The sequence below is a fragment of the Salvelinus fontinalis genome, chromosome 20 (genome assembly GCF_029448725.1).
Source record: "Salvelinus fontinalis isolate EN_2023a chromosome 20, ASM2944872v1, whole genome shotgun sequence".
In the NCBI taxonomy this organism is placed as follows: Eukaryota; Metazoa; Chordata; class Actinopteri; order Salmoniformes; family Salmonidae; genus Salvelinus; species Salvelinus fontinalis.
The window spans coordinates 23,974,241-24,046,329 of record NC_074684.1 but is presented as its reverse complement, the minus strand read 5'-3'; the positions used below and the strand labels follow the sequence as shown (position 1 = coordinate 24,046,329).

Below are 72,089 nucleotides of genomic sequence, written 5' to 3'. Positions count from 1 at the left end.
AGATAATAACAGAGAGTAGCAGCAGCGTAAAGAGGGGGGGGGGGGGCAATACAAATAGTCTGGGTAGCCATTTGATTAGATGTTCATCGGTCTTAAGGCTTGGGGGTAGAAGCTGTTTAGAAGCCTCTTGGACCTAGACTTGGCGTTCCGGTACCGCTTGCCATGCGGTAGCAGAGAGAAAAGTCCATGACTGGAGTCTTTGACAATTTTTAGGGCCTTGGTCTGACACCGCCTGGTATAGAGGTCCTGGATGGCAGGAAGCTTAGCCCAAGTGATGTACTGGGTCGTACACATTACGCTCTGTAGTGCCTTGTGGTCGGAGGCCGAGCAGTTGCCATACCAGGCAGTGATGCAACCAGTCAGGAGGCTCTCGAAGGTTTAGCTCTAGACCTTTTGAGGATCTGAGTAACCATGCCAAATATTTTCAGTCTCCTGAGGGGGAATATGTTTTGTTGTGCCCTCTTCACGACTGTCTTGGTGTGCTTGGACCATGTTAGTTTTTTGGTGATGTGGACACCAAGGAACTTGAAGCTCTCAACCTGCTCCACTACAGACCCGTCAATGAGAAGGGGGTGTGCTCGGTCCTCCTTTTCCTATAGTCCATAATCATCTCCTTTGTCTTGATCACGTTGAGTGAGAGGTTGTTGTGGCACCATATGGCCAGGTCGCTGACCTCCTTCTTATAGTCTGTCTCGTTGTTGTCGGTGATCAGGCCTACCACTGTTGTGTCATTGACAAACTTAATAATGGTGTTGGAGTCGTGCATGGCCGTGCAGTCATGAGTGTACAGGGAGTACAGGAGGGGACTGAGCACGCACCCCTGAGGGGCCCCAATGTTGAGGATGGTGGATGTGTTGTTACCTACCCTTACCACCTGGGGGTGGCCCGTCAGGAAGTCCAGGATCCAGTTGCAGAGGGAGGTGTTTAGTCCCAGGGTCCTTAGCTTAGTGATGAGGTTTTGAGGGCACTATAGTGTTGAACGCTGAGCTGTAGTCAATGAATATTATTCTCACATAGGTGTTCCTTTTGTCCAGGGGGAAAGGGCATTGTGGAGTGCAATAGAGATTGCATCATCTGTGTCGATCTGTTATGGCGGTATGAAAATTGGAGTGGGTTTAGGGTTTCTGGGATAATGGTGTTGATGTGAGCCATGACCAGCCTTTCAAAGCACTTCATGGCTTCAGATGTGAGTGCTACGGGCCGGTAGTCATTTAGGCAGGTTACCTTTGTGTTCTTGTGCACAGGGACTATGGTGGTCTGCTTGAAACATGTTAGTATTATAGACTCAGACAGGGAGAGGTTGAAAATGTCAGTGAAGACACGTGCCAGTTGGTCAGCGCATGCTCACAGTACACGTCCTGATAATCTGTCTGGCCCGGCAGCCTTTTGAATGTTGACCTGTTTAAAGGTCTTACTCACATCGGCTACGGAGAGCGTGATCACACAATCGTCCAAAACAGCTGATGCTCTCATGCATGTTTCAGTGTTACTTGCCTCAAAGCGAGAATAGAAGTAATTTAGCTTGTCTGGTAGGCTCGTGTCCCTGGGCATCTCTCGGCTGTGCTTCGCTTTGTAGTCTGTAATAGTTTGCAAGCCCTGCCACATCCGATGAGCGTCGGAGACGGTGTAGTACGATTCAATCTTAGTCCTGTATTGATGCTTGGCCTGTTTGATGGTTTGTCAGAGGACATAGCAGGATTTATTTTAACTTCTTTGGTACACTTATGACAACATCCAGCTCAAAGTCACAAATAGCACCGAAGCAGCAAGAATAATTACAGAGAGCCACGTGAAATACCTAAATACTCATCATAAAACATTTATGAAAAATACATGGCGTACAGCAAATGAAAGATAAACATCTTGTGAATCCAGCCAATATTTCAGATTTTTTAAGTGTTTTACAGCGAAAACACAATATAGCATTATATTAGCTTACCACAATAGCCAAACACACAACCGCATTCATTCACCGCAAACGTAGCGATCGCAAAAAAACAGCAAAAGATATAAAATTATTCACTAACCTTGACCAACTTCATCAGATGACAGTCCTATAACATCAGGTTATACAATACACTTATGTTTTGTTCGAAAATGTGCATATTTTGAGCTGAAAACCGTGGTTATACATTGTGAAAATGTAACAACTTTTTCCCAGAATCTCCGGATATATTTCTGACACTCACCTAATCTGACCAAATAACTCATCATAAACTAAAAAATACTAAAAAATACATGTTGGACAGCAAATGAAAGATACACTAGTTCTTAATGCAATCGCCGGGTTAGATCTTTTTAAATAAATATTCCATAACAAACAGCTTACGTTATAGCGAGACAGCGCCCGCAATAAGGGCGGAAAATAGAACTAAACATTTTCCACAGAAATACGAAATAACATCATAAATGGTTCCTACTTTTGCTGAGCTTCCATCAGAATCTTGTACAAGGAGTCCTTGGTCCAGAATAATCGTTGTTTGGTTTGAGAATGTCCTCTTCTCCTGTCGAATTAGCAACCATAGCTAGTCCTGTAGCTTAGCATCTGCTTCATCTGACCCCTTTTTATTGACTGAGTCACTGGTGCTTTTTGCTTTAATTTTTGCTTGTAAGCAGTAATCAAGAGGATAGAATTATGGTCAGCTTTGACAAATGGAGGGTGAGGGGGAGCTTTGTACACGTCTCTGTGTGTGGAGTAAAGGTGGTCTAGAGTTTTTTCCCTCTGGTTGCACATTTAACATGCTGGTAGAGATTTGGTCAAACGGATATAAGTTTCCCTGCATTAACGTCCCCGGCCACTAGGAGCGCCGCCTCTAGATGAGCGTTTTCCTGCTTGCTTATAACGGAATACAGCTCATTGAATACGGTCTTAGTGCCAATATCGGTCTGTTGTGGTATGTAGATATCTACGAAAAATACAGATGGGTAGATAGAGTATCTCATGATAAGCTGTAGACCACACTACCTCAGGCGAGCAAAACCTCAAGACGTCCTTAGATATCGTGCACCAGCTGTTGTTTACAAATATATATAGACCGCCATCCCTTGTCTTACCAGAGGTTGCTGTTCTTTCCTGCCGAAACAGCGTAAACCCCACCAGCTGTATGTTCTTCATGTCGTTGTTCAACCACAACTCGGTGAAATGTCCCGTTGATAGTTTAATCTTGCTCGTAGGTCATCGATTTTATTTAGAGTAGACCAATAGAATAGATGGCAGTGGGGGTTTACTCGCTCATCTACGAATTCTCAGAAGGCATCCCTACCTCTGCCCCTTATTTTCGCGCAAATGATGTATTTGGGCCTGTTCCCGGGAAAGCAGTATATCCTTCACGTCAGACTCGTCAGACTCGTTAAAAGAAAAAGCTTCTTCCAGCTCGTGGTGAGTAATCGCTCTTCTGATGTCCAGAAGTTATTTTCGGTCATAAGATACAGTAGCAGCAACATTATGTACAAAATAAGTTACTGTGGCAAAGAAGGGTGCAGAGTGATAAATAGCAGATATGTGAGTGCAGAACTAATACGGGCTCTGCCAGTTTACTAGGAAGGTGGTGCCGACCCACAGATAAGGGGTCAAGACGAACCAGGAAGAGAGAGGAAGGGGCTCGGGGATCTGTGAGCCATAGAGAAAGAGAAAGTGACAATATATATCGGCTGGATTTACAGTATATGACCTGGACTGTTTGGACTTACATGTTGGCGTTTGGACCGGGACCTACCAAGAACCCGATTTGTGTAACGAACCCTGCTATCTTTGAAGCCAACACCCCTGACCAAGCAGAAAGTAGCCTGTAGCCCTCAACCAAAGCCAAGAAAAGAAAAGGTCTCCCAGGGACCAACCTCACAGGTGCTAGTAGGGGAGGATGAGAAAGAAGGGGCAGACCCCGTCAATAACGAGTAGTCCGGTACTAGTGGGGCCTGGGTTGATCTGGATCCAGAGGGTGACTATCTAGAACCAACAGACCCGGCAGGGTCCCTGACTAATTTTGGGACGACCCAGACCGAGGATCCAACCCTGCAGCAAGTCAGAGCAGATGTGCAGGTCGTAGATGGTACCCCCATAAATGATAGGACAATGCCTACTAGTTTCCCCACTTCATCATGAAAAAGGTTTGGTCTACAGAGTCTCGAAAATAGGGCTTGATGGGGTGGAACAGTTGTTGGTCCCCACCTGGTACCGGAGAACAGTACTGGACCTAGCTCATGGGCATATTCTGGGTGGACACCTTGATATCGATAAACCCCGAAGCCGGATTGTGAGAATGATTTACTGGCCAGGAATTCAAGCTGAGGTGGCTCGACATTGTGGCGAGTGCCCAGAGTGCCAGTTAACAGCTCCCCATGCAGCTGTTAGAAGCCTGTTAGTGCCACTCCCCATAATCAAAACACCATTTGAGAGGATAGCGATGGATATAGTGGGCCCACTACCCAAATCTGACAGAGGGCAATAGATTCTAGTCATCATAGATTATGCCACTCGCTACCCAGAAGCCATTCTTCTGGCTTCCAAAAATATTACCAAGGAGTTAGTGCTCCTGTTTACCAGGGTAGGAATTCCAAAGGAGATCCTTACTAACCAGGGGACCCCATTTCTGTTCCTCCTTATGGCAGACGTTTGTAAGTTGTGGCAGGTGAAACAGTTGAGGACATCAGTTTACCATCTTCAGACAGACAGGCTGGTTGAGAGATTCAACCGCACCCTGAAATCAATTCTCAGGAAGGTAAATCGATAAGGATGGGAAAAACTGGAATTTCATGTTGCCGTATCTGATTTGAGCCGGTATATGTGAGGCACCACCGGGAAATCTTAGACATCGCCCGGGAAACCTGGGAGCACCAATCCACCCCATATACTAGTGTTATAGAGCATGTCATGGCAATGCAATACAGGATAGCCACAGTCACACCCATCATCAGAGAGCATATGAGGCAAGCACAAGAGCACCAGTGAAACACATAACCGGCAGGATAGCCTGAGGGAATTTCAACCGGGAGATAAGGGGTTAGCGCTGGTCCCCACGGTAGAGTGTAAACTATTAGCCACATGAAAAGGACCATATGAAGTGCTGGAGAGAATAGGAGAAGTTAATTATCGGATCCGACAGCCAGGTCGTCGTCCTCCGGAACAGATCTATCACATAAACCTGTTAAAAGCATGGAGAGAGAGTGAAACACTAATTGCCACGTACCCCACACCCACTCAGGAGGCAGCTGAAGTGCATTTTTCACCTACTCTGTACCCAGCATAAGTACAGGAAGCAAAGACCCTGATCCAGAAAAATAGAGATGGAGAAAATGTTGGCAGATGGAGTGTTCGAAGAGTCACATAGTGAGTGGTCTAGCCTAATTGTGATCTCCAAGCCTAGCCAAAGGTTACTGGACAATTCTTCTGACCCCCAGAACCAAAGAAAATACAGCCTTTGCAACCCCTGACGGTTTGTTTCAATACACAGTCATGCCATTCGGCTTACACGAGGCCCCAGCCACCCTTCAACGGCTAATGGACCAGGTCCCAAAAGTGTACTGAGCTTATACCGCAGCCTATATAGATGACGTGGGGATCTACAGCCCAGATTGGGAATCCCAATTACCTCGGGTACAGGCAGTGTTAGACGGCCTTAGAAAGGCAGGGCTCACGGCGAACCCTGCTACGTGGGGTTAAAGGAAATCGAGTATCTAATCAAACCCCAACTTAAGAAGGTCGAGGCAATTAAAGGATGGCCGAAAACCAGTAAATAAGAAGCAGGTTCGAGCCTTCCTAGGGTTGACCGGTTACTACCGGAAGTTCATCCCAAGTTATGCCACAGTGGCCGCCCCACTCACCGACATGACTAGAGCCAGAGGGCCAAACATGGTAAAATGGGATGAAAAGGCCACCAAAGCATTCAGAACATTACAGGAGGCTCTCTGCTGTAATCCAGTGCTGGTGGTACCAGACTTTGAGGGCCAGTTTGTTATTCAGACGGATGCCTCAGAGATTGGCTTGGGAGCCGTGCTCTCCCAAGAGGTAGAAGGGGTGGAACACCCCATCCTGTTATTAAGCAGGAAACTGGAACCACGGGAGAACAACTACCCAGTCATTGAGAAAGAGGCGCTGGCAGTAGTGGGCTGTAGAGAGCCTGAAATATTACCTGCTAGGGCGCCACTTCACCCTCATCAGTGACCATGCCCTACTCACCTGGGTGCATAGGGCTAAAGTGAAGAATAATCGGGTGATGCTGTGTGGGTCTTAAAACAGAACAAGGAAGGAAATGAGAAATGTGGATGGGTTATCCTGCATTCACGTCTATTTTGCTGTGGTAGCCTGACCTAGGAGGTTGAAGCTAAGAGGGAGATATGTGGCAAAGACGGGGGCCGAGTGATAAATGGCAGATATGTGATGTCAGAACTAATAAACCAGGAAGAGAGAGAGGAAGGGGCTACGGGATCTGTGAACCATAGAGAAAGTGACAATATATATCGGCTGGATTTACAGTGTATGACCTGGACTGTTTGGACTTACCTGTTGGCATTTGAACCTGGACCTACCGAAAACCTGATTTGTGTACCGAACCCTACAATCCTTGACCGTGCCTGCGGCCTGGGCAAATCAGGATGGAGAAACCAACATACAGGTACTGTCCTGTTTGAAAGAACTCTCATTCTGGGGTGATTTTTGTGACGGTCTCCCGCTTAGTTTGTGACAAACTCTCCTAACCTTGAAGATGTTTGTCACATTACAAACAATGCAAAAAAATGAAGAAAATAACACAGTTGGTTAGGAGCATGTAAAACGTCAGTCATCCTCTCCGGCGTCATTCTACGTTCTAAAGCACCCTGTACTGGGCTGACTGGCTGTCACTCTTAGTCTTTCTGATAACCTCTCTTGGGTAGGGGGCAGTATTTTGACATCCGGATGAAAAGCGTGCCCAATGTAAACTGCCCAGAAGGATATGCATATAATTGGTAGATATGGATAGAAAATTCTCTAAAGTTTCTAAAACGGTTAAAATTATGTCTGTGAGTATAACAGAACTGATATGGCAGGCAAAACCCCGAGGACAAACCATCCCACTTGCCCATAAGAAGATAAAGACCACTTAGCTTCTCCCATCTGACATGGTCCTAAAGAAAACATAAAGTCATACAATTACTGCATACAATTACATCCAACTGCTTTGCAGAAGGTGCATTGATATGGCATGGTTTTACTTCCTATGCAATAGTCCTACAGAATCATTTAGTTCCAAATCCATATTAGGGCATTCATGCATCTTCCTAAATGTATGGTTCTTATTATGGTATGGTAATCATCTATTTAGTTGTCTGCTGTAAAATCCTCATCATCATTGGTAGAGAGACCAGAGGTTGCTGCGGTAGAGTGGATTCATCATTAGACATGGGCTGAAAACCAAATGGCACCATGTTTCCTTTGTAGTGCGCTACTTTTGATGAGGGCCCATAAGGCTCTGGTGAAAAGTAGTGCGCTATATAGTAAAAAGGGTGCCATTTGGGAGGGACAAATGTACACTACTCTCACAAGGCTGATGTATGAAGGATGGATGGGCCAAATCAGCTAGAGCAGTGACACAGTGAAACCTGCTAAAGATTGAGGAAACTCTGAATGGACATACAGCGTTCTGGCCCAAACCTGTGAAGACCATGCTAGAACAGTAACAGACCATCTTGTGTATCTGTTTTTTCTTCTTCTTCTTTGCCAACTCCAGTGTGAAACACATATTTTCCCTTCCTTTCCTCCCAGCTGTGAAAATATTTTCTTTGTCAAACATCTGTTGGAGGAATGTGGGGACAGAGAAGACTGACTTCCTGAGAGTGGAGCCACAGCAATGTGGTGTGGTCCACTTCCAGCTGCTGGACAGTGTGCTGACTGAACCCTCCATAAACCACCTTTCTACAGTACCACCCACCATACTTAGTTCCTTAGACCTACCACCCAGTTCCCTCACATTCACCCAAACACCACCCACCCTTCTCACATCATAAATCTATCACTTCATCCACCCACCATTTTCCCTTCATCCACCCCCTCCACAAACTGCCTACCTTCCCTTCAGGGGTGTGATCCCACCACCCCTCTACCCCTCAGGCCTGGCCCCAGGGAAAACGTTCCCCTCTAGTGGTGCCCCTGCTTCCTGTCATCCACCCCCCAGACACACTTCCCCCGTCCCAGATCCCAGGCCATTCCTCTGTGCACCATGGGTTAAACGTAGCATGCAAGGGAATGATCATGCACTTCTCATCACATTCACCCCACCTGTGTGAGGCATGTTTATGCTCTGTGCATAGACTCTGTGATTGATCTGTGTTTGGTAAGCTTTCCGCCTAAGCTAGGGCCTCTCCTCTCGTCCTGTTTCCCAGCGCGCCGCTTTTTGTGTTTTATCGTTTGTCACCTTCGCTCAGTTTTTACTTGACTTATTGGTTGACGTCCCATTGATTTGCTCTATGCACACTGCAGCTATGATGCACAGGTGAAATGTCAGTCAGTCTGCTCTGCGCCGTTCACACGTTGACAGGGGAGCAGTGAAGCTCTGGCTTTCTCACGCCAGGTCAATAGCTGTCTTTTGACTGTCAGAAGGTGTTTCTGTTTTGTCTCACTGGCTGAGTCTTTCCATGGGAAGACTGTTTCAGACACAGGCCTCTGGTTTTCAACAGAGGAAGGAGAGTGAGATCTAAACAGGAGGGAGTTATTGGTGTGTTGTACATATATGCATGGTGATCTGAAAAAAAACGATGTCACCCAATAACCTTTATACAAGTCCATGTTTCAGATGTTCCCTCTGAATGCAGGTTGTGTGTTAGCCAGGGGTCAGTCCTGCACTCAGACTACAGTCTTCATCCTAGGACTCTCAAATCCTTCAAGAGAGGTCACCTCCAAGGTCACCCAGGCCAGGAAGCAGATGGGCAGGGGCCTGAGATATCGCCACATGCCATGCTCAGCTGTGATTGGCTGTGTGCCTATACTGGCCTATGACCGGTCAGTGACAGAGCAGAGCGTGTTATCTGTGTGGAGTGTAAACTGTAAGAGGCCCGCTGTTTGCCTTTGACTGTGCAGAGGCCAACCAGGAGCAGCTGGGCCAGCATACAGGGTTCTCTTTATTCACATGTGGTCTGGCATCACCAACCATCACTCCTACTACACTGCTTGCAGTCCAGAGGGATCGGCACCAACTGCCACCTACTGTATACTGTATGCTACAATGCAAACTGCTACAGTACACACTGGTGAAGGAAGGGGGAGGGGGAGAAGCCATAGAATTAGACCTGTTTAATTCTATAGGAGAAGCATTTTTCTTCCAAAAGCCCTGAAAGAGGACCATTGTCATGGTGATACTGTATCATGCAAATGAGGAATTGTGCTGAATTATTACTGTAAGGGGCAGAGGGGTGTCATTGTATACAGCCTGTTACCAAGCAAATCACTGTGTTATATAATTAAATAAAGGTTAAATTAATAAAATACAAAAAATAAATACTGTAGGTTGCTATTTAGTTCTAGTATTCTTTTTGGTCCTTAGTTAGTTGGAAATGTTTCTGTTTAAGTAGTACATTAGTTGAGACTCAAGCTTATGACAATAATGGTGGGAATAAGACTGCAGAACTTCTGTCCAGTCCTATGAAGGCTCTCCTTGCAGCTGCGCTGCCATTCTACTGTCCATTTCATAGGAGACTGGACTGATTACCGTAGTTACTCCTCTCTTCCCTCTCTGTAGGGCACCGCTGCTTTTTTGGGCTCATCATTTTGATTAGAATCCTGTCTCTTCCTTCCTCTCTCCTCTCCTCCTCCTGGACTGATTAGAGATGAGATGTGGACACCAAGGCCCCTAAACTAGCCTAATCACATCCCATCTTTAATTCTCTCCTCTTCTTCCTCACCTCTCCTCCACTCAGTACCTCCTCCAGTGATTGTAACCTAGGCCCTCCTGCCAGGAGGGTTATGGTAATCCAGTTTATCTGGCTGAGGTAGTAGTTTAATCCCATTAGAAAGCCAGTGAGCCAAGGAACTGGTGGAGCAGGAGTCTTTCACAATGGCTAATCACAAGTGGATCTTGTTGGAAAGTGATCAGGGCTTTCTGTATCTGTCTGCTTCTATAATGTCCTTTCCCTCTTGTTGGGCAGATTTAGATTCAGGTAGCACCACCGTCATGTTCCTGGGGTTAGTTGTCAGTAACAGCAAAGGAGACAGGGTGTCGACAATGTGAGGTTAATGTGAGTGAAGAGAGAAGAAACGGGTGGAATGCCTAGAATGTGAATAAGCATATATCATTCGCAGTTTTATTTTTTATATGTTGCCGAAATAATAAGTTGGGGTGAATATTTGTTTAATTAAGAGTGCACCGATAAAATGTGTAAAATGTGTAACAATAATTTTTGTCTAAAGACTGAGGTGTTGTAATAACCAACCGCTGTGTATGAGTTGATCATGCTCTGGTGGATAGAGTCCTGCTGGCTGAGCCTCCCTGACACAGCTCACAGCACCATGCAGCCTCTGGTCTGGTTCATGCTGCACAACATCAGCTTTATACCATGGCCCCGTCACAAAACACACCCTATTCCCTATAGGCCCTGGTCAAAAGTATTGCACTACATAGGGAATAGGGTGCAGTTTGGGACGCAAGCCTATACCTATGCCACTCACTCCAAACACACTTTATTTACTGTCACTAACATTGGACAGGAACACTCACATGGAGGCTTTTCTTTCTTTTTTAAGCAAGCCTCGCATGGTGAAACTAGAATGTACAGAGACATTGGAATGTGGAGTGTAATGTAGAGCATGGAGATGTCTTATGACTAACATCTGGGCATTTAAATGTCAGTTCCCATTATAATGTATTACACATATAACGTATAACATATTAGTCCATTGCAGGAATTCTACACATAACAGATGAGGTAAAGATGTATGGATTTTCTGTTTTGATGGAGAAATAGATGGGGAAAAAATGTGTCCTATCTCTCTACACAAGCCAAGGAGTGTAATGGAGGCATTATTCATCAATATCTCTGGAAGATAGAAGTGGAGAGTTCTGTGAAGTGAGAAGTTAAAGGCTGACTGGCCAAAGCAGCAAGGTTTAGGGGAGTTGGGCCACTTTTCAAAACAAACTTAATTGAACAATGCCTTCATAAATCGCTAAGCCACTTTTTGTAATGCCAATGCTGTGTTTACTGTATTTTAGGACGTGTCTCCTTTTGAGATCATGTGCAACACTCCGGGGCAAAAACAAAACAGTGTAATGGCACAACGTAATAGAATGTGCTAGGGAATAATAAATCAATGGTTAAGGTCTACCACAACTGCCTCCGCTGCACCCAGAGAGCAATGGGTACATTCGTGCTCTCAGTCAGAGAAGAATCATAAGGAGCTGTGGTCACTTGGGGAAAATCAAAATGTGAAATTCATGGATAATGACTTATGTGAGAGCTGTGTTTTTGTGTAGACTATTGGGGCCAAGGGGGACTCGGAACTACTGTATGTGTTTATTCTCACATTAAACACTCCCCCTTTGAAGTAGTGCAAAGCACACGTTCCACCAAATGACATCTCAGCCAAAGACTGTTTTAGCAAGGCACCTCCAGTGGTCACCAAACCTGTAAGTGCAGGAGGGTAACATCTCTGCATCCAAGTGACCCATTTTCTTTTCTGTGCAGTGTAGGGCACATCTGTGTCCTGTACATTTTTATTTTATTTAACTAGGCAAGTCAGTTAAGAATAAATTCTAATTTACAATGACGGCCTACCAGGGAACATTGGGTTAACTGCCTTGGGGGGGCAGAATGGCATATATATATTTTTTTACCTTGTCAGCTCGGGGATTCAATCCAGCAACCTTTTGGTTACTGGCCCAACGCTCTAACCACTAGGCTACCTGCCCCAGTGACAACCCTGAAGCTAGTCTGTGATTATTGCTGCACACTTCTCCCTCTCTGTCCTGTACATTAGCTTCAGGGTCGTCACTGCTATTCTGTGATTACCGCTGCACACTTCTCCCTCTCTGTCCTGTACATTAGCTTCAGGGACGTCACTGCTATTCTGTGACTACCGCTGCACACTTCTCCCTCTCTGTCCTGTACATTAGCTTCAGGGACGTCACTGCTATTCTGTGACTACCGCTGCACACTTCTCCCTCTCTGTCCTGTACATAAGCAGTGACGACTCTGAAGCTATTCTGTGACTACTGCTGCACACTTCTCCCTCTCTGTGTCCTGTTGGAGCCCCTGAAAACTATTTTGTAGAAAGCAAGCTTCTAGGAGAGGAATTCTGTCTCACTCCTCAAAAAATAAACTTGGAAGATATATTAACGTGGAAATGTTACAGGTGTTTCAAATAAAAACAAAGTGGAGGCTTTGCACTCGTCTATTTATTTGAGGAACTCTGACCATTATTACAGGGGGTATCTGAGGATAACAAAGTGCCACCCTGGCAACTATTAGAGCAAATATTGACAAGTATGGCAGGCAGCAGATGTCTGGCCATCCATTCGCTCTCTATTCTACAGCCCTCCCTCCAACTCCTAACTCTGAGGTTGACTGCTACACACAGGTCTGAGATGTACTAACTTTGTGGTCATACTCTTCAGATTTGAATGTTTGTTTGTTTTTACAGATAAGAACGTGGTTACTCTGACTGTTATCAAGCAAGAAGGTTGGAGGTGCTTGAATGTACTGTATCTCATACATACATTTTACCTTGTTGGCTCGGTATGTATGTTGATGTGCCCTTGAGCAAGGCACTTAAACCTCATTTGATCCAGCGGCACTCGTACTACTATGGCTGACCCTGTAAAACAACACATTTCACTGCACCTGTCCGGTGTATGTGACAATAAAAACATAACATCTTATACTATTATGTTTGTGTGTATATTCACACATGCAGTATATGTGAGTGTATAGTCATAGAGCATGTCTATAATCATCATATCAGTGCAGTATGGTCACAGAAATCACCTGGAAAATCACCAATCCAGGGAAAGGACTAATCTGATTTAATCCGCTCTTTCATGTTTAATGCCGGAAATGCACCTTCGAAAGATCTTTTATATTCAAACAGGACATATCTGACCAAACATGATTGATTCAGAATGAGATATTCTGGTCATTATTTCAAATACGTCTCTGTGCCTGGTTGCTTTCACCTCAACTTTGACCTTTCTCCTCGTCTCCCCTGAGATATTCGAATAAGAATTAGACAGGAGTGACATTGAAATGTGTTTTTGTCATTATGTGTCAGAAATGGGTCTGGAAGCTGCAGGATGTGTTTGATTTACAGCTAAGCGCCTGTGGAGACTGACAGGACTGGCGTTCTGTGTGGGTTAGAGAGGAAATGTCACCCCAATCACAGCAGGATAACACAGCTATGTCAGCTCCACTGACATTGACTACACCCCCACAATGCTTTGGAGACCAGAGAGAAGAATGTTGTCTGTGTTTACATTTCCTTCGGTAACCTTTGATAGCTGCCTGACGTCCTGCCTGACGTCTTTGACAAAAGTATTCCAGTTGTAAAGAGACATCTCATGTTATGGTCTTTCCTTCATCTTGGAATATTGTGTTCTTTCAAAAGATACATATTCACATCTCAATATGAATGCTCTTGTTGGATTTATTGAAAGCAGTACTTTATGGCTTTCTATAGCTTGTCTCTCTTTTGAATTACATCAGTATTTCTTTTATAAAACCAGACAAATTGGCTGCAAATCTGTGCAATTCTGTCAAATTATAGTGGCTATGTTATTTACTGAAGTAGAGAAAACATCCCTCAAAATGCCTCAACATCCACTCCCCAAGACCATAACATTAAATGGCCCATGCCAAGTCTGAATGTTTATGGCCTGTATTTTCTGCTCCATAGAGATTTCACGTATTCTTCTCCAGGTGTGTAATATTTAGGAGGAGGCTGGCAGGGGTCCCATCCTGCAGCAACTGGGAAACAATGGTGGACCTTTTTCTCTTTTCTCTGGGAGACCTTGGGGAGATGTTGCGGTAGTTCCAGGCCTGAATCTGTGAGCAGTGTTGCCCTCTAGAGTGTCTGGCAGGGTACTGCAGGCTGGGGGAAAATGTGGTCCAGACATCCAGTCATCTAACCAGCCTGACTCTTATGAGATGGGTAGGAAAGGAAAGGGGGATACCTAGTTAGTTGTACAACTGAATGCATTCAACTGAAATGTGTCTTTCGCATTTAACCCAACCTCTCTGAATCAGGGCTAACAGTGCTGTACTGCAGGCTGTGTTTGCTGATGGTGACGAATCCAATTGTTTATCCTAGGGACTGATTTAGTGTGTTGTTTATCCATGCAGATTTTGATATAGTAGTGCCTGTTTCTATGTGTAGGGATTTGATGCAAGGGTTAATTGATAGTGAGTCGAATAGTGTGCTTTAGTATGGACACCAGCCATCTCTTTTCATACAATTATAAGCAAATGTTTCACATATTTATAATTTGTGCATTTCAGATTGAAACAGGTTTCCATTATTAGCATATGAAGAAGTATCCTTCTACAGAAATCTATTTTGAATCAACAGGCATACAGGGGTAACCTCTGAGGAAAATGTTGCTATGGTACTCAGGTTTATTTTCTAATATAGTGAGAGAGAAAACAGAGTTTACTTTGTGCTCATCTAAAGCACTAAAGCACTAGAGCTCAATACCATAAGCCTGTAATAGCCAGTCAGAGAGTTGAAACTCCTCGGAGAGAACAAAGGTTTTCATTTAATGAATTAAAGAAACATAATGAAGTTATTAAAAAGACAATGACTCCCCTCCAGGTATTTTTCATTAGTCTGACAGCATCACAACACACTTATTGTCTGCCTGGCCTCATGAAGAAAAAATCCTTTACTTTCTCCCTCCTCCAGAATACAGGAGCTGAGCTGCCTACGGAAGGCTGGGCACTGACAGTTCCGGAGAGTGGGCTGCTTTGATCAAGCCAGCTCACCAATTAGACACAATTAGACACACACACCGCTGCACTGGTCCACCCAAAAATATAATAATCACTTTGAAGAGAGGCGCAATCAACCTCAGCACGGCAGTAGCTCTGTTCCAAAAGTAAATCAATGTAATTTGTCATCTTTCTGTGGTGTGTGTGTAGGTGAAGGTCTGTGGGAACGAGCTCTGTCAGGTATAGTGGGATTACACCTCCTCCACACACCTGCTCTCAGCAGCACCAGTACCTCACTAGAGGAAGGGAAGGGATCAATATCAACTGGAGACTTTGACCGTCCCTCTGAAGATCGCATCATCATTTTTCATGATAATTGGGGCTGACAGATGCAGCTGGATTTTCAGTAGATATTGAAACGACCACGTGTGGGAGTGTTTCATTTTTCTGCTTTGGAAAATATGGTGGGGAGTATATTCAATATTTATACATTCGATTTTAGAAATCCTCAACCATGGATCACACAGTATTCAGTATTTGAACCATTTTATATCCAGTGTGAAGATCCTTGATGCCTTTTATCAAAAACATGCTCCTCTCTGAGCAAGAATGAGGGTGGTGATTCCCAAGAGGGGACTGCTGCTTCTACTGGGGAGAAATTAACTGTAGTTTAGTTAATCAACACTGGGGGGCACTCATGTAGCTAAAATACTAGTCCAGCTCAGTTGAGTACAGTACAAAAAGGTGATGTCTATTTTCAATTAACTTCATGACATTTAACATTACCAGAGAAACACTTTTGAATACACTCAAGCATGGGTCATTAAAAGATGATCAAGCTTGACACAAGATACAGTAGAAATTAGACCGCCTTCTACCCAGACGTTGTACTGAATTTACATCATGCAACAGCTTAGTCCTGCTAAGGATTTTGGGATGGACTAACAGAACTTCGTGGACCTTGGTGTGGAACTGGGAGTGTGAGTGCATGGTAAGGTGACAGGACGGGATACGAAACATGTCCTTGTCAGCCAGTGTCGCTGATAACAGGAGGATACAGCAGTGTGAACACAGAGCAGGACAGGAGGGAGTCCTAAGTCCTGTGGCACTGCTAGTATCCAGAATGGTTGCTATCTGCCATGTCCCTCTTCACACTGAGATAGTGGAGGAATGCACATCCAGACTAACACTTCCTATTGATGTGCTTCTCCTGCTTATTGTTGGGGAAGCATTGCACCCTGATCAGGGCCCTGACATTAACAACAATTAGTGTGCTTGACAACCATTAGAAATATGATACATAGCATATATACTGTACCATGTAACATTTTCCATTTTATGGCAACATTCTGCCATCCCGAGTTGCGCAGCGATCTAAGGCACTGCATCTCAGTGCTAGAAGCATCACTACAGACCTGGTTAGATTCCAGGCTGTACCACAACCGGCCATGATTGGGAGTCCCATAGGGCGGGGCACGATTGGCACAGCGTCGTCCAGGTTAGGGCTTGGCCGGGGTAAGCCGTCATTGTAAATAAGAATTACTTAACTAACTTGCCTAGTTAAATAAAGGTTAGATAAAAAAAATCAAAATTATAAAATAATTTTGGATGGTGATATCATACTGGATAATCAGAGACAAAAAAGTTAACATCCCACTGGGCACATTGATTCAACCAATGTTTCCACGTCATCTCAATGAAATTACGTTGAACCAACGTGGAATAGACGTTGAATTGAAGTCTGTGCCCAGTGTGATGTAGTTAAGTAATATGTGGGTTCATATGAGCTGGTGTTGTCACTTATCAGTTTCATGCCACCATTTCATTTATAGAATGACCGTGCAAACACTGTCTTTCAACTACAGTATTACATATGATAAACCATTAACTGTCTCATGATATATTTGCATAAGTGTAGGCTAGAAACCTACCCAGCAACTGACTAACGTTGGAGTGGAGTAATGTTTCTGAGATCTGTAGAGCCAACAGCTGTACCCACGGCAAGCAAGCAGGCAGGCACTATGAAAGGATACATTCACCACTGCCCCATCAGCTGAGGCATACAGTACATACCTCTCAGTGGAGGCTGCTGAGGGGAGGACGACTCATAATGGCTGGAACGGAGTAAATGGAATAACATCTAACACATTGCAACCATGTGTTTTGATACCATTCCACATATTCCGCACCAGCCATTAACATGAGCCTGTCCTCCCCAATTAAGGTGCTACCAACCTCCTGTGAAAGCTCTACACTTTTATTTTGGTTGGTTTAAAAAAGTGATGTCCAGTTATGGGGTTGTGGGATATGGGGTTTCATCTGACCACATACAAGATGCCTTCTGTTTTCCCTTGGTATGAGTGGAATTGTGACAGCTGCAGTTCTTCATTTTGTGCGTTTCATAATTAAATAGAAGTTCCACATTCCAAAGTCACAGGCTGGATAAGAGACATGCCAGAATGAATGCACTGCAGAACATATTCACTCACTTTGTCGGATTGTATCTCTTCGCTGTAGACAGGAGCAATTTATGTGAAACCAGTCTATAATGTGTGGCTAATTTCCCCACCAAATCAGACCTCTCCTCTCTATCCCTCCTCTCACACACCCCCATCTGCTTCTAATCAATGCTGACCACCAGCGGCCCAGGGATCCATAAGACTATAAACTGAAGATGCACACTCAAACGCAAGGTGCACTAGTGGAAATAAAACACTGAGAAAAGTGGTGAATGGTAGGCTATATTAATGTGTGTGGTGTTTGAAGTATCAAAACATCTGCCATTATTTCTAATCTAATTCAGGTATAGAGGTTCTTGTATCAATCTGACCCAATTCTGATGTGTGTTTTATATAACTAGGTGCGAGATGAGGAAACAAATGTTCAGTAAAAGTATTTTAAACAGACAGCTCAGTAAATTCAGCTTGTCATCACCTCTTACAAAAACAAGTAATGATGAAGTCAATCTCTCTTCCAACCATTCAGTGGGAATAGAGTCAGGCAATACAATAGGGAGAATTTACTGTGAATTTACTGAAAGTATGCCAGGATTTGGAACCTTAGTCACAGCCATTTCCTGCTAATCAAGTCCCTAGTCCAAGAAAGGTCAGCGCTCATATATGAATGTGTCGCCTCATTGCTTTGAACTCTCCTGAAGCTGTGTTATCAACTTCAAACAATATGTGTGTGTGAGTGTGTGAGTGAGATTGTTCCCAACTAATCTGCTTAGACTGGCTGACAATATGAGTCAAGACATACCAGTCAAAAGTGTGTACACACCTACTAATTCAAGGATTTTCTTAATTTTTTTCTACATTGTAGAATAATAGTTAAGACCTCAACTATGAACTAACACATATGGAATCATGTAGTAACCAAAAGTGTTAAAATATTTATTGATTTGTTTATGTTTGAGATTCTTCAAATAGCCACCCTTTGCCTCGACAGCTTTGCACACTCTTGGCATTCTCTCAACCAGCTTCATGTAGATAGTCAACTGGAATGCATTTCAATTAACAGGTGTGCCTTAAGTTAATTTGTGGAATTGATATCCTAATTAATGCATTTGAGACAATTAGTTGTGTTTTGACAAGGTAGGGGTGGTATACAGAAGATAGCCATATTTGGTAAAAGACCAAGTCCATATTATGGCAAGAACAGCTCAAATAAGCAAAGAGAAATGACAGTCCATCATTACTTTAAGACATGTAGTTCAGTCAGTCCAGAACATAAAGAACTTTGAAAGTTTCTTCAAGTGCAGTTGCAAAAACTATCAAGCGCTATGATGAAACTGGCTCTCATGAGGACCACCACAGGAAAGGAAGACGCAGAGTTACTTCTGCTGCAGAGGATAAGTTCATTAGAGTTACCAGCCTCAGAAATTGAAGCACAGATAAATGCTTCAGAGTTCAAGTAACAGACACATCTCAACATCAACTGTTCAGAGGAGACTGTGTGAATCAGGCCTTCATGGTCGAATTTCTGCAAAGAAACCATTACTAAAGGACCCCAATAAGAAGAAGAGACTTGCTTGGGCCAAGAAACACAATAATTAGACTGGTGGAAACCTGTCCTTTTGTCTGATGATTCCAAATTTCAGATTTTTGGTTCCAACCGCCGTGTCTTTGTGAGACGCGGTGTGGGTGAACGGATGATCTCTGCATGTGTATTTCCCACCGTAAGGCATGGAGTAGGAGCTGTGATGGTGCTTTGCTGGTGACATGGTCCGTGATTTATGTAGAATTCAAGGCACAGTTAACCAGCATGGCTACCACAGAATTCTGCAGCAATACGCCATCCCATCTGGTTTGCGCATAGTCTCACTATCATTTGTTTTTCAACAGGGCAATGACCTATCACACCTCCAGGCTGTGTAAGGGCTATTTGACCAAGAAGGAGTGATGGAGTGCTGCATCAGATGACCTGGCCTCCACAAACACCTGACCTCAACCCAATTGAGATGGTTTGGGATGAGTCGGACCGCAAAGTGAAGGAAAAGCAGCCAACAAGTGCTCAGCATGTGACAACTCCTTCAAGACTGTTGGAAAATAATTCCAGGTGGAACTGGTTGAGAGAATGCCAAGAGTGTGCAAAGCTGTCATCAAGGCAAAGGGTGGCTATTTGAAAGATTTTTTTTTATTTGTTTAACATTTTTTTTGGTTACTTCCATAGTTTTGATGTCGTCACTACTATTCTACAATGTAGAAAATAGCAAAAAATAAAGAAAAACCCTTGAATGAGTAGGTGTTATATAACTTCTGACCGGTAGTGTACATACCTACTTTAATCTTTACTTTCAGGCCAACGGGGAAGGGGTGGTATGGAGAGGTGTTTTTGATCGCCTGAAGAGGAACGGTGAGGGTAACTGACGAGCAACCCTAGTTGCAAGGTGCGGGGGAAACATGGTTTCCAGGAGTGGGGGGTGGATGGAGACTGTTGCCTTGGTGGGGTTGAGGGAATGGGAGGTTGAGGGTGGAGGCCCAATTTGTGTTTTTTCTTTTCCTATTTATCACTTAAATTCTGTATTTCTTACCATTTTCTTTGTTTTTAGTAACAGCCTACTGGTACCTATTCAATAAACGTATCATTTGAAATGGATAACGTACCTGTAACCCCACCAACAAGAAACAAAATAAACATTGTCAAAAATAATTTCTTTTAATCCGAACAGTTTAATAAAATCATTTGTGGTGAATTAATCAAACACTCTCCATTGTGCTGATCTCTTACTGCTCATGTTTGAGTCGCATGGCATCGGATATTGACAGTCACCAAAAAGAGGGTTATTATCATGAAATAAAAATCAGCCTTTCTAAATTCCTTTGGTAGCCAGCTGCAAGGCGGAGAGGAAAGTTCAGTGCATTCAGAAAGTATTCAGATCCCTTGGACTTTTTACACATTTTGTCACATTAAAGCCTGATCTACACGCAATAACCCAAAATGACAGAGCAAAAACAGGACCCAAACCCACTCCTGTGTTGTCTTGTCTGTGTGCTTCAGGTCATTGTGTCCCTGTTGGAAGGTTAACCTTTGCCCCAGTCTGAGGTCCTGAGAGCTTCTCTCTCTACTTGCACTTTTCATCTTTCCCTCAATCCTGACTTGTCTCCCAGTCCCTGCCACTGAAAAAAATCCCCACAGCATGCTGCCACCACCATGCATCACTGTAGGGATGGTGCCAGGTTTCCTCCAGACGTGACGCTTGGCATTCAGGCTAAAGAATTCAATCTTGATTTCATCAGACCAGAGAATCTTATTTCTCATGGTCTGAGAGTCCTTTTGACAACCTCCAAGCAGGCTGTCACGTACCTTTTACTGAGGAGCAGCTTCTGTCTGGCCACTCTACCATAAAGGCCTGATTGGTGGAGTGCTGCAGAGATGGTTGTCCTTCTGGATGGTTCGCCAATCTCCACAGAGGAACTCTGGAGCTCTGTCAGTGATTATCGTGTTCTTGGTCACCTCCCTGATCAAGGCCCTTCTCCCCTGATTGCTCAGTTTGGCCAGGCAGCCAGCTCTAGGAAGAGTCTTGGTGGTTCCAAACTTCTTCCATTTAAGAACAGAGGCCACTGTGTTCTTGGAGATCTTCTATGCTGCAGAAATGTTTTGGTACCCTTCCCCAGATCTGTGCCGCGACACAATCCTGTCTCTTAGCTCTACGGACAATTCCTTCGACCTCATGGCTTGGTTGTTGCTCTGACATGCACTGTCAACTGTGGGACCTTAAATTGACAGGTGTGTGCCTTTCCTAATCATGTCCAATTAATTGACTTTATCACAGGTGGACTCCAATTTGTAGAAACATCTCAAGGATTATCAATAGAAACAAGATGCACCTGAGCTCAATTTTGAGTCTCATAGCAAAGGGTCTGAAAACTTATGTAAATAGGGTATCAGTTTGCTTATATTTTTTATACATTTCCCAAAATGTAACCTGTTTTTGCTTTGTCATTATGGAGTATTGCATGTAGATTAAAAAAAAACATTCTCAATCATAACAAAATGTGGAAAAAGTGGTCTGAACTTTGCGAATGCACTGTATACTTGGTCTAAGGATATGTTTAGTGTAGACAATTAAAATCATATACTAAATTAAATATTAAACAAATTGGTTTATTGGGGTTAAAATATAGCAGTTATGCTATTTGGACCACCATGCTGTTGTCATGCAGCCTGCCATGCGTTTTCACTTTTTCATAGCAAGTTTGATGTTGGACAACAGAATGTTCATGTCACTGCGACAACTGTCTACAAACCAACTATAAACCAGACTGTAGGCTAAAATGTCATTTTCACTAGGTTGTAATAACGTCAATATTTTACCAGTTGGCCAACAGTGCTTCATAGGCCTAGGCTACAGTAAAACTAGGCTACAGCAACTTAAGTGTGGTGACTTCACATTAGTGTGTCAATACAATCAATGCAGAGTAACTGCATGGAAGCAGTCATTTAAGAACTAGTGAATTAGTGACAGAACTGCCAATATCAGACCATCCAGGAAAAGGCAGTATACAGGACAAATATTGGAGATAAAAACATTTGTAGATTAAAATATTTTATTGACTACATACTAAAAACAGAAGACCCCATCTTTACATTGCATTCGGAAAGTATTCAGACCCATTCCCCACATTACAGCCTTATTCTAAAATTGATTTAAAAATGTTTTATACATTTGCCTGTTTTATAAACCTATTTTTGCTTTTTCATTATTAGGTATTCTGTGTAGATTGAGGAATTGTTTTATTTAGTCAATTTTAGAATAAGGTAGTAATGTAACAATGTGGGAAAGTCAAGGGGTCTGAATACTTTCAGAATGCACTGTAGGGCGTCATGTCAACGTGTCCGGTGTATTATCGCACATTAAAAAGCATTTTGCATCCTGTTATTTCCTTAAGTGCAGAACATGTGCATGTAATGTCCTTGGCAATGGGGTCACAGCTGGTAAACTCCATGGTCTATAAAACATACATATGAGTTTCCTGGTCAAGACTTGCTATTTCTTCTTCTTCGTAGCAGCAGCATCACGGGGCTTGTGTGGATGACCAGTGGCAGCCGCAGGGGGTACAGGATTATGTGGACGACCAGTGGTAGTTGGTGAGGTGGGTGGCTTTGCACCGGTCTCCTGGAGGACACCAAGGACCTTGAAGCTCTCAACCTGTTCCACTACAGCCAGGTCGATGAGAATTTGGGCGTGCTCGGTCCTCCTTTTCTTGTAGTCCACAATCATCTCCTTTGTCTTGATCACGTTGAGGGAGAGGTTGTTGTCCTGGTACCACACGACCAGGTCTCTGACCTGCTCCCTACAGGCTGTCCCACGTTGTCGGTGATCAGGCCTACAACTGTTTTGTCATTGGCAAACTTGATGATGGTGTTGGAGTCATGCCTGGCCATGCAGTCATGAATGAACAGGGAGTACAGGAGGGGACTGAGCACGCACCCCTGAGGGGCCCTTGATTTGAGGATCAACGTGGCGGATGTTTTGTTCCCTGAGCTTACCACCTGGGGGCGGCCCTTAAAGAAGTCCAGGATCCAGTTGCAGAGGGAGGTGGTTAATCTCATGGTCCTTAGCTTATGGATGAGCTTTGAGGGCACTATGGTGTTGAACGCTGGGCTGTAGTCAAGGAATAGCATTCTCACATAGGTGTTCCTTTTGTCCAGGTGGGAAAGGGCAGTGTTGAGTGCAATAGAGATTGCATCATCTGTGGATCTGTTGGGGCGGTATGCAAATTGGAGTGGGTCTAAGGTTTCTGCGATAATTGTGTTGATGTGAGCCATGACCAGCCTTTCAAAACACTTAATGGCTACAGACGTGAGTGCTATAGGTCGATAGTCATTAAGGCAGGTTACCTTAGTGTTCTTGGGCACAGGGACTGGGGTGGTCTGCTTGAAACATGTTTGTATTACAGACTCAGTCAGGGAGAGGTTGAAAATGTCAGTGAAGACACTTGCCAGTTGGTCAGTGCATGCTCGGAGTACATGTCCTGGTAATATGTCTGGCCCTGCGGCCTTGTGAATGTTGACCTGTTTAAAGGTCTTACTCACATCGGCTACGGAGAGCGTGATCATACAGTTGTCCGGAACAGCTGGTGCTCTCATACATGTTTCAGTGTTATTTGCCTCGAAGTGAGCATAGAAGTAATTTAGATCATCTTGTAGGTTCGAGTCACTGGAGAGCTCTCGGCTGTGCTTCCCTTTGTAGTCTGTAATAGTTTGCAAGCCCTGCCACATCTGACGAGCGTTCTGAGCCGGTGTCGTACGATTCAATCATAGTCCTGTTTTGACGCTTTGCCTGTTTGATGGTTTGTCAGAGGGCAGAGCGGGATTGAAAGCAGCAGCTCTACCCCCCCACAGCTCAGTGCGGATGTTGCCTGTAATCCATGTCTACTGGTTGGGGTATGTACGTATGGTCACTGTGGGGACGAAGTCATCAATGCACATATTGATGAAGCCAGTGACTGATTTGTTGTACTCCTCAATGCCATCGGAAGAATCTCGGAACATATTCCAGTCTGTGCTAGCAAAACAGTCCTGTAGCTTATTGTAGCATCGGCTTCATCTGATCACTTTCTTATTGACCGAGTCACTGGTGCTTTCTAAATGACATATCTCGAGTTCAAGTTTGAGGACAAAATAACTAAATTCATTCTGGAACAAGAATTGTCAACTTCACTAAAATTCATAACATTGAGAAAGGACAAAAGTTTGGCGGAAAAGGGTGAGTTGTCTTTTCTTTTTGAGATAACTAGTAACTAACTTTTGCTACTCTTATCTAAAATGAGCAAGCTAGCTAGCATAAGGGATTCCATTCCAAGCCCAGAAGATGTATTCTATTTGATAGAGCAACGTTTCCCTACAAGGCTTTCATTCTGATAGTAATATATCATATTTTTGACCTTCAACAGATACACAGCCTTTGGCAGGAAAAAATGTAGTTGGGGGAATAAAAGTCTCCCATTCAATGGTGTTCCTTTTCAAGTTATGGGCACATAGATGTATGAATGCCTCCATGTGAATGACAGGGACGAAGCCCAAATCAAACACGTTTACAAAAACACAGGGATGTAACCCAAACAAAAGTGCACAACAATACACAGGACCAGACCCGTAATAACGAGTACACAATGCACGCAGCATAAAAGCCAACAGACATGGTAACAATAACCGACAAAACAAAGGTGGACAGAGGGCACAACAGTTTGCTGAGCGAACCGGAAAGCCTGGCGAGATACTGGGTGTTTATGCCACTGAGGTTCACTATTTAGCCACAGAAAGGATTCCCCAGTTCTCAGACAGCATTGTCATGACCCTTGCTACAGAGGCTTTCATCAAGGGGCTAACACCAGACAGACTCCGTGAACAGATTCACCTTTGTGGACCAGAGACACTAGACTAACACTAACAAAGGCCCTGACCCGAGGAAGTCCTCAGAAAAGGGCAGACCACCTCAGCTGGAAGACCCCACCCCCAAACACACCAGGTACAACTTCCAAGCCCCCCCCCCCAGAGAAAACCTCAACACAACACCTGCCCCGGCCTGATGTTGGACCAACAAATTTATAACAGCACATTTTCTGGCGCTGTGGCTGCAAAGGCCACCAGATGAGAGATTGCACCTTTGTGGAATCTAGAGCCACTCCAGAACCACAACGTTCGGGAAACGGGATGGACCCAGTGCAGTAGGCTCACCACTGGGCACACCAAAAAAATAACACAGAGAGACTACCACTGGTGAATAGTGTCCGACCTGCCCCCCATCCGGCCTGACCCCATCAGCAGTCGGATACCTGTGCAAATAGGAAGCCAGAGCGTGGAGGCCCTCATTGATACAGGCTCCACCGCTACACTGATCCACGCTAACCTATTGCCCCCCACACCTACCTGGGGGCTGTCGGTGTCCCATTGTGACTGTCAGGGGTGACCAGGCTCCAATGATGGGATCGGCCTATGTGGATATACTGTATGTATAGCTGGCCAAATGTTCCACCACCCCATTTGGGTTGTGAAGGTCAGAGAGAAGTGCCTATTGAGTTTGGACTTCCTATGCAGGGTGGGTGGATCTTCTAGCTGAGGTGATAACCTTTTATGGCTGTCCTGCCATACATCTTGGCCCTTCCCCTGCTCCTACTACTGGTGCTGTGGTGCAACAAATTGAGAGCCACCCACCCGGTCGGTCCAACACACAACTGCTCCCGCTAGAGCTCTCACAGAGACACTCCAGACCACAGTCCTATTGAAGCCTTTCCCTCTGGAAGCAGGCATCTCCCCCCAAGCAGGCACTGAACCAACCCCTATTCCACACAGCCATCCAAGGTGTGACCCCCAGGAGTCCTACATGGGACTCTGACCAACTGACCAAGTGCCGTGCCATGCCCTGCAGCGCTCGCCCAGTCAGACGATATCTCCCCTGGTCACTCAGACTGCAATACTTGTTGCTGTTGAGGTGATTCAGTAATTTGGGAGAAGAACTGTGAAGGCATGGAGCAGCAACAACACCATCACCTTTGGGATCTGCTGTTTGAGTTCTGTCACAGCTTTGCCACCACCCCTGCAGATGTTGGGTGTACTCATCTTGTGCAGCACCGAATCAATACAGCCGAGGCCAGCCCCATCCGTCAGCGCCACCGTCACCTCCCCACTGGATGGCAGGCCATCGCAGATCAGAATGTGGAGACATGCTGCCAGCTGATATTATCGAACCCTCAGACAGCACCTGCATCTCTCCAGTGGTGTTGGTCCAAAAGGAAAATGGGACATGGAGGCACTGTTTGGACTACCGCCAGGTCAATTATATAACTGTCAAGGACACCTTCCCGCTGCCAAGGGTGGATGAGTCCCTTGACTTGGTGGTGGGTTCCACATAGTTCGCTTCTTTGGACTTTCGAAGTGGCTACTGGCAGGTGGCCATGGCTCCAGTGGACAAGGCCAAGACTGCCTTCACCACAGGAAAGAGGCTGTGGTAGTTTAAGACCATGCCATTCGGACTATGCAACGCCCCAGCAATGTTTGAACGGCTGATAAGGAAAGTACTGGCTGGCATGCTCCCCGAACGCTGTCTGTGTAACTAGACGATGTGCTGGCACATGGGCTGGACTTTGATATTGTCTTCGAGGCGCTGAGGGAGGTCTTGGAGAGGATCCGTGCTGCAGGACTCCAGCTGCACCCTGAAAAGTGTTGCCTGCTGAAAAGGGAGGTCACCTTCCTCAGCCACAGAGTGAACAATGAGGGCCTCAAAACAATGGAGGACAAAGTCGCTGCAATACAGGACTAGCCTACCCCGAGAGACATCCACCAAGTATGGGCATTCTTTGGCCTAGCCCAATACTGCAGGAGGTTTGTGGCAGGCTTCTCAACGGTGACTGCTCCTCTGAACCAAGAGCAGCAGTTTGCATTTGAAGCACTGAAAAAGGCCCTTTGTGAAGTCCCCATCCTCATTGCCTCAGACCCACAGAGACAGTTCGCCCCTGACACCAATGTCAGTGGCGAGGGGCTGAGAGCTGTCGCAGGTCACCCCTGAGGGTAAGCGGGTAGTGGCATACTATAACCGTACCTTCAACAAGGCAGAGGAACTACTGCGTCACTCACCGAGAACTTCTGGCAGTAGTGGATCATCACTTCTGCCACTACCTCTGTGGCCTGCCCTTCGTCATCCGAACAGACCATGTAGCTTTGAAGGGGCTTTTCTACTTTAAAGAAACCGAGGGTCAAGTGACCCGCTGGATAGAGCAGCTACAGGTTTTCCAGTACACCATCATTCACCGTGACAGGGAGAACCACTCAAATGCTGATGTACTGTCCAGGTGGCCATGTGGCCCTGAGTGCAAGCATTGTGAGCGCACAGATGCTCGAGAAGCAGAACGACATCTGTCCAAATGCCACGTATCGGGCACTGCAGCTAGCAGATACTGACAAGTAGACGGACAGCAGCAGGCTGATCCCGACCTACAAATGGTGATTGGCTGGGTGGAGGAAGGACGTTGCCCCCCTGGGATGAGGTGGTGGAGCAGTCACCCACTGTGAGGGGACTGTGGTCACAGTGGCCTGGGGTAGAAATAAGTGATGGAGCACTGAAAATAAGCTGATTGGAATCAGCCTCAGGAGAGGCTCATTGGCAGTTTGTCATCCCTTACGTCCTGAGAGAAGGAGTGCTTGAGCTACACCATGGACGCCCTGGTGTAGGACATTTCGGCATTACCAAGACTCTGAAGAAAATCTGCCAATCTTTCTACTGGGGGGTACGATGTGCATGTGAGGGGGCAACATTTTACATCAGGAGACCTGGTGTGGGTGTACGGCCCCAAGAGAGTGAAAGGCAGGAGCCCCAAACTGGACAGCAACTGGGTGGGTCCCTGCTACGTAGTTGGCCAGGTTGGTGTGGTGATATACCGGGTGAGGCTGGCACCCCGTGGCCGCACAGTTGTCACTGTCCAGTGGGAGGTATGGTTAGCTAGTTCAGGCTAGGTTTGTTGGTTTTGTGCAGCTCCCCGTTACCCCGTGCAGTGTAACAGTAAAACACCTGTGGGCATTAACCGTATTTCCCTCTCCGTCCATTTGTTATTTAACCTAGTAAAGTTATAACATCGGGAACCCGTAAACACCACAGTATGTTTCTTATGGTTCTGAGGCCAGGCTTTACATAAGGCAATGTATGTGCTGTGTGTTAGTGTGTGTGAGAGATAATTCCTATCATATTATAAAGGCTGACGTTTGGGCTCCTCTGATGGGTGATAACGGACATGTTGTGGTCTTGTTTTGCTCTTGCATGGAAGAAAGGCAGGATTAAAAGGAACATCACAAACATGCATGTGGAATGTGACGGCCTGTTTATTGATCATTCGAGACATACACTATATATACAAAATTATGTGGACACCCAGTCAAATTAGTGGATTTAGCTATTTCAGCCACACCCGTTGCTGACAGGTGTATAAAATTGAGCATACAGCCATGTGTACTCCATAGACAAACATTGGCAGTAGAATGGCCTTACTGAAGAGCTCAGTGACTTGCCACCTTTCCAGCAAGTCAGTTCATCACATTTCTGCCCTGCTAGAGCTGCCCCGGTCAACTATAAATGCTGTTATTGTGAAGTGGAAACGTCTAGAAGCAACCATGGCTCAGCCGTGAAGTGGTAGGCCACACAAGCTCACAGAACGGGACTGCCGAGTGCTGAAGCGCGTAGCGTGTAAAAATCATCTGTCCTCAATTGCAACAATCACTACCGAGTTCCAAACTGCCTCTAGAAGCAACGTCAGCACAAGAACTGTTTGTCGAGAGCTTCATGAAATGGGTTTCCATGGCCAAGCAGCCGCACACAAGCCTAAGATCACTGTGCGCAATGCCAAGCGTTGGCTGGAGTAGTGTAAAGCTCGCCGCCATTGGTCTCTGGAGCAGTGGAAATGCATTCTCTGGAGTGATCAATCACACTTCACCATCTGACAGTCCGACGGACGAATCTGGGTTTGGCGGATGCCAGGAAAATGCTACCTGCCCCAATGCATAGTGCCAACTGTCAAGTTTGGTGGAGGAGGAAATATGGTCTGGGGCTGTTTTTCATGGTTCAGGCTAGGCCCCTTAGTTCCAGTGAAGGGAAATCTTAATTCTACAGTCATACAATGACATTCTAGATGATTCTTTGCTTCCAACTTTGGCAACAGTTTGGGGAAGGCCCTTTCCTCTTCCAGCATGACAATGCCCCCGTGCACACATCGGTGTGGAAGAATTTGACTGGCCTGCACAGAGCTATGACCTCAAACCCATTGAACACCTTTTGGGATGAGTTGGAACGCCGACTGTGAGCCAGGCCTAATCGCCCAACATCAGTGCCCTACCTCACTAATGCTCTTGTGGCTGAATGCAAGCACGTCCCCGCAGCAATGTTTTTTAACATCTAGTGGAAAGCCTTCCCAGAAGAGTAGAGGCTGATTTTGGAATGAGATGTTCGACGAGCAGGTGTCCACATGCTTTTGGTCATGTAGTGTATAACTTCCACATGGTCCAGTCAGGACCAACGGCACATAACTCAGACTCTACATTTGAAATGACTTACAACACACTCTTTATAGGCAGAGAGATGGAGAGAGAACAACATCACCCTGTCACAATCTAATGGCTGGCATGACACGTCTCTTTATTGTCATGTGTTTCTGCATTGAACATTTCCGACAGGAATAAAGCACGTGCACCGACACGGACACCATACTTTGATCTTAGAGTACACAGCGTTGAACTTTGACAATAATTCCTTTGACTGACTGAGTGCTACTTTCAGCCATAGTCATTGGCCTCCTTCCTGGTGGGGGAAGCAAAACATAGTTTTTATGAATGTATCACCTTCTTTGACAGTCTGACCTGTGTTTAGAAAAACAGAGGAGCAGCGCCAGCCAGTGAGGGGGATGGGGGAGAAGTGTGAAGAGGTGGGGTGGGGGGCAGCTTTTTAATTTTTTCGGAATTGCAGACGTAGTCCTGAGGCTTATCCCGGCCCCTCTTTCTACCTGGACGAGTGGACCAGAGGGGGTAGGGAGGGCTCTGAGAGGGGTTGGAGGTTGTGTCTGCTGCTCAGCCCCCCCCCCCCCCCCCCCCCCCCAAGGTAAAAGGGTACCATGGAGGGACCCTGCAGACAGAGACGGCTGCTGCCCAACAATACTCAATGTGACTCTGCCAGTCAGAGGGAGATATGCCATCTGGATGACTACAATGCCTGCCTGTCTGAAATACACACTAGTCTAGTGCACCCTGTTGCTCTCTAATTTTCTCTCCCTTTTTATTGCTCCCCCTCTCTCTCCTCCTCTCTCTCACTCTCCAGACTTCTTATCTGAATGTGATTTATGATCAGGCTCTGGGGAGGCAGGTCCACTGGGGGAGGCATAGGGGGGAGTTGAAAGGAAAGGAGAGGGAGATAGGGAGAGGAGGAAGTACACACTATTTGTTTTATAGGACTTGGGGCTGGACTGAGCTGGCGCTTGCACCGCATCTGTAGGTCGGACCAGTGGAAAAGTTAAACCAATGGGTGCTGCAGAAAGAGGGAGCGAGAGAGCTGCCTGTGTCGCAGAAAGACTTCACTACAGGCAGGACAGGGAGACAGAGAGTGAGAGGGAGCAGCGCTCCACTGGACTTACACACAGACATGTCTGCTACTAAAGCTCTGCCCTGCCTCTGCCTTCTACTCTCCATCGTCCTCTCAGGGATCGTCTGCCCAGCGACTTCCATTGGTTTACATTGGGAACAGCAGTCCGCGATGAAAGTAAGACCAGACATTTCGTTTTTTCTCTGCTTGCCTGGTACAGGATGCACAGCAGGCGTCCAGTTCCTTATTACAGCTAATTACAGAGGACCTGTTGTTTTTGCAAACTTTTCCACATTGGATATTATGTCCATGAACTGTGCTGAATGCTTCTATAGCTAAACTCTAATGGGGTTTGATAGTCACTGCAAGAGAGACAGGTTTGTAAGTCAGTCAGTATGCTTCTTAGACTTTTTTGTGAAATGCTGGGGTGGTTTGGGTGTGAGAGGATCTTGTTGTGTGGATCCATATCTCTATGGCCGCAATCTGGCCACTCAGTGCTGCGTATCAACCCTCTCTGTGTTCTGCCTGGGGTCGGGATCTTTGTGGAGGAGCTCCAGCCGAGACCCTGATGAGGGACATATCACTCTCCATTGGCCCGCGCTAGCCACCGGTGGAGCCCTAATGGAAACCAGCTGCCAAGTGTTGAGCAACACACATAGAGGGAACATAGCAAGCAGAAAAGGCATGAGAAACAATACAGGACGTGCTGCTCACACATTTATAGTGGGTAGACTGGGTGCAGGCAGATATTTCCTGTTTGGGGGCCAACGGGGGCCCAAAGAATGGGCATCTATTTTAGAGAGAGACCTTCTATCTCAGGGACACACAGGCTAAACAATGTTCCCAGAGCGAGACTAATGTAAATGTTACCTACTTTGCATTGTGTAAGAGGTCACAGAGAGTCAGAACAATGAATTGAATAGACATATTTATTTTTTGTTTGCTGAATATAAGGCAGTTGGGAGAATTTTGATGGGGTGGGGGGAAGTGGAGGAGGGCAGGGAGCAGATCCCCCAGTGTCTAAATTTAGAATTGTCGATCTTCCGCCTCTTGTGAAATTGTTTACTTCTACTGTGTACATGAGCATTCTAATAGCAGAGGCCCATGAGGAGATAGAGGCCTCTCCACTGCAGACATATCGTCTCTGCTCTGTTATTGGATTATGATGAGATTCACATTACCGAGCCATACCCCTTTCCCATCCTCAGTATCTTCCAAGGAGTTTACCACTAAGTCGAAGCCTTCACTAGGCCCAAAGTCAATAAAGTATTTGCCTCTTATTGTGAGGAGTGGGTGCAGGCAGGGAGGGAGAGGGGGGCACCGGGTTTGTTGTTCCTATTTCAGAGAGAGAGAGAGTCTGCCACAGCCTCAGACCTGAGAAGATGTTGACTTTGGACTGAACTCTTGTTTGGAGCCAATTCTTGTTTTTCTGCCTGAGACCCACTGTATTTATTCATCCCTGTCCCAGAGGCAGAGATAGAGCCAGACTCATGCTTAGTCTCATGTAGGCTACATAACTTATAGCACTTCTGAACACATGATATGAACAGCTAATGATAAATGCATACTGGCAATTCCCTGATAACAGAGTGATGTTGAGACTCAGATTTTTCACTTTAAATTGTATGCCCCAAAAAATAACAATGATTGCAAAGTTAAACAAACCATTAAACTCTGTGCACAAGGAGTGTGAAAAATCTGAGTCTCCGCATCACTCTGTTAACGTGGAATTGCCCTTAACATTTGAGGTTCCACCTTTTAGAAGTGGAGCACAGTGACATAGTCTTTGGGACATGCTGCTGCACATGAAACAGAGAAAGGCTATACTACATGGTGAATGTCATCTTTGTTCTCTACGGTAGTGGGCGCACAGAGAAATAGTTCAGAAATAGCTCACATTACAGAGGACATTCAGAATGGACCAGAAGGCTACAGATGTAAATTGTTTCAATGTTCATGCCATTTAGGAGCGGATTAGAGCATTTACCATGCTGTAAAATATTCCAGGATTATCACAGGATTACTCCCTATACCCAGGGGAAACAGTACCAGGAAGTTGGGGTTTGGTGTTTTAATGAAATGGTATTCTGAACTAAAGGATATTTGAATGAGACTCATTCTGGTCCATACGAACAGAAACTAATGTAGTTAGATATTACATGGTGCAACGTCTGCTGTGTTATATACTTTACACTTCTAAAGTCTACGTCCCAAATGGCACCCTATTCCCTGTTCTATACAGTGCTCAAAAAAATAAAGGGAACACTTAAACAACACAATGTAACTCCAAGTCAATCACACTTCTGTGAAATCAAACTGTCCACTTAGGAAGCAACACTGATTGACAATAAATTTCACATGCTGTTGTGCAAATGGAATAGACAAAAGGTGGAAATTATAGGCAATTAGCAAGACACCCCCAAAAAAGGAGTGATTCTGCAGGTGGTGACCACAGACCACTTCTCAGTTCCTATCCTTCCTGGCTGATGTTTTGGTCACTTTTGAATGCTGGCGGTGCTCTCACTCTAGTGGTAGCATGAGACGGAGTCTACAACCCACACAAGTGGCTCAGGTAGTGCAGTTCATCCAGGATGGCACATCAATGCGAGCTGTGGCAAAAAGGTTTGCCGTGTCTGTCAGCGTAGTGTCCAGAGCATGGAGGCGCTACCAGGAGACAGGCCAGTACATCAGGAGACGTGGAGGAGGCCGTAGGAGGGCAACAACCCAGCAGCAGGACCGCTACCTCCGCCTTTGTGCAAGGAGGTGCACTGCCAGAGCCCTGCAAAATGACCTCCAGCAGGCCACAAATGTGCATGTGTCAGCATATGGTCTCACAAGGGGTCTGAGGATCTCATCTCGGTAGCTATTGGCAGTCAGGCTACCTCTGGCGAGCACATGGAGGGCTGTGTGGCCCCACAAAGAAATGCCACCCCACACCATGACTGACACATCGCCAAACCGGTCATGCTGGAGGATGTTGCAGGCAGCAGAACGTTCTCCACGGCGTCTCCAGACTCTGTCACGTCTGTCACATGTGCTCATGTGCTCAGTGTGAACCTGCTTTCATCTGTGAAGAGCACAGGGCGCCAGTGGCGAATTTGCCAATCTTGGTGTTCTCTGGCAAATGCCAAACGTCCTGCACGGTGTTGTGCTGTAAGCACAACCCCCACCTGTGGACGTCGGGCCCTCATACCACCCTCATGGAGTCTGTTTCTGATCGTTTGAGCAGACACATGCACATTTGTGGCCTGCTGGAGGTCATTTAGCAGGGTGCTGGCAGTGCAACTCCTTGCACAAAGGCGGAGGTAGCGGTCCTGCTGCTGGGTTGTTGCCCTCCTATGGCCTCCTCCACGTCTCCTGATGTACTGGCCTGTCTCCTGGTAGCGCCTCCATGCTCTGGACACTACGCTGACAGACACAGCAAACCTTTTTGCCACCACCCTCTGGAGAGCCCTGCGGTTGCGGATAGTGCAAATGCCATACCAGGCAGTGATACAGCCTGACAGGATGCTCTCAATGGTGCATCTGTAGAGGTTTGTGAGGGTCATAGGAGCCAAGCCAAATTTTTTCAGCCTCTTGAGGTTAATGAGATGCTGTTCCGCCTTCTTCACCACACCGTTTGCATGGACCATTTCAGGTTGTCAGTGATGTGCACACCGAGGCTTTTCACCCTCTCCACTGCGGCCCTGTCGATGTGGATGTGGGCGTGCTCGCTTTGCTGTCTGCTAGAGTCCACGATCAGTTCATTCGTTTTGTTGACGTTGAAAGATCGTTTTTTCCCTGGCACCACTCCGCCAGGGCCCTCACCTCCTTCCTGTAGGCGGTCTTGTCATTGTTGGTAATCAGGCCTACAACTGTTGTGTTGTCTGCAAACTTGATGATTTAGTTGGAGGCATGCGTGGCCACGCAGTCATAGGTGAACAGGGAGTACAGGAGGGGGCTGAGGACACACCCTTGTGGGGCCCCCATGTTAAGGATCAGCATAGCGGAGGTGTTGTTGCTTACCTTCACCACCTGGGGTCGGCCCGTCAGGAAATCCAAGACCCAGTTGAACAGGGTGGGGTTCAGATCATTCTAAATCCAGTCATTAGCAATGAAGTGTAATTATTCAGCACTGTCAGCAACCAATAAGACTCTCTGAGAGGACTAGCATTCTGTAGTGCAATAGCCTCAATTGTGATATGGATCTCTAGACTGCTTACTGTTCAGGACCCATTCAGATCATTTTACCTAAATACTGGCATAGATAACACCTACTCTATAGTATGTAATCAGTTGTAATGCAAACATATGTGTGGGAGCAGAAGGTGAGTAGAATCGATTGAAATTACCTGTAGTCAATAACCAGGACATCATATAACATCATAACCATATGATGTATAGGCCTGGCCTCATTTATGGTGTGTACTATCGGTCAGAAAAGCCACAGGAAGGAAGGAAAAATCTGCTCTGTGCACGAAAGCACGGCTGTTCACAGGATGTTTCACGAGTTCGTAGGAAAGACATTTCTTTGCCTGACAAATCAAATCAAATTTTATTAGTCACATGTGCCGTTTACAACAGGTGTAGACCTTACGGTGAAATGCTTACTTACAAGCCCCTAACCAACAATGCAGTTAAAAAAATATGTTTAAGAATGAGAGATAAAAGTAACAAGTAGTTAAAGAGCAGCAATAACATAATAATAATAGCGAGACTATATAGAGGGGGTTCCAGTACAGAGTCAATCTGCGGGGGCACCAGTTAGTCGAGGTAATTGAGGAACATGTAGGTAGAGTTATTAAAGTGACTAGATATAGATAGATAATAATAATAATAAGAGTAGCAGTGGAGTAAAAGGGGGGGGGGGGGGTTGTAGCCATTTTATTAGATGTTCAGGAGTCTTATGGCTTGGGGGTAGAAGCTGTTTAGAGCCTCTTGAACTTGGACCGCTTGCCGTGCGGTAGCAGAGAGAACAGTCTATGACTAGAGTGGCTGGAGTCTTTGACCATTTTTAGGGCCTTCCTCTGACACCACCTGGTATAGAGGTCCTGGATGTCAGGAAGCTTGGCCTCAGTGATGTACTGGACCGTACGCACTACCCTCTGTAGTGCATTGCGGTCGGAGGCTGAGCATTTGCCATACCAGGCAGTGATGCAACCAGTCAGGATACTCTCGATGGTGCAGCTGTAGAACCTTTTGAGGATCTGAGGACCCATGTCAAATCTTTTCAGTCTCCTGAGGGCGAATAGGATTTGTTGTGCCCTCTCAACGACTGTCTTGGTGTGCTTGGACCTTGTTAGTTTGTTGGTGATGTGGACACCAAGGAACTTGAAGCTCTCAACCTGCTCCACTACAGCCCCATCGATGAGAATGGGGTCGTGCTCGGTCCTCCTTTTCCTGTAGTCCACAATCATCTCCTTTGTCTTGATCACTTTGAGGGAGAGGTTGTTATCCAGGCACCACATGGCCAGGTCTCTGACCTCCTCCCTATAGGCTGTCTCGTCGCTGTCGGTGATCAGGCCTACTACCACTGTTGTGTCATCGGCAAACTTAATGATCGTGTTGGAGTCGTGCCTGGCCGTGCAGTCATGAGTGAACAGGGAGTACAGGAGGGGACTGAGCACGCACCCCTGAGGGGCCCTTGTGTTGAGGATTAGCGTGGCGGATGTGTTGTTCCCTGCCCTTACCAACTGGGGGGCGGCCCGTCAGGAAGTCCAGGATCCAGTTGCAGAGGGAGGTGTTTAGTCCCATGGTCCTTAGCTAATGGATGAGCTTTGAGGGCACTATGGTGTTGAACGTTGAGCTGTAGTCAATGAATAGCATTCTCGCCAGTTGGTCAACGCATGCTCACAGTACACATCCTGGTAATCCGTCTAGCCCTGCGGCCTTGTGAATGTTGACCTGTTTAAACGTCTTACTCACGTAAGAGAGCGTGATCACACAGTCGTCCGTAACAGTTGGTGCTCTCATACACGTTTCAGTGTTGTTTGCCTCGAATCGAGCATAGAAGTAGTTTAGCTCGTCTGGTTGGCTCGTGTCACTGGGCATCTCTCAGCTGTGCTTCCCTTTGTAGTCTGTAATGGTTTGCAAGCCGATGAGCGTCGGAGACGGTGTAGTACGATTCAATCTTAGTCCTGTATTGACACTTTGCCTGTTTGATGGTTTGTCGGAAGGCATAGTGGGATTTCTTATAAGCTTCCGGGTTTGAAAGTCCTGCTCCTTGAAAGCGGCAGCTTTTAGCTCAGCCTTTAGCACAGTGCGGATGTTGCCTGTAATCCATGGCTTCTGGTTGGGGTATGGACGTATGGTCACTGTGGGGACAACGTCATCGATGCACTTATTGACAAAGCCAATGACAGATGTGGTGTCCTCCTCAATGCCATAGGAAGAATCGCGGAACATATTTCAGTCTGTGCTAGCAAAACAGTCCTGTAGCTTAGCATCTACTTCATCTGACCACTTTTTTTATTGATCTAGTCACTGGTGCTTCCTGCTTTAACTTTTGCTTGTAAGCAGGAATCAGGAGGATATAATTATGGTCAGATTTGCCAAATGGAGGGCGAGGGAGAGATTTGTACACGACTCTGTGTGTGGTATAAAGGTGGTCTAGAGTATTTTCCCCTCTGGTTGCACATTTAACATGCTGATAGAAATTTGGTAAAACAGATTTAAGTTTTCCTGCATTAAAGTCCCCGTCCACTAGGAGCACTGCCTCTGGATGAGCGTTTTCCTATTTGCTTATGGCGGAACACAGCTCATTGAGTGCGGTAGATAATGTGGTCTACAGCTTATCATGAGATACTTGATACTTCCTTAAATATCGTGCACCAGCTGTTGTTTACATATATGCATAGTCCGCCACCCCTTGTCTTACCAGACGCCACTGCTCTATCCTGCCAATACAGCATATAACCAGCCAGCTGTACAGTATGTTGATCAATTAATACTATGATAGTACAGTTTTTAATGTCCTATTGGTAGTTTAATCTTCCTCGTAGGTCGTCGATTTTATTTTCCAATGATTGCGCGTTAACTAGAAGAACGGAAGCTACGAATTTTCAGAAGGCAGCCCGACCTCCGGCCTGCTATCCCGACCTCACGGCCTGCTAGCGAATAAATCAAGGGGAATTATGCGTCACAACTGGGAGCATATCTCTGGAATGTTTGAGATGTATTGGTGCCTGCCCCTCTGGACACAGCATACGTGTTCCATTGACTGGATGAAACAAGGGGGGAAAACATGGCACTCTTACAACAGGCCAATATGAACAGAGTAGTGTTGTAGGATCAGAACCCTCTTTGAATGGGGTGACTGAAGATCAACAGGATCTGTGGAGGGGGAGTGAGGAGAGGTGTTGCTGAACTCTGATTTCACACTACATTAGGAAACTGCCTTACAGAACAAGAGGTAGAGTGAATTGGCCATGAGAGTTCTGTAAGTAACATTCTGTGAATGACTGAACCACTACTGGCAGTATGCAAGTGTCCAATAATGTCATAATTTTGTCTTAGTCAAGTAATGTGCTTTATTGTCACATATTAGAGTAGCTAAATAAGAGAGCACCTTTTTTTCATGACGGAACGTGAGTGTGGTTGATAAGAGATATTGTGAAAGTAGGGGAATGTCGTATCCCATTGATGACGCACAACTTAATCCAGCCTTGCCAAAACGATTCCAGATGCTCTACGTGCTTTCTGAAATTGCTGTTTCAACTTTTAATGTCACGTGCACAAGTATAGAGAAATGCCTTTCTTGCAAGCTCTAAACCTAACAGTGCAGTAATCAATAACAATTTAATACTCTAAATAACATAAGGTAGAATGATAAAGTGCCCCGTAAGCAACTTGGCATTAATGTCAGGAACCATATCACTGGTCAAATGTATTTCTAATCCTAGATCAGATTCAGGGGAAAACTGTTGTGTGTGAAACTGAGGTTGTACTCTGTTTTAAAGAGCTCGTTCATGTTCCCTCTCCCTAGGTGTGTGCAAAACTGTATTTCCTCAGTAACCAGAAAAAATGCCTACCATGTAACTGCAAAGGCCATTCAGAAACATGTGAAGATATCACAGGTGTTTGTACAGTAAGTATGACATCCATCCCCTCTATTAATATTTATTATAAACTGGATGGTTCGAGCCCTGAATGCTGATTGGCTGAAAGCTGTGGTATATCAGTCCATTTACCCAGGGTATGACAAAACATTTCTTGTTACTGCTATAATTACGTTGGTAACCAGTTTATAATAGCAATAAGGTACTTCGGGGGTTTGTGGCATATGGCCAATATACCTCGGCTAAGGGCTGTATCCAGGCACTCCGCATTGCGTCGTGCACAAGAACAGCCCTAAGCTGTGGTATATTGGCCATATACCACACCCCCTTGTGCCTTATTGCTTAATTACACCATGGGGAATTCTTCTAGTCTTTTATGATTACGATCTACTATCATATCAGTAATAGATTTAAACTATATTCCACTCTTTACCATGCAGTCATGTCAGGACCACACCACTGGGGATTTCTGTGAAATATGTGAGGATGGATACATGCCTGACTTCTCCAACCACGGACGTCACTCCTGCCAGCCGTGTGCCTGTCCCCTGTCCAGCCCCTCCAACAAGTAAGCTACAGCGTCCGTCCATCCAGACCCTACTGTTGTGCAGGCCGTGCAAAGAGAGGCCTGTGTGTTGGCGGGCAGAGCTCACTGACTGACATTCTTTCCGCTGTGCCTGGCCAGCTTTGCAGAGCACTGTGACAGAAGCAGTAACATCCTACGATGCAACTGCCAAGAGGGCTACGCTGGACATTACTGTGAGAGGTCAGTGCTGACAGAACCTTGGCCAACACCATGAGTTAACGCCACCGTGGGAGCAATTACACTCATTATCCTAAATCAGCTCATATAGACAAGTAAAGCTTACAATTTCACTATTTATTTTTTCAGGACCTGAACAATAAATATTTGGAAATGCTTTCATATAACAATGATGTTTCAGTGTAAGTGATAACTCATTCTAAATCAAACAATTATTGGCAATCACATTGCATCTTCCTCACCCAGATGTGCTCCAGGTTTCTATGGCAACCCCATGGTGATCGGTGACTCCTGTAAGAGTTGTGACTGTAACGGTAACTCGGACCCCAACCACATCTTCAATGAGTGCCACAACGTGACCGGCTTCTGTCAGAATTGCTGGGGGGACACGGCCGGAGCCAACTGTGAACGGTGTGCCCCAGGCTTCTACGGCGACGCCATCAGTGCCAAGAACTGCAGAGGTGCTTGCCAAGAGTACTGTTAGACATTACTTACCCTACTGAGGCACTTTGCTCCAATAGGAGCTAAAGGGAATAAGTCAGGTTATAAGGGCACAAGGCGAGACCCAGATGCAGACACGGGAGGCAGATAGGGTTTGAGTCTTTGATATTTATTATCATCCAAAACGGTTGGCAAGAGAATGGTCATGGACAGGCAAAAGGTCAAAACCACATCAGCATCCAGGAGGTACAGAATGGTCAGGCAGGCTCGAGGTCAGGGCAGGCAGAATGGTCAGGCAGGCGGGTACAGAGTCCAGGAGGTACAGAGTGGCAGACAGGCTCGAGGTCAGGGCAGGCAGAATGGTCAGGCAGGCAGGTACAGAGTCCAGAAACAGGCTAGGGTCAAAACCAGGAGGACTAGCAAAAGAAAATAGAAAAAGCAGGAGCACGGGAAAAACACACTGGTTGACAAACTGGCACAGAGAGACAGGAAACACAGGGATAAATACACCGGGGAAAATAAGCACCTGGAGGGGGTGGAGACAATCACAAGGACAGGTGAAACAGATCAGGGTGTGACACAGGTCAACTTTACTGTCAATGTAGACTACCCATGGAAAAACATCCAAGGTGAAAAATAGATATTAATTTGATGTCTGACAATAGTGAAGCTATATCCAGTAATTTGCTCAATTCTGGATTTGAATGCTGCTTTGACGTTGCTCTTGGGGTTAAAGACTTACTATGGATTTGTCTTCAATAGAGCTTTAACAATTTCCCCTTGTTTTGCTCATATAGACATAAGTCAATCACAAGGCTCTATCTGAAACGAAATACGGGGAGGTCTATTTTGTGTGTTTACACAGTTGGGCAGGCTGGGTAGTGAGAATTCCTGCCGTGCCCTAATGACACAATGCCTCAGAGACAGTACAGTACAATTCAGACAACCCTGGCCTGTGTATTATCTAATGCCATGTGCACATCCGTGTAAGAATAGTATCATGGAAAAGTGCTGCATGTTTACCAAATATTAACTTGTAGTTGCTGTTTGGATGAGATAAGTCCAGCTCTAACACACTTGTAGAAAACTATGAAGAATACAACTGAAGAAATGGGAAAAATCCCAATCTACATCACAATCTATTGCAGGATTTTCATTTGTATTTTAGGGCTTTGCTCGGACAGAAATAACAATTTTCATTGTGGCCATGTCATGCTTCTTTAACCCGCTCTGTATTAACTATGAGCGTGTCCTGTGTTACAGTCTGTGAGTGCAGTAAGTGTGGGACAGCTTCGTGTGATGACAGGACAGGGACATGTCACTGTAAGCCTGGTGTCACCGGCCAACTCTGTGACCAATGTGAGGTGAGACGCTCAAGGGCCTTGTCAAGGAGACAGCCTTACAACCATGTGGTCACACAATCACACTGTTGGACAGATTTGCTCAGTAAAGCAGACAATAAGATGAAAGCAGAAAAATCATTAAGGCTACTGTGAATAACAAAAATAACAACCAGATGTCTAACATACTGTATGTCCATTGTGTGCTTTAGGAGGGCCACACAGGTTTCAATAACTGCCAGGGCTGCCATAGTTGTGACTGTGGACCTGCCGGTCTCCGGCCCACCTGTCATCCTCTGACCCACAGCTGCCAGTGCAAACCAGGGGCCGGAGGCCGATACTGCGAGCGTTGCCTCCCAGACTACTGGAACTACGGCCCCTCAGGGTGTCAGAGTAAGTACTGTGTCTGTCTAATCTTGCGAACCACTCAGACCAGTTGGTCAAACATTAAGAACAGATAACATTTTCTGTAGCTAGCAAGCCAGTCCACCATTCCTACACCCACTCATACATGATGTCAGGGAGGCATCTGCTGCGATCTGCAACACCGGGACCATCCGTACGTATCTGCACATGACCACAGGCACTAACTGCAGCTGGCAGCTGACTTTCCTCTGACATCACCGTCCGCCCAGTCCTAATTTATCTGCCCAGCTGCCGGAACCATCATCCATCCCACAGCCACACTATAGAGAACCAGGGAACCAACTACAGATGTGCAGCAGCACTCCTTCCCAGCAAAAGACCCACCATTGGTTCCATTATATATTTGGTATTTGTACTCCGACTGACTCTCCTATGTCCGGATGATAAAGCCTTCAACTTGGAACTCGACATGTAATCAACTGTAGCTATATGAAATGCATGTGTATGTCTGTTTCTTCCATCCAGAATGTAACTGTGCTAGCAGCCACTGTGATGTGCACACTGGGGAGTGTCTCCCTGAATCCACCACGGTCAACCTCTGCAACATCAGTAAGAGTGTCTGGTTAGAAATAAAAATGAACGTTTCAGTTTATCTTAAACAACCCTTTGTGTTGGATTTTAGCATGATGTGATATTGGGGAAATTACACACAAATGATTTGTCTCCTCCCTACCACCAGGTTGTGATGAGTGTATCTGGCACCTGATTGGTGACCTGAGGCCGTCCAATAAGACGCTGGACCAGATAAAGGTCAGTGTGTTGAACATCTCCACTGGGGCTGCAGCCAACGACAGGATCAAGTACTACAACTACACCGCCCAACGTCTGCAGGTACAGTAAATAAAGTGTTCAAATCAAATTTTATTCGTCACATACAAATGGTTGGCAGATGTTAATGCGGGTGTAGCGAAATGCTTGTGCTTCTAGTTCCGACCATGCAGTAATATCTAAAAAGTAATCTAACCTAACAATTTCACAACAACTACCTTATACACACAAGTGTAAAGGAATGAATAAGAATATGTACATACAAATATATGAATGAGCGATGGCCGAACGGCATAGGCAAGATGCAGTAGATGGTATAGAGTATAGTATATACATATGAGATGAGTAATGTAGGGTATGTAAACATTATTTAAAGTGTCATTGTCTAAAGTGGCTAGTGATACATTTATTACATCCATTTTTCATTATTAAAGTGGCTAGAGATGAGTCAGTATGTTGGCAGTAGCCACTCAATGTTAGTGATGGCTGTTTAACAGTCTGATGGCCTTGAAATAGAAGCTGTTTTTCAGTCTCTCGGTCCCCGCTTTGATGCACCTGTACTGACCTCACCTTCTGGATGATAGCGGGGTGAAGAGGCAGTGGCTCGGGTGGTTGTTGTCCTTGATTATCTTTTTGGCCTTCTTGTGACATCGGGTGGTGTAGGTGTCCTGGAGGGCAGGTAGTTTGCCCCCGGTGATGCGTCGTGCAGACCTCACTACCCTCTGGAGAGCCTTACGGTTGTGGGTGGAGCAGTTGCCGTACCAGGCGGTGATACAGCCCGACAGGATGCTCTCCATTGTGCATCTGTAAAAGGTTGTGAGTGTTTTTGAAGACAAGCCTAATTTCTTTAGCCTCCTGAGGTTGAGGAGGTGCTGCTGCGCCTTCTTCACCACGCTGTCTGTGTGGGTGGACCATTTCAGTTTGTCCGTGATGTGTACGCCGAGGAACTTAAAACGTTCCACCTTCTCCACTACTGACCCGTCGATGTGGATAGGGGGCTGCTCCCTCTGCTGTTTCATGAAGTCCACGATCATCTCCTTTGTTTTGTTGACATTGAGTGTGAGGTTATTTTCCTGACACCACACTCCGAGGGCCCTCACCTCCTCCCTGTAGATCGTCTCGTCGTTGTTGGTAATCAAGCCTACCACTGTAGTGTCGTCTGCAAACTTGATGATTGAGTTGGAGGCGTGCATGGCCACGCAGTCATGGGTGAACAGGGAGTACAGGAGAGGGCTGAGAACGCACTCTTGTGGGGCTCCAGTGTTGAGGATCAGCGGGGTGGAGATGTTGTTTCCTACCCTCACCACCTGGGGACGGCCCTTCAGGAAGTCCAGGTCGAGACCCAGGGTCTATGGTGTTAAATGCTGAGCTGTTGTCGATGAACAGCATTCTTACATAGGTATTCCTTTTGTCCAGATGGGTCAGGGCAGTGTGCAGTGTGATTGCGATTGTGTCGTCTGTTGACCTATTGGGGCGGTAAGCAAATTGGAGTGGGTCTAGGATGTCAGGTAGGTTGGAGGTGATATGGTCCTTGACTAGTCTCTCAAAGCACTTCATGATGACGGAAGTGAGTGCTACGGGGCGGTAGTCATGTAGCTCAGTTACCTTCGCTTTCTTGGGAACAGGAACAAAGGTGGCCCTCTTGAAGCATGTGGTAACAGCAGAGTGGGATAAGGATTGATTGAATATGTCCGTAAACACACCAGCCAGCTGGTCTGCGCATGCTCTGAGGATGCGGCTGGGGATGCCGTTTGGGCCGGCAGTCTTGCGAGGGTTAACATGTTTAAATGTTTTACTCACGTTGGCTGCAGTGAAGGAGAGCCCGCCAGCCGTGTCAGTGGCACTGTGTTGTCCTCAAAGCGAGCAAAGAAGTTGTTTAGTTTCCCTGTGAGCAAGACATCGCGGTCCGCAAAGGGGCTGGTTTTCCTTTTGTAGTCCGTGATTGACTGTAGACCCTGCCACAAACCTCACGTGTCTGAGCCGTTGAATTGCGACTCTACCTTGTCTCTATACTGACGCTTAGCTTGTTTGATTGCCTTGCGAAGGGTATAGCTACACTGTTTGTTTTCGGTCATGTTTCCGGTCACCTTGCCCTGATTAAAAGCAGCGGTTCGCGCTTTCAGTTTCGTGTGAATGCTGCCACCAATCCACGGTTTCTGGTTGGGGAATGTTTTAATAGACTCTGTGGGTACAACATCAACGATGTACTTGCTAATAAACTCGCTCACCAAATCAGGGACTGGGAACATATCCCAGTCCACGTGATCGAAGCAATCTTGAAGCGTGGAATCCGATTGTTTGGACCAGCGTTGAACAGACCTGAGCACGGGCGCTACCTGTTTTAGTTTCTGTCTATAGGCTGGGAGCAACAAAATGTAGTTGTGGTCAGATTTTCTGAAAGGAGGGCGGGGAAGGGCTTTATATGCGTCGCTGAAGTTAGAATAACAATGATCCAGGGTTTTGCCAGCCTGGGTCGCACATTCGATATGCTGATCAAATTTAGTGAGCCTTGTTTTCAGATTAGCCTTGTTAAAATCCCCAGCTACAATAAATGCAGCCTCAGGATATGTGGTTTCCAGTTTACATAGAGTCAAATCAAGTTCTTTCAGGGCCGTCGATGTGTCTGATTGGGGTGGGATATACACGACTGTGATTATGATCGAAGAAAATTCTCTTGGTAGATAATGCGGTCGGCATTTGATTGTAAGGTATTCTAGGTCAGGTGAACAAAAGGACTTGAGTTCCTGTATGTTGTTAAGATCACACCACGTACAGCCTTTCTCTCTGCTCAGGCTGATATAGTTGGGACTCAACATGTTTATCCACACCTATATTATCAGTTTATTCTGATTTAAACAAGACAAATAAGCAGCTCAACTAGCGCAGTTTTTGTAAAATAAAGTTTGGCAAATATCATTCACCAACCAACCAACCAACCAACCAACTAACCAGCCAATATAACAACCATTGAACTGTGTGAATCTCATAATTTTCTTCTGACAATCCTAACATGAATTTACTGTATTGTAATAGTGTTGTGTAAGTGTATCCCATTACCCCTATGTTTTGTTTCCAGACACAGTTTGTGAACTGGAGGAACAAGTCAGCTCTGATGAGGATCCAGACTGGGCAGCTGGAGGAGGCCAGCGCTGTTCTACTCTTAGACATTAACCATCTTGCACAGACGGTAAGAAGACACCTTCATCACTCATCTAACTCACTCACACTCCTCTTCCTTCCTCCTTTCATAGTTGACATTTCTCTGGAGGTGAAATAAAGTCCAAATACAAAAAACAACATATAGTTAATTCATACTAACTCAAATGTTTTTGTTGCATGCTTCGTAAACAACTGGTGTAGACTAAAAATGTAAACTATTTAGCAGTCTTCTGGCTTGGGGGTAGAAGCTGTTCAGGGTCCTGTTGGTTCCAGAACCAAATCTCCCACTACTCGATTTAGCATTTTAATGTTAATGTCTGTCACGAGAGACTAAGGTTATGCAGTTCAGTTATCTCTGAGCCATCAAATCTGTTTAAGTTGAGCTTGTAGTGGTGGTATCCAGAATGTGTCATTGATTTTTGTGTTCTGTGGTGTTTGTCATGTCTTGACTATTTAATTGATCTGTGTGGTGTTTGCTGTGGGCCAGGAGAATGTAGTGAAGTCCTTGGGGGACAGAGTGGATGACGACACACTACAGAGCGTCACTCTGGCTGATGAGCTGACAACTAACCTTACCGCCCTCAACGTGCTGATTGAAGGTATTGTTAAGCCTGCTAAAGATACACTGCTATGCCTCTCTGAGTACCGTACACCTCCCCCATTATTCATAATGCTTCTAGGTTTGTTATAAATGTTGATATATGATATCCAATTACTTTTTAAGCCCGCCTTGCCTTAAGATTTAAATCCAAATCACCTTTGCTGTATTTCCTACTGCCATCCATTGATCAGCACGTGTTTATGAGGGTGCTTTTGGTAGTGGAGCCTCTGTCATGTCCCATAGCCATATCCCATCCTTCCTTCCCCCTGTGCTCTGTGTCGTGTCTGTGTCTCACAGAGATGATCAGTGACTGGGAGATGTACAGTGTCCATCAGGATCTGGACCCAGAGATCATCAGACAGAAGACAGCTGTTGCCGAGGGCATGGTGGCCTGGATGAAGAAACTGGACCTTTCCCCAAAAGAGCCCATCGCCACCGATGAGTCAATCGAGGCCCACGACCGTGAGAAAAAATGCACACACTCACACATACTGTAGACACATCCACACAAAGAAACACACACGCTACAGACGTGTTATAATGGGGAGGTAGAGACAAGATTTGTGGTCTTGTGTATTTACAAATGTGTGTGTTGTCCAGTCCTTAGACGCATGCGTCAGCTGGAGAAGAAGCTGATCAGTACAGACAGCCGCATGGCCCCGGTACAGGAGGTACTCTCCCGCTTCACCAACAAGCTCTCTGAGGCCCAGGAGATCCTCCAGAAGGCTGCCAACACTGTCCAGGAGACGGAAGACATGAACAAAGCCAACACCGTCAAATTCCAGAGGAGTGAGGTGACTTCCCACGACCCCGGGATCAGCTTAGACCAGAGCGTGCCGTCTGGAGCCTCTCTCCTCCTGCCTCCCCAAATGCCTCTAGCCGACTGACTGGCTGCCTGACTGACTTTATGTCTTCCCTACTGGCTGCCCGACTCCCTGGCTCTGCTTGCCTGACTCCCTGGCTCTCTGCTTGCCTGACTCCCTGGCTCTCTGCTTGCCTGACTCCCTGGCTCTCTGCTTGCCTGACTCCCTGGCTCTCTGTTTGCCTGACTCCCTGGCTCTCTGCTTGCCTGACTCCCTGGCTCTCTGCTTGCCTGACTCCCTGGCTCTCTGCTTGCCTGACTCCCTGTCTCTCTGCTTGCCTGACATCCTGGCTCTCTGCTTGCCTGACTCCCTGGCTCTCTGCTTGCCTGACTCCCTGGCTCTCTGCTTGCCTGACTCCCTGGCTCTCTGCTTGCCTGACTCCCTGTCTCTCTGCTTGCCTGACATCCTGGCTCTCTGCTTGCCTGACATCCTGGCTCTCTGCTTGCCTGACATCCTGGCTCTCTGCTTGCCTGACTCCCTGGCTCTCTGCTTGCCTGACTCCCTGGCTCTCTGTGTTTTTCAGCATGGTTTCTTTACCACAGCTGACTCTGATCACTAGTCACTTTAAACAATGCCACTTTAATAATGTTTACATGTCTTACATTACTCGTATCATATGTATATACTGTGTTTTATGCCATCTATTGCACCTTGCCTATGCCGTTCGGCCATCACTCATCCATATATTTATATGTACATATTCTCATTCACCCCTTTTAGATTTCTGTGTATTAGGTAGTTGTTGGGGAATTGTTAGGTTACTTGTTAGATATTACTGCACTGTCGGAACCAGAAGCACATGCATTTCGATCCACTCGCATTAACATCTGCTAACCATGTGTATGTGACCAATAACATTTGATTTGATAGCGCCCAGCTAAAGAGATCAGTGCAGCTCCAGCCTGCTCTGAGGTGCATCAGTGCCGTCTGCCTTTATCTTCCCTCTGAATGTTGCAGGAATTCAGCTTGACTTTATCACTGGAAAGCAACTGTCCTTCTCCTTCCAAGAATAGACCAGATATTCCCTCTCTGCCATACAGTATGGGGACTGTAGTTGTTCCCAACATCTGCCAGAGAACTCAGTTACCCATGGTATTTAGTAGTAGAGAACAATAAGACAGAAACAGCTGTTAGGGATTGTTAGGAGGCACAGAGTGGGGGGTAGATACATTATTGTACAACACAAGCATAACCCCATAGCCCATATAAAGAGGATATGCCCCTTAGAGTTGAATACCCACAGCTACCTGAATGTGTACAGTCATTTTGTACAGCTCCTTAACATTTCCTCAGTCTGAGGCATGAGGCTTGTTAGACAACTGAAAGATTTTCCATAATGTTTATAGATCCAAAATACAATACAACAGGCCTGTTGTTCCTATTCATTATGGTGTGAAATCTTGAGGGATTGCGATTCTAATTTATACCAGAGACTGGCCCTATTGTCATGCACAAATTTACATTATGTGCCCATTGTGGTTGTGCTGTAGTGAAGGATGGAGCTAGGAGCAACCAGCTGCTGCAGTGAAGGCTGGAGCTAGGAGCAACCAGCTGCTGCAGTGAAGGCTGGAGCTAGGAGCAACCAGTTGCTGCAGTGAGGGCTGGAGCTAGGAGCAACCAGCTGCTGCAGTGAAGGCTGGAGCTAGGAGCAACCAGCTGCTGCAGTGAAGGCTGGAGCTAGGACCAACCAGCTGCTGCAGTGAAGGCTGGAGCTAGGAGCAACCAGCTGCTGCAGTGAAGGCTGGAGCCAGGAGCAACCAGCTGCTGCAGTGAAGGCTGGAGCTAGGAGCAACCAGCTGCTGCAGTGAAGGCTGGATCTAGAACAACCAGCCGCTGCAGTGAAGGCTGGAGCCAGAAGCAACCAGCTGCTGCAGTGAAGGCTGGAGCTAGGAGCAACCAGCTGCTGCAGTGAAGGCTGGAGCTAGGAGCAACCAGCTGCTGCAGTGAAGGCTGGAGCTAGGAGCAACCAGCTGCTGCAGTGAATGCTGGAGCCAGGAGCAACCAGCTGCTGCAGTGAAGGCTGGAGCTAGGAGCAACCAGCTGCTGCAGTGAAGGCTGGAGCTAGGAGCAACCAGCTGCTGCAGTGAAGGCTGGAGCTAGAACAACCAGCCGCTGCAGTGAAGGCTGGAGCCAGAAGCAACCACCTGCTGCAGTGAAGGCTGGAGCTAGGAGCAACCAGCTGCTGCAGTGAAGGCTGGAGATAGGACAACCAGCTTCTGCAGTGAAGGCTGGAGATAGGACAACCAGCTGGTGCAGGGCTGTATGTGTGTGTTATCTCCTTGATCTGGGCCTCGGCTTCAAATATTTTCCGTGAATGGTGGACTGTCCAAACAGGAGGCCGACCATAATCTGGGGCTCTTCCTTCCCATAGCAGATTAGTCAACACAAGTCGTGGCAGGAGAAACACAGCCAGGGTTACTATGGGGGAAAGAGAGTGTTACTGTACCATACTCATAACTGCTGTCAACACATATTTCTCTCTTGCCTCTTTAGGGCAAAATACAAGTTGTTAAAGGGAGTGCTATAAATGAAATGTTGATGTTCAGCATCGATTAGGCTTGCAGCTTTCATTTGACATTTGAAATGATTCTACCTATGATTTATGTACTTTTATGATACGAGTGTTCATATGGGAGAGATACATAACCTGTACTCTCTACACAATGTATATTCTCGGTACTATACAGTAGTCAGAGTATTCACTAATCCTGTCCACTCTCTCTCCCAGGCCAAGCAGCAGGAGCTGATAGAGAATTACGAAGCTGTGAATGACACCTTGCAGATGGCTAAAGACCTTATCATGGACACTGAAAATACTGTGGCCGAGATGCATCTCCTGGTGCAGGTAAGGCCTGTTCTCGGCCTGTATACTCTTAGGAAAAAGGCTTCCAAAAAGGTTCTTCGGCTGTCCCCATAGGATAACCTTTCTTGGTTCCAGGTAGAACCCTTTTGGTTTCCATTTGGAATCCTCTGTGAAAAGGGTTCTACATGGAACCCAAAAGTATTCTACCTGGAACCAAAAAGGGTTCTTCAAAGGGTTCTCCTATGAGGACAGCCGAAGAACACTTTTAGGTTCTAGATAGAAAAAAAGGCTAAGAGTGTATGCCTGAAAGCTTTGTGTTTTGGACCCCCTCAATGAGGTCATCATGTAATGTTTCAGTTCATGTGTTGAATATGGACTGACAGGGAGAGTCCCATGTACTGGTCTATGCAATACATAACAAATTTAACAGACAGACAAAATGAGAGACACATTTTTGGAATTGATTGGGATCGAAAAAGCCACTGCTTCTTTGAACAATTCCCCTTTTTAAGTCAATTGCCTCTCTATTGGGTTACTCAGTAGGGAAATATAATCATTCAGAGGTAACATTGTTAGTTAAGTTGTGGAATGTGGTCTTTGTCTGTGTAGAACGTGACTGAATACCACGCTGCGATCGACGGCGCCAGCAAGGGGCTGCAGGAGAAGACTGAGGTGCTGCCCCTGGCAGACAGAGACCTGGTCCAGAGAGCCCAGGACCACGCAGAGGACCTCCAGAGTCAAGCGGACGAGCTGGAGTAGTGAGCAGTAGTCATGTTACATAGTAGTGATCTAATCATTGCATCACTCTAAACACTCCTCCTTAGTCCATGATAAATGCACATCACATTGTAGAACCAACCAACTACTAAGCACAAATACACTTGAATATCCTCTACTCCATGATAATGGACACCACATTCAAGATACAAAATCACCACTGAACATGTTTATCCAAAACTGGATAAAAGCACCATTGAAAGGCCACCCTTTAATGTACAGTAGTAGCACCAGTTAAAAGTAGGCCAGCTCTTCAGCTATGTTCCTTATCCTCAATGCTTTACAAACATTCTAACCAGACATTGATTTTGTGGTATGTTTCTTTTCACCTAGTAATCTGAAACGCAGTGATGTCAACGGCTTCGTGCAGAAGGCTCTGGATACAGCCAATGTGTACAACAACATAGTCCAGTACATCGAAGAGGCCAACACCACTGGACTGACAACAATGGATTTAGCAACAAGAGCTGAGGATGTAGGTTGTCTGAAATGCACAATTAGCTAAATATCATATATTTAGGCTACTGTACAGTGATTTTCGCTTGGTAACCTAAAACTGTGCTGTCTATGGCAGGCCAGCGGTGGGATCAACACCCAGCTGGGGTTTCTGAAGACCCAGAGTGAGAATGTCCTCAAGGAATCTGTTTCATTGCGCTCTGAGCAATTCGGTATGACACATTTTCTGGTTCAGCATTGTTTGATTATTGTTAGAGACTAGCTTGTACAGGTTATCCTCAGTGATGATGCATGTGTGAATTATCTCCACAGAGGTTAAAGCTGAGGTTCTGGACAAGATGAAATACATTGAGGAGACCAAGGAGACCATGGATGACAACACCAAAAAACTAGCAGTAGTACTGAAAGATATCAAGGGAATTGAGCCAGGTAAAACACATTATTTTTCTGGCCCATAGCCTATCTAGGGTCTCTGACATACACATCACTGTATTCACTGCCCTTCCAAGGTTGCTCTCCTTATCTCCTTAGTGAATTTATTTTGTTCTGAATTCCACTCTGATCTTCCAGGCAGAACCACCAAGCGTCTGGGGCTCACCAAGGAGGTGGCTGAAGGCACCCTGAACCGGTCAGTGGAGGTCCTGCAGACCATCACCCCCATCCACGAGAAGGTAGAGGAGTGGGCCACCAACATGAAGAACCAAGATTACTCTGCTGCAGCCTTTGACCACGCTGTAGTCTCTGCTGGGGAAGCAGGTACAGTACACTCATACAGACTACAGCATTTCAATCCTCAACAGAGAAGACTTAATGACTAAGCATTACACTGAAACTAGTAAGTGTAAAACTGAACAGAGATTCTCAGAATAAAATGCTCTGTGGTTGTGGTGGCTTAATAGAAAAAAGTAGTTGAATTATTGTTGTAAATTGTCCTCTTCCTCTCCATCTATGGTGGTGTTTTTAGTGGAGAACCTGTCTGAGCTGGTCCCTGAACTGCTGGATAAGCTGCGTGTGGTGGAGGAGAAGAACCAAGTGAACAATGTGACCACTAACATCATGAGGATCAGAGAGCTCATTGCCCAGGCCAGGAGTGTGGCCAAGAAGGTCAATATTATCACCTTAACAATCACTATATCACAACCGAAATGTACTTTCAACCACCTATGATGAGTAAAATCCTATATAGTCTCACATTACTATAATCCCAAGTCGTGGTCGTAATCAAGGTCGTATGACACGGATATATCATGTTTTGTCACACCATAGGTCCAAGTGTCCATGAAGTTCAACGGTCAGTCATCGGTTCAGGTGCAGCCCCACACCAACCTGGAGGACCTGAAGACAGTGACCACCATCAGCCTGTTCATCAGGGTGGACCCAGATAAGGACCCTATCGAGGACCGCTTCATCTTCTATCTGGGAGACAGAAACGTGAGGATGCTCGGGGGAGTGGAGGGACAGGGAATAGGGAGCAGGGCTGGTGCTGGGTTCAGCAGCTTGGCTCTTCTCTAAAGCAGATGTGTTTGTCCTGTATAGCCAACTCGTGCTGTTGTGATGTCACTACTATGGGAGTTTGCCATACAGCATAAACACATCTGGGATCAGGATAGCAGCATAGACCACAATGGCCCCTGTGATCTGACTGAGGCATTGTTCTGTTGTGTGCAAGAAGTGGGTGGGTGGGAGGAGAGGGGTGCAGAATGGCCCAGATCTGCTATTGAAACTTCCCAGACTTGGACCCTGAGGACGGCCTGAGATGAAAGGGAGAGCAGCTTGTGTGCAGATGAATGGTTTGTTGTCATTATGTGAGCAGGAGAGGCCTTTGAAAGCAAACGGTTGCCATTTTTGAAAGGTTTCCAGGAAACCCCTGTTAACAATGTGTGTGCCACTGCCTTCAAAGTCGGGGATCCTTTACATAAATGGCGTTATCCCCCACCCATAGGGGCTTATTGACAGCAGGGCAGATCTCTCCTCTCTGGGCCTCTCTGTTCTCATTAACGATGCTGCTTACCCTGGTGATGCTGCCACTGCTGTAAATTATGCAGTGGTGTTGCTTAGAAATGTCAATCTCAGTGACCATTCGTTGGTTTTATGAAACCAAAGATTTGGATGCTTTGCTTTTCCTGAAAAGAGCAAAGGCTGGGATTCCATATTACAGTACATGCATTATATGTTGCATAAAACCTGTAAACTTGTTTTTTTTCCTCTATATCATATAGGGTAGGAAGGACTACATGGGTCTGGCAATCAAGAATGACAACCTGGTGTACGTCTACAAACTGGGAGAGGAAGATGTCGAGATCCCACTTGGTTCAAAGCCTGTCAGCCAATGGCCTCCAGTCTTCAACCTCATCAAAGTGGAGAGGTACAGTAGAGTATTTCCTAAGAAACAGATCCACACAGATTGACTATCATATTCTGGAAGCAGATCAGTTAAGGCTTTTTAGACAAGACTTCTGTCGTGTCTGCTGTCATGCCATACATGTTTGGCATCATGACTGACAACCAATGACAAAGGACTTGGCTAAAGCACATACAGTACAGGCAAAGGTGGAAAAAGTACTGAATTGTCATACTTGAGTAAAAATATAGATACCTTAATATAAAATGACTCAAGTAAAAATGAAAGTCACCCAGTAAAATACTACTTGAGTAAAAGTCTAAAGTATCTGGTATTAAATGTACTTAAGTACAGTGGTGGAAAAAGAACTCAACTGTCATACTTGAGTAAAAATAAAATGAAATGCTGTACATCAAATTCCTTATATTAAGCAAACCAAACGACACGATTTCCTTATTATTATTATAATTTTTTTTTTTACAGCCAGGGGCACACTCCACCATTCAGACATAATACAAATTCTTAGTTTGTAAATTAAGTGAGTCTGCCAGATCAGAGGCAGTAGGGATGACCAGGGACGTTCTCTTGATAAGTTTGTAAATTTAACCATTTTCCTGTACTGCTAAGCATTCAAATTGTAATGAGTACTTTTGGGTGTATGTATGGAGTTAAAAAGTACATTATTTTCTTTAGGAATGTAGTGAAGTAAAGGTAAAAGTAGTCAAAAATTATAAATAGTAAGGTACAGATGCCCCAAAAAACTACTTATGTAGTATTTTAAAGTATTTTTACTTAAGTACTTTACACCACTGAGTACAGATCTGCGACCAGGCTAAAGGTCGTCCATCCATTCACACAGTCAGTACATCTGTCTAGTCTAACCACTCACAGGGAGCTAGGAGGCTGATCTGCCCATGCAGGAGGTAATGGTGTTGATGTGACTGATTATTCACGCTTCTTTGTGTCTCTGTTTTGACAGGTTGGGCAGACATGGCAAAGTGTTCCTGACCGTACCCAGTCAGACATCCACAGACGAGCAGAAATTCATCCAGAAGGGAGAGGCCTTTGGCACCGACTCCCTGTTCGACCTGGATCCTAAAGACACTGTCTTCTTTGTGGGTGGCGTCCCCGCTGATGTCAGGGTACAGTATTACTTTCTAACAGGATATGATACCAGCCTCTGATCAGAGTTCTGTGGCGTTGGCTAATGCATAGCAGACCGTTTTCATCATACAGTGTTGATGTAACCTGTACTTCACACAAGACCCATTGACACAGCAGGATTGAATCAGTATTGCAATGATTCTGTATTTACTCTTCCCTTCCAAGATAAGATTCTGAATGTTGTTCATTTGTTTTTCTTGTAGCTTCCACCTGCACTCAGCCTAGCTCCTTTTGTGGGCTGCATCGAGTTGGCCTCTTTGAATAACGATGTCATCAGTATGTACAATTTCAAACAGACCCACAAGATGGATGTAATTGCTTCAACACCTTGTCCCAGGTATGATGATGTACTGCATCTTGTCCAAACATTTTTGTTGGGAACTTTAGATATTACCTCTGCCTTTAAAGAGTCCACGTCTACATCTGAGCCTTGTTCAGACAGGTCACTTAATGTTGACTTAAATCTAACATTGTTTTCTTTGCCCTATCAGGTATAAGCTGGCATTCTCACAGAGTCGTATCGCCAGCTACCTGTTTGACGGAACTGGATATGCCCTCATCAACAACATGGAGAGGAGGGGTAAATTTGGCATCGTCACCCGGTTTGACATTTCCGTTCGGACAGTAGCAAACAACGGCGTCCTGTTACTGATGGTCAATGGGGTAAATATAGCAACAAAAATGTCACCTTTATATTTGAACAAGCAACACAGTCAGTCAGTGATGCAGTGAGTGTCACGAACGTCGTCAGGGAAATGACCGGACTAAGGTGCAGCGTGGTGAGCGTACATTTTTCTTTATTAAGAATGTCGCCAACAAAACAAGAAACACCAAAAATGAACATGAAGCTTACTAGGGCTATACAGGCCACTAACAAAGACAACTACCCACAACTAAGGTGGCAAAACAGGCTGCCTAAGTATGATTCCCAATCAGAGACAACGATAGACAGCGGCCTATGATTGGGAACCACACTCGGCCAAACACACAGAAATACAAAACATAGAATGTCCACCCCACATCACACCCTGACCTAACCAAGTAGAGAAATAAAACGGCTCTCTAAGGTCAGGGCGTGACACAGAGAGCATAGAGATTTACCAATAATGTTTCTTCATCATGTAACCATGAATTTTTTTTTGTTGTAATTCTTCCATCTTCTTTCCAGGACAACTTCTTCCTGTTGGAGTTGAAGAATGGCTTCCTACGTCTCATGTATGACTTTGGCTTCAGTGGAGGCCCGATCGTCATGGAGAGTAACTCACCCAAACTACAAATCAACGATGCAAGATACCATGAGGTAAATCTAAATCAGCCCATTCTCTTTGTGTCTGCAGGGGTGTGCATTCTACAACTGTGAGATGTGAATAAAATAAATGTCCTCAACAGTAATCTAATCTACGCTGTTTTTTTATAGGTGTCAGTGATCTATCATTACTCCAAGAAGTTCATTCTTTTGGTGGACAAGAGTCACGTGACATCCATGGAGAACGAGAAAAAAACTCTGCCCTTCTCTGATATCTACATAGGAGGAGCCCCCTCGCACATTCTCCTCTCCAGGTGAGTTGTCCAACCAACACCACAATCATGCACTTTCTCACACCAATCCAAGGACCTTGACAAAGGTATAACCTTAAAAGCATAATTGACAATTGTAACATAATATCAACAGATTATAACATTGGGATTAGCCTGAATACAGCTATGCGCTATGAAACTATGAGCCTGTTCCCTCTCCCCCAGGCCTGAGCTATCCTCCCTGGTTGAGCTGAAGGGCTGTGTGAAGGGCTTCCAGTTCCAGAAGAAAGACTTTAACCTCCTGGAGGAACCAGGCACTATTGGCATCAGCAGCGGTTGTCCTGAGGAGTACTTTGTATGCACTGTAGTCCACATTAAACTCTACTAGACAAAGCATATTCAGAATCAAATGAACTACAATAGTTGACAATATCCCTGTTGTGTCTTGGATTGTCACAGATGTCCCGTAAAGCCTATTTCACTGGAGAGAGCTACCTAGGATCTGCAGCAAAGATATCTCCTTTCGACACCTTCGAGGGAGGCCTTAACTTCAGGACACTGCAGCCTACTGGTCTCCTGTTCTATCACAGCGAAGGGGTATACTGATTTATTCTTAAATCAAGAATGCTCTCTTTTTAATATGAGTTCCAAAAGGAACTTCAAAGGAAATACAACTGTTATAAACTCTCGTCTGTCTTTCTCCTCCAGTCTGATGAGTTTACCATCACCCTTGAGAATGGAGCAGTGGTTTTGAACTCCAGAGGCACTAGAGTCAAATCACAGAAGAAGCAGTACAATGATGGAATTACCCATTTCCTGGTAGCTTCAGTGAATAATGACAAGTAAGAATCCAATGTATGGCTCCCATGTACAATGTGCTTTTACGGATTGCCCTGCTGTTAAGGCACTTTGAAATTTCTTCATATTTGAAAGGTTTCTTTGAATATAGAATAGGCTATCATTATTCATTGCACTAATTGGCTTATGAACCATCTAATGCTATCCTAGGTATGAGTTGGTGGTGGATGACAAAGACAAGCATGAGAAGAAACGTCCGACTGCTGCCCCATCAGCATCCACAGTGAGGAACTTCTACTTCGGAGGCTCTCCCAGCAGCAGCATCAAGAACTTCACTGGCTGCATCAGCTATGCCTACATCAGCAGGTCACACTCTCTCACTGCCACAGCACTCAGACCACATTAGAAATACATAGACAGGATTGCAACTCGAGTTGCAATGCATTTGATGAAATGGATTGTCATGGATTGCATCTATATAGAGAAGTCACTTAAGTGATTGGGAGTCCCATAGGGCGGCGCACATTTGGCCCACCGTCGTCCGGGTTTGGCCGGTGTAGACCGCCATTGTAAATAAGAATTTGTTCTTAACTGACTTGCCGAGTTAAATAAAGGTTACATTTAAACAATTTAAAATAAAGCAATTTTATGGGTGAGGTGACCTCGTCCACCACCAGTCAATGCTGAATGTGTTTCTGTAAAGAGCATTTTATTAGCGAGTGAACAAGTCCAAGTTTGCACACTGTTAGTGAGCCTGTTTCCTTTCTCCAGGGACTGCTGTTATGAGAGCATGCTAATTGATCATTTGGCTTAGGTTGGTTGGTGAAAACCTAGCTGCCTAGCTTTATCTATGAGAGGAGGAAAGCCAGGCTCACAAATAGAGCTGCTGTTGAGAGCCGAGTGGGAGTACAAGGAGTGTGTTTCCATGGAGACAGAGTTGTGTGTGTGTGAGTATCTCTATGGCTCTTATGTCTTTGGCACTTAGATGCTATTCCCTCTCTCTCTCTCTCTCTTCAGACAAGACAGAGACATTGAGCCAGAGGACTTTCAGAAGTACACTGAGAATGTCCAGACCTCTCTCCAGGACTGTCCTGTGAAGCGACCACCCGCTGCCCTGTTCTCAAAGCAAAGTAAAAACTCTGCCAAACCCAAGCAGGGCCATACAAGGAAGGTATAAAGACATACATTAATTTCCATACATGTCAGTGAACACAGTTTGCTACGAAATGTCAATTTTCATTTTTATTCATGCCCATCTTGGTATAATCAATGCGGAAGGAGTACAGAATTAATCAGTGAATATTGAACTAGAGACATGCATGCATTGACTCACTACTAACAGTCAAGTGACTTCCTTTGTCTCTCAAAGGTGGGCAGAGATAAGTCCAACCTCCCAAAAGGCCTGTTGGGACTGAATAGTGATGACCAGGAGCCAGGAGAGACAGAGGAGACGCCCTGCTACCTGTCCCCCAGGCCCCGTGCCACCCGCCATGCCCATCACTATGGGGGCACTGCCAACAGCAGGCAGGAATTCACAGACATCCCAGGGTCCCTCTCTAAGAAGTAAGGCCGGGGCTAGGAAAACATTGTGGGTACATAGGTTGACCAGAAGTCAACCAGAGGTCAATCCTGAACTCACTCTACACATGAACTCCACTTTGGTTTCTTGGTCTAAGTACTAGTCACATGCTCTCTGGTCTAAGTACTAGTTCTTATGCCCCATCCTCCCCCAGGTCTCACTTCTCCCTGTCCCTGAAGACCCAGTCCTCCTTTGGCCTAATCTTTTATGTATCAGATGAGGCGGAGGACAACTTTATGGCTCTCTTCCTGGCCCATGGCAAGCTGGTGTACACATTCAACCTGGGTCAGCAGAGGGTCAAGATCAAGAGCCTGGAGAAGTACAATGATGGAGCATGGCACAATGTAAGTCAATGTACTTATTCCCCACTATCCATACAAAAATACATCACTTTGATCTCTGACAGTATACTGTCATACAGTATACCAGACCTGGGATAACTATAGTTTTAACTATGCTTTATAAAAAATGAACAGGAACGAATAGTTGACGACAACTATTTCAATACAGATCCTAAGAACGGACTACTTTTTAGAACTAATTGAATACAGATTTCAGAAGGTAACTACTTTTGTAAACTATTAAACACAGATCTGTGCTCCTGTACTTTTTTAAACTGAAAATTATCATAATCCATTGGATAATTTGTAAATTTTCACTTAGTTTTTAGCTAGTCTTTATAAAAAAAAAGATATACTGTATATGACCATTTCAAAAATTGTATAATTGCGTGATATTAAAGCAATTTGCATACCCACTCCCCCTACCTGTCCACTGCTTTGATTGGTGTGACGTTAGTTAAAAACCACGAGTGTCTCTCCAGATAATGAAAAGGCACTTTGTGCATGATCATGAGCAAAATCATTGTAGCCGATCATTTCACTTCCCTTGTGAGAACCATGAACTCGGGCTGACTTGGTTTTGCTGTACCCCAGCCAAAGCCTGCCAAGAGCCTACCAAAGGTTGCACCGTGTCCATTACAATGTAGAAAAACGCATATCAGCTATATTTCTATACTTATCCATATTACCGGAGCTTCATCTTATTCTTTCTTACTATTTCTATGGCATATTCGCAGACACAATTTATGGAAGATGCCAAACTTTGAAGATAACAATAGATGGCAAAGTCAAAGATAGGCCAGTGGTTTCCTTCTGTGGGGAAGTTTTCCCTAAATCAATGCTATGACAAATCCAGTGCGAGAACAAGCCACAGAGCCAGCTGGCTAATCTTTTGAATATGGTGGAGTTAAAAAAAAAAAAACCCGGCAACAACAAATAATATTAGCTAGCTAGATAAGGTAGCAAGATAGCTAGCTAGATAAAGTTAGCCTGCTAGCTAGCTACACTGACAGCTGTCAGTGCCCTATTTATTGATGTTTATCAACTCCATGTGGAAATTCCCCACACCCAGTTTGTGAATATGTATCAATTGCCTTCATCATTCTTCAGAGGTGAAACCTAAACATCCATTAATTTTTTATTTAACCTTTATTTAACTAGGCAAGTTAGTTAAGAACAAATGCTTATTTACAATGACGGCCTACACCGGCCAAGCCCAGACGATGATGGGCCAATTGTGCGCCGCCCTATGGGACTCCCAATCACGGCCGGTTGTGATACAACCTGGAATGTAACCAGGGTGTCTGTAGTGACGCTTCTAGCACTGAGATGCAGTGCCTTAGACCGCTGTGATACAGCCTGGAATGGTACTAGGGTGTCTGTAGTGACTCCTCTAGCACTGCGATGCAGTGTCTTAGATCGCTGCGCCACTCGGGAGCCCCCCAAAGGCACGTTTCATCTCTAGGACAGGAAATTACATGGAAATAGTTGCAGGTAACTTCCCCTGGGGGGGTCTTTTAACACCTAACAACACTTTGAACTTTTTAAAACACTTTTAACATAGGCCAGGCCCTGTTGTTACCTCATGTCCCAGCGATAATGCCTTGCATTACGCCTGTGAAGAAAACACTTCAATTTGCTCAACTTGCCATCGGCTCAACCATCGGCTCAACTTACCCCATGGCAAAACATTTAACTGTATTAGCCCACACAGTTACAAGGATGCACTTTCATGCTAGGTTTAAGACCTCATATTGAAGCTTATAGAGACCTCAATTGAACAATCTTAAAAATATCTATTTTTGTTTTAGATACGAGCATCATGAAACCTCTAACACAATACATTTATTTGACGGTGAAAAATCTGTTTTTTGGACCTAACCACTTTTTCCGTGTGGTTTCTTTCTTCATATACTCCATAAAATAATGACTTCCAAAATATTTTGGCAAATTATTAATTTGTGTATGCTTTTCTAGAAACAAAGGTGGCTCAATTTTCCACTTTGGCTCAACTTACTCCACTCTCCCCTACAGAAATATATAATTCTATATTAAGATAAAACACTAGTTTTTAGCAGTGAGATACTCCAACACTTCAGTGTGACAGCTCTGTCCTGTCTCTCCTGCAGGTTATTTTGATCCGTGATGGGAATCTAGGCCGATTAGTCATTGATGGGCTGACAGTGCTGGAGGACAGAGCTCAGGGCTCCAACGTTTCCTGGCACATCAGAAGCCACCTCTACTTGGGAGGGGTGCCCCCAGGGAGGGCCCAGAGGAACATACAGGTAAGATACACCTCTTAGCACCCAGGGGTAGTACCAGTCAAAAGTAGTGCACTTACTATATAGGGAATAGGGTGCCCTTTGTAGCCAGTAGCCTACTGAAGGCAAATGGAGCAGAATGTGACAAAAATTTTACAGTGGAATCCTGGAAACACAAAGCCTGGCCAATAATGTTGAAGTAGGATAAAATAGTTTAGATCCTGACCTCTCCAAACAGAGCATTGCAAGAGATGTTTGGGTGATTTATGGTCCTCTAGTCTTTTCTGGCATTATATGTTCACACTGGGAGCCATCCAAGTATTTTACATTTACATTTACATTTAAGTCATTTAGCAGACGCTCTTATCCAGAGCGACTTACAAATTGGTGCATTCACCTAATGACATCCAGTGGAACAGCCACTTTACAGTAGTGCATCTAGATCTTTTAAGGGGGGGGGGGGGGGGGGGGGGGGGGCAGAAGGATTGCTTTATCCTATCCTAGGTATTCCTTGAAGAGGTGGGGTTTCAGGTGTCTCCGGAAGGTGGTGATTGACTCCGCTGTCCTGGCGTCGTGAGGGAGTTTGTTCCACCATTGGGGTGCCAGAGCAGCAAACAGTTTTGACTGGGCTGAGCGGGAACTGTACTTCCTCAGTGGTAGGGAGGCGAGCAGGCCAGAGGTGGATGAACGCAGTGCCCTTGTTTGGGTGTAGGGCCTGATCAGAGCCTGAAGGTACTGAGGTGCCGTTCCCCTCACAGCTCCGTAGGCAAGCACCATGGTCTTGTAGCGGATGCGAGCTTCAACTGGAAGCCAGTGGAGAGAGCGGAGGAGCGGGGTGACGTGAGAGAACTTGGGAAGGTTGAACACCAGACGGGCTGCGGCGTTCTGGATGAGTTGTAGGGGTTTAATGGCACAGGCAGGGAGCCCAGCCAACAGCGAGTTGCAGTAATCCAGACGGGAGATGACAAGTGCCTGGATTAGGACCTGCGCCGCTTCCTGTGTGAGGCAGGGTCGTACTCTGCGGATGTTGTAGAGCATGAACCTACAGGAACGGGCCACCGCCTTGATGTTGGTGGAGAACGACAGGGTGTTGTCCAGGATCACGCCAAGGTTCTTAGCGCTCTGGGAGGAGGACACAATGGAGTTGTCAACCGTGATGGCGAGATCATGGAACGGACAGTCCTTCCCCGGGAGGAAGAGCAGCTCCGTCTTGCCGAGGTTCAGCTTGAGGTGGTGATCCGTCATCCACACTGATATGTCTGCCAGACATGCAGAGATGCGATTCGCCACCTGGTCATCAGAAGGGGGAAAGGAGAAGATTAATTGTGTGTCGTCTGCATAGCAATGATAGGAGAGACCATGTGAGGTTATGACAGAGCCAAGTGACTTGGTGTATAGCGAGAATAGGAGAGGGCCTAGAACAGAGCCCTGGGGGACACCAGTGGTGAGAGCGCGTGGTGAGGAGACAGATTCTCGCCACGCCACCTGGTAGGAGCGACCTGTCAGGTAGGACGCAATCCAGGCGTGGGCCGCGCCGGAGATGCCCAACTCGGAGAGGGTGGAGAGGAGGATCTGATGGTTCACAGTATCGAAGGCAGCCGATAGGTCTAGAAGGATGAGAGCAGAGGAGAGAGAGTTAGCTTTAGCAGTGCGGAGCGCCTCCGTGATACAGAGAAGAGCAGTCTCAGTTGAGTGACTAGTCTTGAAACCTGACTGATTTGGATCAAGAAGGTCATTCTGAGAGAGATAGCAGGAGAGCTGGCCAAGGACGGCACGTTCAAGAGTTTTGGAGAGAAAAGAAAGAAGGGATACTGGTCTGTAGTTGTTGACATCGGAGGGATCGAGTGTAGGTTTTTTCAGAAGGGGTGCAACTCTCGCTCTCTTGAAGACGGAAGGGACGTAGCCAGCGGTCAAGGATGAGTTGATGAGCGAGGTGAGGTAAGGTAGAAGGTCTCCGGAAATGGTCTGGAGAAGAGAGGAGGGGATAGGGTCAAGCGGGCAGGTTGTTGGGCGGCCGGCCGTCACAAGACGCGAGATTTCATCTGGAGAGAGAGGGGAGAAAGAGGTCAAAGCACAGGGTTGGGCAGTGTGAGCAGAACCAGCGGTGTCGTTTGACTTAGATTTTCACTTCAGACTGCTGTCTTCAGATGATACGGTTCCCACAGAGAACAGGAAACCACCAACGTGACCCCTCTCTGCAAGACCGTATTTGTTAGTGGAACATATTTTCCAGACATTACCACTCTACTCTACTACCATGATAGGACCAGTCTAGTACTACTCATTTACGCTTCCTTGTGCTGTATTTGTCTCCTATAGAGAAACTCTGCATACAGCTTCACTGGCTGTGTGAAGAACCTCCAGCTGAATGGCCAATGGCTGTCCTCCGTGTCCCAGACCTTCGGGGTGACGCCGTGTTTCGAGGGACTCTCCGAGCCGGGGACATACTTCTCCGAAGAGGGTGGATATGTTGTCTTGGGTAATACACAAACACATATTATTCTCCTCAAAGCCCTTCTGGCTTCACAGTGTGGTCGAACCATTCCAGATTCATTTGAAGTATGATATCAAACGAAAAGCTTGTGAAACATTGATTTGCTGCAATCTTCAGGACATCATATCGTTTTACACTAATAGTTTTGGCAGTGTCTGGAACTGTTTGGAAACAATGAGTCAGTTATATCACACACCATTTTATATTTCCTCTGGAAAGCAGACAAAACCTTTGGGCGGCTCACCAATTCCCACACAGACAGTGAAGCAGAGAAACTCTAGTCAGGATAGGGGAATACAATATCCCCAGTGCAGCTGTGGTGAAAATTTGGCCTGGTGGAAAAGTCGAGGGCACGGAGGACAGTTGCAGACCCAAAACTCTTGGGAGCCGAGCTGCAGCTGTTTGAATGAGGGCAGAGCAATTTCACACCCTACTGTGGCCGGCTAAGTTTCACACGTGGACATACCTCATTGGGCCGAAGGGCAGTGAAATATTCCAGGTTACAGACGTTAAAGGGGAGGTTCAGAATAGGAGGGGGTTGTAAAGCAGACTTTGCTTGAACTTCTCTTTCCGTCCGTCTCACTCAGATGACACGTTCAACCTGGGGCTGAAGTTTGAGCTGGTGGTAGAGGTGCGCCCCCGTGTGGCATCAGGGGTGCTACTACATGTGTACACGGCAGCCGAGGAGTACCTCACCATGTATATCCATCAAAGAGCAGTAAGCCACTAATACAAAGTCATCTGTATTCATTTGCTGATTTTCTATTTGTAGATCTTGGACTTGTCATCAATGCAAGTGTTGTTCTATGCTCACAGGTGGTGGTGCTGGTGAACAACGGAGTTCGTGAGTTCTTCACTCAGGTCACTCCTAGACTAGGCCTGTGTGATGGGAGCTGGCACAGGATCACAGGTAAGTCCCTTCACTGACTGCCCTGATTTAAACAGGATGGGACCATGATTTATTTACACTGATTGGCCCATGTTATGTAGGTCCATGACGATACCAGTATTGCATGTTTTGTCCATGTCAAAAACGAAAAGATGAAGCAGACTTTACTATTTGGTTCCTTAAAAAATCTGCTGTAAATAAAATATTGTGTGATATAGCTAGGAAAATAAACGAATGTGACTGATGACAACATAATGGTTGTTTCCAACATTAGGGCTGTTTTTCTAAAGAAGTTAAATCCGCTTCGAGTTTTGTTTTCTTTCCATGATACTAACGAGTATCGCGATACTGGTATCATCCGGCACTAATGTTATGTGCAGTGACTGATATGTGCAGTTCCTTCCTGCCTCCTCTGGTTCACAGTGATTCGAGATGCCAATGTTGTCCAGCTGGATGTGGACTCAGAGGTCAATCACGTGGTGGGACCACTCAACCCCAGCACCCAGAGTGCCAGGACCCCTGTGTTCATTGGTGGAGCTCCAGGTCAGTAGCAAGGCCATGCATCTCTAGACTACTCAACTCTCATACTAGTTGTTAAACACTACTTTAACACCTAATTCCTGAGATCCCATCCACAAATCACATCCAAACTGTAACAACTTTGTATACTTTGCTGGGGGGTGAAATTAAGAAAAAAAGGATGCTGCCAAAAAAATTATATGAACTACATTACATTTATAGTAGTTTCATCCAATTACTTTTTATGCTGTGTCTTTAAGCAGTAGCTGTAAGTAGTAATTAATGTGTTTATAATGTTATTTATTATCTATCGTCCTAGAATCTCTTCTTCCAGAGGGCATTGCGACTAGGAGGGCTTACACAGGCTGTATGAGGAAGCTAACTGTGAATGAGAGCCAAGTGAGCTTCAGTAAAGCTGCCCTGGTCAGCGGGGCCATCAGTGTGGGCTCCTGTCCAGCTGCCTGAAGGGCCTGTCATAACCAATACAGGCCAGCTCTCCAGCAACAAGACTGACCAAATTCTGCTTCATAACTATCTATCCTTGTTCACCAATGCAAAATGTGTTGTTCTTTGGTAAAGAGAATGACCCAGAAATGTAAACCACCCTCCCTATGAATTAGTCTAGTTTCACATGAGAAAAAAATGTTTATCAAAGAGTCTCAGTGTTTTTGTTTCTTTGAAGGACTGCAACATGTTGTGATTAAGGACCACTACATTTCCAGTGCTCATATTATAGCCAACTGAAGAAGGCTTGTAAATGTATCTTCATTCTCCTAATCTACATTGACAGTACTCATAAATCACACTCCCACTCCAAAGGGACGGGTTTGTTTAGTCTACGAGAGCTGTGATGTGCTGTAGAAGTGCAACCAACTCCAGTTCCAGACAATGCTTCCACTACCCTATTTTGTAATCTTAATGTAGCCACATCTTTGTCTTTTCTATGTTTTTATTCATTTAATTTATACGTTTATTTCAAATAATATATATACACTACCATTCAAAGGTTTGGAGTCACTTATAAATGTCCTAGGCTTTCGAAAGAAAAACACATTGTTTGTCCACTAAAATAACATAAAATGTATCAGAAATACAGTGTAGACATTGTTAATGTTGTAAATGACTATTGTAGCTGGAAACGGCAGATTATTTTAATGGAATATATACATAGGTGTACAGAGGCCCATTATCAGCAACCATCACCATTCTGAAACTCGCCAGTCTATTCTTGTTCTGAGAAATTAAGGCTTTTTCCCATTTTGAATCTTTTACTTTTATTGGCCAGTCTGAGATATGGCTTTATCTTTGCAGCTCTGCCTAGAAGGCCAGCATCCTGGAGTCGCCTCTTCACTGTTGACGTTGAGACTGGCCAATAAATGGAATAGCTGTCAGGGGTGTGTACGGGAGGAGAAAGTCAGGTGCAGGAGAGCAGAGTGTAATAAACAGGCGCAGTTTATTTCCGGTCCAAAAATGACAGCACATAAGAACAATAACGTGCCAAAAACACGGAACATAGCAAAAGTGTAGCGCCTGACAAAATCCACATAACAATAAACAATTACACACAAAGACATGGTGGGGAACAGAGGACTAAATACATGCAGTAATTATGGAATGAAAACCAGGTGTGTAATGGAACAAGACAAAAAAAATGGAAATATGAGAAATGGAGCGGCGATGGCTAGAAAGCCGGTGACGTCGATCGCCGAACACCGCCCGAACAAGGAGTGGAGTCGACTTCGGTGGAAGTCGTGACAACAGCCTTCATTTTTCAGAACAAGAATAGACTAACGAGTTTTAGAAGGAAGTTCTTTGTTTCTGAGCCTGTAATCGAACCCACAAATGTTAATGCTCCAGATACTCAACTAGTCTAAAGAAGGCCAGTTTTATTGCTTCTTTAATCAGAACAACAGTTTTCAGCTGTGATAACATAATTGCAAAAGGGTTTTCTAATGATCAATTAGCCTTTTAAAATAATAAACCTGGATTAGCTAACACATGCCATTGGAACACAGGAGTGATGGTTGTTAATAATGGGCCTCTGTACGCCTATGTAGATATTCCATTAAAAAATCTGTTGTTTCCAGCTACAGTAGTCATTTACAACATTAACAATGTCTACACTGTATTTCTGATCAATTTGATGTTATTTTAATGGACAAAAAATGTGCTTTCCTTTCAAAAACAAGGACATTTCTAAGTGACACCAAACTTTTGAACGGTAGTGTATATATTTTTCAAATTTGGGAGAACAAAACAAAACAGGCAGACAATACATAACATGATACAACACAGACAGTACACTAAAAACGAAGAAAAATAAATAAATAGGTGGTAAGGAAATGGCAGTCACTAGAAGGGGCTATATCCGCATGTAACAAAATAGTCTTCATTGCTTTGTCACCTTGTTGTTTTTCTACATTTGTTCTGCTGAATAAAATGGATCTTCTAAAGTCCTTGCTGTTATTACTTCATTTCCCTCCCACATAAAATACACTGGTCTGATTTACCAATGTGGCCATAAAATATACATGCAGCTAATACAATAATATTATAGCTTTTTCATTCAACATTTTCCATAAACTGACACAGTGAGAGAAAGAGAGAAAGAGGTAACATCTTACCAGTACACTACTGGTCAAAAGTTTAAGAACACCTACTCATTCAAGGGTTTTCTTTATTTTTACTATATTCTACATTGTATAATAATAGTGAAGACATCAAAACTATGCAATAACACATATGGAATCCTGTAGTAACCAAAAAAGATCCAAATATATTTTTTATTTGAGATTCGTCAAATAACCACCCTTTGCCTTGATGACAGCTTTGCACACCCAGATGCAGACAGTGTCAAAGTAACAAAAGTTTACTAGACTACTAGAACAGGGGCAGGCAGAATGCTGGGACAGGACAGCCCCCACGCCGACATTCGAAGCATCGGCCTCCACCACGAACTGGCGGGACATGTCAGGATGAACCAAAATGGGAGCTGCGGGGATAAAAGTTGCAGAATCCCAGGAAACATTGCAGCTCCACCCTGGACGTAGGCTGGGTCCAATAAACCACCGTTCTCACCTTCCCGGGTTTACACTCCCTGCAGCGATGATGTAACTCAGGAAGGAGATTGTGGAGCATTGGAATTCGCACATCTCTGCTTTTCCAAAAGCTGGTTCTCCGGGAGGCGTTGGAGAACCTGTTGGACGTGGAGCACGTGTTCTTGTGCGGAGCTGGAGAAGACGAGGATGTCGTCAAGGTAGACGAAGACGAACCGGTTCAACATCTCGCAGAGAACATCATTAACCAGAGCCTGGAACACCGCTGGGGCATTGGTAAGGCCAAATGGCATGACCAGATACTTGTAATGACCGCTGACCATATTGATGGAAGTCTTCCACTTGTCCCCTTGCCATATCCGCACCAGGTGGTAGGCGTGCCGTAGGTCCAGCTTGGAGAACACGGTGGCCTCCTGGAGCGGCTCAAAGGCCAAGGAGATGAGTGGTAGCTGGTAGTGGTACTTCATGCATGGACGCAGTGTTTTGTTCTTCTACACAAAGAAGAACCCTGCGCCGATGGGGGAAGCAGAAGGACGGATGAACCCTGCTGCTAGGGAGTCCTCAATGTAGGTCTCCGTAGCCTTGGTCTCCAGACCCAACAGAGAGTACAGTCGTCCCTGGTGAGGAATGGTGCTAGGGAGAAGGTCACTCCCGCAGTCAATAGGGTCGGTGCTGCAAAAGCGAAGTGGCCCGGGCCTTACTGAACCCCTCCCAGAGGTGCTGGTACTCCGCATGAATAGTGGAGAGGCCCAGGGCAACTTCCGAGCCCACAAGAAGACGTTCCGGGGCAGGCTGCACTGACTTCCGACAATGGGCGTGGCAGAACGGGCCCCAGCCCATAATGGAACCAGCAGCCCAGTCTATAAAGGGATTGTGTCGCTGGTGCCAAGAGAATCCCAATACCACGGGAACCTGAGGAGACTTAATCAGAAGAAATTGGATTGCCTCTCTGTGGTTCCCTGCACTCGTAGGTTGATGGGAGTGGTATTATGAGTGATGCGGCCTATAGAGTGCCCGTCCAGTGCTCTAACGTCCATGGGAATGGAGAGGGACCTAGTGGGGTTCCCCAGCTCGGACGCCAGGGTAGCATCCAAAAAACTCTCACTGGCCCCAGAGTCAATGAGTACCCCTGAGAGATTTCGGCTGGTTCCACCACAGCAGGATGGCATGGAAAGGGGAGAGGAAAAGTTCTCTATAAGGCCCATCAGAGTACTCACCCCTTCTTGATGAGCCTGGTTGTCACGATCGTGTGGGAGTGAGACGGACCAAAACGCAGCATGTGGAAAATAAGCCATCTTCTTTTATTTATGAAGAAGGCAAACCGAAACAAAACACTTACAAACTATCAAAACAACAAACGACCGTGAAGCTATAAACGTAGTGCACACACACAGGCTACAAACGTTCAACATAGACAATTCCCCACAAAAAACTAAAGCCTATGGCTACCCTAAATATGGCTCCCAATCAGAGACAACAGAAACCAGCTGTCTCTAATTGGGAACCCATTCAGTCAACCATAGACTTTCCTAGACAACTACACACAACATAGACACAGCTAGACAACTATACTAAACATAAACCCAACTACTCTAAATAAACCCCCTAAACCTTACAATCACCCTGGACACTACAAAACCCACATGAATACCCATGTCACACCCTGACCTAACTAAAAATAATAAAGAAAACAAAGAATACTAAGGCCAGGGCGTGACACTGGTTTTTTAATGGGCAGGTAGCTACGAAATGTCCTGTAGCTTCACAATATAGACAGCTCTGGGTGTGGAGTTGGCGTAAGCGCTCAGCCGGTGTCAATCTAGCCCTGCCCAGGTGCCTGGAATCTGAAAGAGGCGAGTCGACAGCCCTCTGTGATTCCTCAAAGAACCCGGGTGACGCGGGTTCACTCGAACATGTAAACTTTGGGGGTCTCCGGGATCTTTCGGAGGTGAGGTGGGAATCGAGAACGAATGAGGGCGACAGGGCACAGATTCTCTCTCCTATGTTCTCGAAGCCGCTCATCGATCCGGATGGTCAAGGCTATGAGGGAGTCAAGGTCCATCGACAGCTCCCGGGCATGCTCGTCTTTGACCAACTCCGATAATTCGTGAAGGAACATGTCGAACAATGCTTCCGGATTCCAGGCACTCTCAGCCGCCAACGTATGAAAATCCACTGCGAGGTCTGCCACACTACGGGAGTCTTGACGTAGCTGGAGCAGCTTACGAGCAGCCTCTCTCCCAGACATCTCCTCTAGACTGAGGCAGACAGTGGACTATTGCGCCCACACCGCCGTAGCCCAGGCGAGTGCCCTCCCGGACATCAGTGTTACGATGTATGCTATCCTCCAGGGGTCCGAGGGGAACGAAGAAGGCTGCAGCTTGAAAATGAGGAAGCACTGGGAGAGGTAAGCGGGGTTCTCGGGACACTGGGATAGGCTGGGAGATTACAGGTGTGACCTGCTGCCCAGTGGGGTATCCGCGGAATTGCTCCAGAAAAGTCTTGAACGCCTGGTTATGGCATTCTGCCAGGGTATGGTCCCTCCATAAGACATTGCAGTAACTCCTTGTGTCGTCCAATGGTGGCTCCTTGCAGGGAGATGGCATTGTGGAGCTGGTCTGTGTTTGCTGGGTCGGTCATGGCCAGTTTGTACTATCACGTTTTACGGAAGACACAGATATAGACAGTGTCGAAGTAACAAAGTTTGTTACTAGAACAGGGGTAGGCAAAACGAGAGGTCAATGGCAGACAGAAGTCAGTCATTCAGATCCGAGTCAAAAGGTACAGAACAGCAGGCAGTCTCAGGGTCAGGGCAGGCAGAGGTCAATAATCCAGGGCGGTATGACAAGGTACAGAACGGCAAGCTGGTTCAGGGTCAGGGCAGGCAGAATGGTCAAAACCGGGAAAATGAGAAAACAGGAATTATAGAAAAAGACAGGAGCCAGGGGAAAACCACTGGAAGGCTTGACGGACAAAACGAACTGGCAACAAACAAACAGAGAACGTAGGTATAAATACACAGGGGATAATGAGGGGAGATGGGAGACACCTGGTGGGGGGTGGAGACAAGCACAAAGACAGGTGAAACAGATCAGGGTGTGACACATGATCACTTTCTCCATATTGGAAGGCATTGTTTTCACTTCAAAAAGTTACTATATATTTTTATTACCAATCTCTGTTGGATATTCACTTTCTGCTTCAATATTAATTAAATGTCTATTATTTTAAGATTGATATGTAATGCTTTGGAAGGATCAATATGTATTAACTGGGTTGCACTGTCTTAGTGCCCATTAGATGTCACGCTCTGTCCAAAATAAGTCTGGCACCTGAGACAACAAGGAAACAGACGCAGTCTCCATTTTGCCTACTTACAAATTGGTTTATAACGTCATCATTTGAGATATCAATGACAACTCCATCGGGAGTACAATAAATTGTAGCCTTTTAAGTTTAGTTAAAACCTCTTAAGGATCCACCCCTTTTTTTCAATTTTCACCTAAAACGACATACCCAAATCTAACTGCCTGTAGCTCAGGCATTGAAGCAAGGATATGCATATTCTTGATACCATTTGAAAGAAAACACTTTGAAGTTTGTGGAAATATGAAATGAATGTAGCAGAATATAACACATTAGATCTGGTAAAAGAAAATACAAACAAAAAGACACAGTTTTTTTGTATTTTCTTGTGCCATCATCTTTGAAATGCATGAGAAAGGCCATAATGTACTATTCCAGCCCAGGCGCAACTTAGATTTTGTCCACTAGATGGCAGCAGTGTATGTGCAACATTTTAGACTGATCCAATGAACCATTTTGCATTTCTGTTCAACATTTTGTATCAAGACTGCCCAAATGTGCCTAATTGGTTTGTTAATAACTTTTCAAGTTCAAGTTCCTCAAAGAATTGCATGGTATTCTTTCACTGTAATAGCTACTGTAAATTGGACAGTGCAGTTAGATTAACAAGAATTTAAGCTTTCTGCCAATATCAGATATGTCTATGTCCTGGGAAATGTTCTTGTTACTTACAACCTCATGCTAATCGCATTAGCCTCGTGGGGGGGATCCACCGATCCTGAATAAATTTTAACAGGAAATCATGTTCAACATTCATTGGTTCTTTAGAACAGGGTATGGGCTTCTTTCAAATCGCATTACCAAGGTGCAGGAAATCTTCTAAGCTTTAATAGTTCTATTGGTTAGGGGTAAGTCAAGTCCCGTACAATGCTTTAACTCAAGACTTTACAT

General features: G+C 45.5%; 1 protein-coding gene across 1 annotated transcript; it reads left to right on the top strand.

Moving 5' to 3' along the window:
- The first annotated feature begins 30,233 nt into the window (after window positions 1–30,233).
- LOC129817554 (laminin subunit alpha-4-like) lies at window positions 30,234–67,232 on the top strand. The gene is made up of 40 exons (XM_055872937.1): window positions 30,234–30,616; window positions 38,403–38,504; window positions 38,916–39,043; window positions 39,161–39,241; window positions 39,485–39,699; window positions 40,943–41,043; window positions 41,232–41,412; window positions 41,911–41,994; window positions 42,125–42,276; window positions 45,290–45,400; window positions 45,860–45,971; window positions 46,271–46,435; window positions 46,574–46,767; window positions 49,565–49,681; window positions 50,249–50,397; window positions 50,750–50,891; window positions 50,991–51,084; window positions 51,185–51,301; window positions 51,443–51,628; window positions 51,837–51,976; window positions 52,139–52,303; window positions 53,092–53,237; window positions 54,193–54,355; window positions 54,581–54,714; window positions 54,869–55,040; window positions 55,546–55,677; window positions 55,795–55,937; window positions 56,121–56,250; window positions 56,355–56,492; window positions 56,604–56,737; window positions 56,904–57,059; window positions 57,711–57,864; window positions 58,063–58,256; window positions 58,427–58,616; window positions 60,743–60,898; window positions 63,194–63,353; window positions 63,956–64,086; window positions 64,185–64,278; window positions 64,681–64,800; window positions 65,096–67,232. The coding sequence occupies exons 1-40, from the start codon at window positions 30,500–30,502 to the stop codon at window positions 65,239–65,241; spliced, it is 5,646 nt and encodes a 1,881-aa protein (XP_055728912.1). The 5' UTR covers window positions 30,234–30,499; the 3' UTR covers window positions 65,242–67,232.
- The last annotated feature ends 4,857 nt before the right edge of the window (window positions 67,233–72,089 follow it).

Excerpts from the sequence above, each read along its gene's own strand:
- LOC129817554 (XM_055872937.1), top strand. The coding sequence starts at position 30,500 with ATGTCTGCTACTAAAGCTCTGCCCTGCCTCTGCCTTCTACTCTCCATC. Across the intron at positions 41,413-41,910 it reads CGGCCCCTCAGGGTGTCAGA|AATGTAACTGTGCTAGCAGC; the intron begins GTAAGTACTGTG and ends TCTTCCATCCAG. Across the intron at positions 54,715-54,868 it reads GCTTCAACACCTTGTCCCAG|GTATAAGCTGGCATTCTCAC; the intron begins GTATGATGATGT and ends TTGCCCTATCAG.